Source organism: Idiotropiscis lumnitzeri, chromosome 8, assembly GCF_059441095.1.
Source record: "Idiotropiscis lumnitzeri isolate Australia: NSW breed Sydney's pygmy pipehorse chromosome 8, RoL_Ilum_1.0, whole genome shotgun sequence".
Classification (NCBI taxonomy): Eukaryota; Metazoa; Chordata; class Actinopteri; order Syngnathiformes; family Syngnathidae; genus Idiotropiscis; species Idiotropiscis lumnitzeri.
Genome location: NC_142398.1, coordinates 3,592,381 through 3,653,328, shown reverse-complemented (window position 1 = coordinate 3,653,328; position 60,948 = coordinate 3,592,381). Strand labels below are relative to the sequence as shown.

General features: G+C 41.2%; 4 protein-coding genes across 6 annotated transcripts in view; 1 reads left to right on the top strand and 3 right to left on the bottom strand.

Moving 5' to 3' along the window:
- Positions 1-331: 331 nt before the first annotated feature.
- ptcd1 (pentatricopeptide repeat domain 1) lies at positions 332-8,864 on the bottom strand. The gene is made up of 8 exons (XM_088302430.1): positions 8,439-8,864; positions 7,086-7,226; positions 4,673-4,891; positions 4,108-4,209; positions 2,983-3,585; positions 2,307-2,423; positions 1,457-1,639; positions 332-611 (listed from the first exon to the last, which is right to left on the bottom strand). Exons 1-8 carry the CDS (start codon positions 8,862-8,864, stop codon positions 393-395), a joined length of 2,010 nt encoding a protein of 669 aa, XP_088158556.1. The 3' UTR covers positions 332-392.
- Positions 8,865-8,895: 31 nt separating this feature from the next.
- Positions 8,896-20,469, bottom strand: fbxl18 (F-box and leucine-rich repeat protein 18). 2 transcript variants are annotated; one of them, XM_088302429.1, is made up of 9 exons: positions 20,274-20,469; positions 15,636-15,868; positions 15,075-15,424; positions 14,063-14,129; positions 13,453-13,722; positions 12,621-13,044; positions 11,414-11,798; positions 9,930-10,148; positions 8,896-9,836 (listed from the first exon to the last, which is right to left on the bottom strand). In XM_088302429.1, exons 1-9 carry the CDS (start codon positions 20,335-20,337, stop codon positions 9,680-9,682), a joined length of 2,169 nt encoding a protein of 722 aa, XP_088158555.1. In that variant the 5' UTR covers positions 20,338-20,469; the 3' UTR covers positions 8,896-9,679. The 2 variants fall into 2 exon arrangements, with proteins under 2 accessions (XP_088158555.1, XP_088158554.1); XM_088302428.1 differs by having other exon boundaries at positions 13,994-14,129; positions 20,274-20,465.
- A 3,028-nt stretch (positions 20,470-23,497) lies between these two features.
- Positions 23,498-31,636, bottom strand: LOC148331761 (retinol dehydrogenase 8-like). Its single transcript, XM_088302432.1, has 6 exons — positions 31,512-31,636; positions 28,704-28,865; positions 26,979-27,158; positions 26,280-26,373; positions 25,350-25,533; positions 23,498-24,640 (listed from the first exon to the last, which is right to left on the bottom strand). Exons 1-6 carry the CDS (start codon positions 31,615-31,617, stop codon positions 24,413-24,415), a joined length of 954 nt encoding a protein of 317 aa, XP_088158558.1. The 5' UTR covers positions 31,618-31,636; the 3' UTR covers positions 23,498-24,412.
- Positions 31,637-43,206: 11,570 nt separating this feature from the next.
- Positions 43,207-60,948, top strand: part of LOC148331760 (uncharacterized) — a 59,298-nt gene continuing 41,556 nt past the window's right edge. For both annotated transcript variants that reach the window (XR_015844595.1, XM_088301942.1), the window contains exons 1-6: positions 43,207-43,434; positions 54,735-54,902; positions 54,980-55,071; positions 57,498-57,619; positions 58,357-58,519; positions 59,873-60,001. Coding sequence is in view for 1 of the 2 variants with exons in the window: in XM_088301942.1 (XP_088158068.1) it covers positions 43,368-43,434; positions 54,735-54,902; positions 54,980-55,071; positions 57,498-57,619; positions 58,357-58,519; positions 59,873-60,001 (741 nt within the window). In the remaining variant the exon portion in view is untranslated. The remainder of the gene's footprint in view (positions 43,435-54,734; positions 54,903-54,979; positions 55,072-57,497; positions 57,620-58,356; positions 58,520-59,872; positions 60,002-60,948) is intronic.

The following is a 60,948-nucleotide window of genomic DNA, read 5'->3' as shown; positions in this document are numbered from 1 at the left end:
CCTTCTCTTTGCAATGAGCTGCCATTAAATGTTAGTCAAGCCCCCTCTCTCTCCATTTTTAAAACCTGTTTGAAGACACATTTTATTCTTTAGCTTTCAACTCAACATGAGACTGTCACTGTTCTGCTGTTCTTCTGGTATCTATTGTAAATGTGTTTATGTGTTTTAATTTGTGTTCTTATTACCTGGTAATTTATATTACACCATATGGAAAGCACTTTGTTTCAGCTCCATCTGTTATGAAATGCGCTATAAAAATAAAATTGTATTGAATTACAACTACTAAAGGGCTCAACCTCGAAGGCAGCAAATAACATGTAATGCCAAAAAATATAATACATTCATGTTTTTATTCTTAAAGAACATTTACAATAACAATGCAAAAGCCATGACTAAGGTGCCGTGGTTTGTTCCCTGCTGCTCAGTTTCATCCTCGCCACTGCTCTTTGCTTCTTCCTACCCTCAATCATCTCAGCTTGTTTTTTGACAAACGCCAGGCTTAATTGCGACTGTTGGTCCTGCTCGCCCTGGGCCGGCATGCTTCGCAGCCAATGCTCATAGTAACCGCGGAAGCCGTCAATCTGGATCAAGTAGTTGTTGCGGGACTTGTACTGGAAAGAAAGGAATTAATAGAACAGCAAATTAAAGGGGGAGCTATTAGGAAAAATATACATTTTATTGTATGAAGACAAATAGTTGGGTCTCCGGAGTAGCTACCAACCCATGAAGTGTGGAAGTTATCTGCCTGTTTCCGAAATTGTGTTGGTGAGAGACTCACCACGGTGTACGATGATGTTTAACTTTTGTTTCTCCCAATGTTGTTGTGGTAGCAATACTCTTCAGTACCATCCCCATTTGTATTTGCTGATTTATTTAGTTATTTATTTTTTAACCTGCTGCCCATTTTTCCTGCTTTTGTTCAGAAAAAAATAGAATAAAAAAAATTTACATTAATTTATATCTTCACTTCACACAAACAGATTTTATTTTTGTAATATTTTGTACTTTTCCTTGGGGAAATAAGATTTTAGTCTCTTCAGTATGTATTTATTGGAGTAAAAAACAACAATTTTTGCAATATTTTGCAACAGATTACAATATTTAACTCTTAAAAATATATAATTATAACATAGTTTGACAAAAAAAAAAACAACAGCAAAACTACTCTTGCAATACTAAATTTGTAAAAATTAAAAAAAATTTCCTTGCTGTCATGATGGAGTGTTGAATTTGAGGGACTGAATGAATTCATTCCATTTTGCAATCAGGCTGTAACATATACTTTGCGGATGCACTGTATGAACATCTCTCTCTCTCCCTCTCTACCTCCCTCCCTCTCCCCCTCCCTCTACACCGCACTGCAATATTTCTAAGACACCTGGAAATAATTTTTAATGATGTGAAAAAAGTCAATGTATCCTATTAAGGGAACAGTAACAGTGGTCACCACGGTTACCTGGTCGTAGTTTGGAGGATACTGAGCGGCAAACTCCAGCTGCTTGATGATGACCTGGTTAGGCCACACACCCTTGTCACGCATGATTTTTAGCAGCGTTTTCAGGTAAGCATAATCCAGACGATGACTTGCTCGGCCAATCAGGGTAGAGAACACGTGGGCGTTGGGCTGTAACCCTGCCTCCTAACCAAAAAAAAAAAAAAAAACGGCCAAAAGAGCGAGTCAGCCTACATGTCAATTATTACATGCAGTACAGATGATCATGTTTTTGTCACTTATTTAGTGGACTTTATAATATAATTTTAGCATTTTTTATGTAAGATTTCTTACCATGTATTTCATTACTATTGACTCTCAGCATGGAGAGCAGGATTATATTGCTTTTAGATTTTTTTCTTTTAAATTCAATTAGTTTTAATATGCATGTTTTTTTTTTAGTTTTCACTGATATTTACTTTTTTCACAAAATACTTCATTTTAGATCACTGTAGTATTTTTTAAATGCATAGAGTATTTGTCGAGTGCATTATTTAAAATAAAAAAATAAGTCACTAACTGTTGTGTAATAAGGTACATCACAATTCTCAAAGGACTGCTTGGTCTTCTTTCTTCTGTACGGACGTACAGCAATACCAAAATAAATAACTTTGAAATGGACCCCGGAAGCTCATGTATGGTATTGACAAAGATGGAATATAGGCCATTTTCACAATAATTATAGTTTTAGTTTGATTTAGAAACAAAAGGTGAAGTTTCAGATAGTTTTTGTTCCATCAAAGTATTTTTATTTTATTCTGTTCATGAAAATGTTATTTCTATTTCAGTTAGTTTTCGTTAACTATGACATTACCTCCATGTCTGTGAGTAGTTGAAGTCCTTCCTTTTGTCTCTGGCATCCCAGTGCTAGGCTTCCAAACGTCTGCACATCCTCACTGACGTTGCGCTGCCGCATCACACTCAACACGGTCTGCTCACACACAAACGCAAACATTGAGATTAGAAATTAATTTAATGTGTTCAGCTCTAGATGAAGGGAACATAAATTAAGCAACAATAGCAAGAGCACCATGAAGTGGAATTTTTTTTGCTGGACATTGGTGTTGAGCCTTATGAATTGTGCTTAGCAACAAGTGACAAGCCATCACACCATGCCATTTAATTATAATAATTTCAAATGAGGATAGGTGGTCAGCTTTTCATACCGAAACTAATGAATTATTGTTGTTTTCTTTCTTTAGTTTTTTTATTCATGTCCATGCCGCCCCTTTGGAGATTGCCACCCTGGGCAGCTTCTCATGTCGCCCATACCCAAAACTGCAACAGAGTCAGCGCGTCAAACCTCACACATAGTATTGTTGATTGGATTTGCCACTTCCTGTGATTGGAAGAAAAACCTGTAATTGGTTGGTGTTTTGACTGGCTTCATGTACACCCCCACCCCCAAAAAAAAACAAAAAACAAAAAAACTAACAAAAGTGTGTATAGCGGTCAAGCCAGCGCTTCAAGCTCCTGAGGTGCTATAATACCTTAGCTCCGTCCAGGTCTCCACTTCTGGCAGCCCTACGAATGGCGGAGTTGAAAAAGGCGGCGTCCAGCTTGATGTGGTACTGTTTGGCCACCTTTAATAGCATCTCCAAAGACTGAAGACCCGGTGCCATGGTGTCTGCCAGCAGCGTCAGAGTCCGCAGGTCAGGCTCAAGCCCACTTGCCGCCATCTTCTCCAAGAAACCTTGGCCACCGCCCAGCAGAGCAAGTCTGTCAGACGCTCCTTCCACAGCTCCGAAGGAGATCAAGCCTCTGCTGCCCTTTCCCTCCATCATGTCCAGCAGGTTTGGGCTGAGGTCAATGGGCAGGAGTGCAGTTTCAGGTCTGGGCGCCACCAAGGAGTTTTGAATTTCACCACCACTACCACCAGCACCACCCGGGATATCAGGATGGCCAAGCAGCTGGCGCTCCAGAAGGTCAACGTTGATTCCTTTATGTGACTTGACTTGCGAGTTGTTTGACTGGAGCAGGATGCTGAAGGCCAGTGCAGGGTCACCAATCCCACAATCCCTTGCGGTCCTCAAGAGCAGGTTGTAGTTTTTGGAGTCCGGAACGAGGCCAAACTTGAGCATCTGCCCCCATACCTGTAAAAGCAAAAATGCTCTCAGAGAAAGAGTCCATAATTTGAGAGTGGATGGAAACTTTTTTTCTACCCAAAATTCAAATAACTCCAAAAAGGTTTTTGAGCGTCTGTATGCGGAGTGAAACTCTGGAACAGCCTAAATATGCAACATTAGCCCTGCCAGAATATTATTAAATTGAATTTATTATGTAAACATATGGTCTGGTCACAATATACAGAAAGCTTCCTTAGCATTCTTGGTACATTGTCGGTGACTTGCCTTTTCTTTTCTTTGCTTTTTTTCCCTTCATACAATTGTTGGTATATATCAACTATACCATTGTTGGTATATATCAACGTTATCATTGTTGAAATTATAATAATAATGTACCGCAATTTCTTATTTCCTTGTGTTTCATTGTAAAATGCCAATGTCTGAAATAAATGGAGGAAAAAAAACCAAAACAAATGTTACATTTAATCATCTGAGAAACTGTTAACTGCTGTTGTTTCAGTCAGCAACAGAGTAGTTAAGAAGTAAAACCTGCAAAGCCAGTCTGAATCCAAGCTCTTTGTCTTTCAAACATCCCATCAGCAAGTAGTGAAACGTCTCCTGAGTGACAGCGTGACCAACATCCAGCATCTCCTGGAAACACACACGCACGCGCGCGCACACACACACACAAACACACATCACCCACGCACACACACACACAATTAAGCATAAATACTATAAAAAATATTTTAAAAAATATGACTGTTATTTTTTTAATTGTATTTTTTTGCTCTGACATTTCTTTTGTTAATGTTAATAGCACTCGGTATAATAACAGCGAACTTTTTGGGCAGCTAGTGAATTATTAGGAAAGCATCCAAATCTGCTTGCGTCCAATTGTTTAAACCACACCTTGGGGTTTACTAGAAAATAATCTTAAAACCAAGAGAATTACAAATAATGCATTTAAACCAACTTTGACAAAAGACTGCTGTCTTTTAATGCGAACACACAAAGTAAAACGACATTGATGAGCAAACAATGTTGCGGCATTATAACCTTTCAGAAATGTATATTTGAAGACAAATACAGATACAGACAGAAGGGCACAGACCCTGAGCATATGGATGCAGGCCTGTAAATTATTGTTGAGCGCATATGTCTTGAGGATGGCGTGGTAGGTGGCAATGCTGAGGGTGAGGTTTTTGCGTCTGACTTCCTGTTCCAGTTTGAGCGACTGCTCCAGAGCCACACGTCTGTGCTGCGATTCCGCGCAGGCATTGAACAGAGCCGTGTATGTGGCGTCCGACGCCTCCAGACCTCGCTTCTTCAGCTGTAACACACATTTGGACAAATCCATTTAAAACTAATGTAAAGTTTTTAATATAGTAACTAAACGCACTGTACATAACTGGAGAAATCCGCTTAGAGATCCGCTGTTAGCACCCCATGCTAACCCATGCCGGGTCCCGGAGCGAGACCCAATATTCACCACGAGCTGAGGAGGAAGAGACGGGGGGATGTCGTGCGGGGGCTAAACGCCAAGCAAGAAGGAGACGATACCACCCTGTCCTCCCGTCTGTTATTATGGGGAATGTTAGCTCCCTTCTGCATGGAGAACACCATACCAACAAGGACAGTAAAATGTTTCTCCAACAATAAACCCTGGATCACACCTAACATTAAAGCTCTCCTGAAGGAGAAAAAGGGATGTCAAACATACGGCCCGTGTAGAACTGCAACATAATTTTTTGTTTGTTTTATCAATTTTATTTATTCAGTTTATTATTATGTTATATTTATTATTTAAATTTGCACAGGAGAGGGGAGCTCTCCAATCCTTGTACAATAGATATAACGTCAATGGGCAAGGGCATTCTGATTCTGATTCATTTTAGCTTAGTTTAGCACACAGTATTCAACGTGACATCAGTTGAATGAAATCTTTGCATAACAACAAGATGACAAAGTTGTGTCGGCAAAACTAAAATGGTAAATGGGAGGTATTCCTCAATGTTACTTGAAGCCTTAGTATATTCAATTCAATTCAAATCTTTGCACTCGACTGTATTACTTGAAAACAGCGCATACAACAACAGATTTTGATCGGGACTTTTTCCTGCCACTGGATATTTGAGTTAGATTGTATTCATATAATTATATATTTTTTGTTCACATTGTTCTGTCTTCTATACGAAATATGTATTTTATGAAAACATTTCAAATATATATTTTTTAATACATTTCTTTTATATATTATAATATATTTACAGTTGACCTCCGGCATTCACTGGACAGCATACAAATACAGCTAATCTGCATAATTGGCAGCGATTGCTTTTTATTTCGATCATTATTTTACTGGTCCGGCCAACTTGGTAATAGATTTTCCTCCATGTGGCCCCTGAGCTAAAATGAGTAGTTTGACACCCCTGACGTAGATGATTTAACTAAGACACTATGAAAGTGGAGGCATCCAGTTGCACAAACTGGGTAAAATAATATAAACAATATATATTCAAGTGTTGGGCGTCCTGATGAGCACTTCAATATACTGTATATCAATAATACATAAGTGTCATTTGTATAAATTGGCTAATATAATATAATATAATATTAAATAAATACTTTTGGTGTTCGTTCATCTTTTGAAAAAATGTGAATAAATATTTCAACACACCTTTATATATTTTATGTACATGTACGATAATTAAGAAAAAAACAGTTAAAATGTTTTTTTTTTAAAAACATCTTAAAGTAAGGATAAATAAACCTTTAAAAAAAATAATACAAAACATCAGAGATGGGCACTTTACTCTACTTTGTCGGTCCGTCCTCCGTCAGTAAACTGGGCACACTTCAGTCATTGTCTCTCCCTCCCTATTCATAAAATAATCATCCTACGTCGTCGTCCATCCTCGTCCTTTTAAAACACTTCGGTCCTTTCATTTCACCTGTCCATCCCCCAACATATACCCCGCACCCCCAAAAAAGAGCGTCCGTGCATGACGAGAGGCTAACAGCAGAGATTTCATTATTCATAAACAATATTTACCCACATTAACTGGCTAATTTTCTATTCACATCCACTTTGCATAATTTGTGGGCTATAAAACACACCTCATTAAAAGCCACAATAGCTAAATTTAGCCATAATAACGGATTTGTACATACGATAGCCACGTCAGATGAATAGCATGTCTCCACGTTATTATATACTCTCTCGCTCTCTCTTTCTCATGCAACAGCATTAAAGATTTGAGTTCATTCCTTGCTTAGCCTATCCTTTTTCTAAAACTTCTCATTCCTCCGTCCCCAAAATAAGCATCTGTGTGACACCCAGACAGACCGTTCCATCCCTGGGAGGAAATGCCCATTACTGTTAAAAATAATTACCACATTTTAAATAAGACATTCAAAATTCATGTGAAAAATATATTAAAACACACAGAAATTATTTGTATCTTGATCATTTGAATCAGATGTGTTGGGGGATGTTGCGTGCATGTGCAAGCGTACGTCCTCACATCGTTGTAGAGCTTGAAGGCCTTTTCGAGGCGGCCGGCTCGCCCACAGCCTCCGATGAGCACGCTGTAGTTGTACTCCTCTGGCTGCAGCCGCTCCCCACGCAGCATGTCTTTCTCAAACATCTCCAACGCCTCCTCAAGCTCCAAAAAAAAAAACAAGAAAAAAGGAAAAATCAATACGTATTTCTGTCATTCGCAGATCAGCCACACAGCATTCACAATGATAACAGCTGTACATATGGCGGTCGTGTCTGCTTGTCCATCCATCCATTAACCAATCCGATGGGGCCTAACCCAGATGCCTTTGGCAACCAGCCAATCGGAGGCGTTTGCTAGTAGTAATAAAATGCTCCATTTTTATGATTAAGTTAGCATTTACAAAAAAAAAATACAGTATTTTGTGATATTATGAACTATACATTGCTATGAGCATTTCTATACTTAATGTAAGTTTGTGCCATACAGCGCAAGCAACCAGTCTGAAAGTCATGTCGATCAGAGGCTTAGTTTGGGGCTAGAACTTTCTTTCAAGACTAGAAAATACTACCAAGACTACAACAATCTCTTGGGAAACATTTACCAGAACTTTATCTTTAGTTGTTTCTGAGGACTACTACCTTGTTTTTGGATTAAAATTTGAGACTAAAGCATTCTCTTGCTTCACAATCATATTTCAGGACTAGTACCTTCTCTCAAGATTAGAACTCTCATTTGGGACTAGTCCATTCAACCAGTACTAGAAGATTCATTGAGTACTAACTAGTACCTTCCTTTTGGACTAAAACTTTGTCATGGGACTAACCATTCTCTTGACACAATAACTTTATGGCGGGACAAGAACATTCACACAAGACTAGATAATTCTCTCAAGTCTGGAAGCTTCCATGGGGACTCGTGCTATTTATTAAGACTAAAAGTCTCATTTGCGAACCCTCACTTGGGACTGCATCAATCTCTCGGTGCTAGAAACTTGTCTCTAAAATCTAGCATTTTCTGAAGACTTGTGCCTTGTCTTTAAACTTTAACTTTCCCTTGGGATGGGAATCTTAACTCAGGAAGAGTACCTTCTCTCGAGACTAAACAAATTCCCTTGAGACTAGAACCTTCTCCCACGATTATTATGTTAGACCTTTCGCTGTCGTCTAGAAGCTTCTTACTGGACTAAAACCTTCCATTGGTACTACTTTATCAATGGGTGAGGAACTCTTTGGTTCTTTGCCATTTTGTTGGGGGTTGGACCTTCTCTGGGTACGAGACCTTCTTGAAGATGAGAGCCTTAACTTCTATATGGAATAATCAATTTTCTAGGGGCTATAATGTTATTAATACATTCATTATCTAAATAATACTAACCTTCCCAGCTTTAATCAGCTTCTTACATTGTAAGAAGTACCAATAGGTGGTATTTCTCCAGCCGGGCCGGCGTGAGGTTTCCTCCGGCATCTGGTCGTCGTCGTCTTGTCGGTAGCTCAGGTCCAACATCTCCGGGCTCACTTTCCTAAACGACCTACGGGCGGAAATGTCAGTGGACAGAGCGCCGAAGTTCTCCTCAGAGGGCGAGGCCAACTCCGCATCTTGCCGCCACGCTGAGGCTGTCAGGGAGAATCGTCTGACAAGCGCCCCGCCGGGAGTGAGGAACAGTCTCACCGCGGTTGATGGTAAAGCTCCATAGCTGCTAGCAAATCGCTTGGTGACCGTTGGTAGACGGTACAACTTAGCACCCATGAATGACAATGCTGCCCCATTTCGGAAGCACGGAGTTGCTACGGATGAGATCATTTTAAAAAAGGAAGAGCTTACAAGGAAGCTATTCAATCGTTTATAGACAATTTATCAACGTTTTTTTGATTGCCAACAAGTGCTCGATGTGTGTCATGCGCGCCGCCATGTTTGACGACGTTTTCCACAGTAGACACGAGTAGTCGATAGTCCAGCAAGAAAACGAGTCGAGCACATATAAATAAACACTTTGCTGGCACGGTGTCAGGCACTTGTAAAATTCTAGACATGTATGCTAGCCTAAATTGGTACGCCTGCTAAGAGGCGAACCTCCTCAAAATGAACAGTTTTACATTCTAATTGTTTCTTCTTTTTGTATTCAACTACGAATGGAAGTTAAATAAAAAAACATTAAAAGAACATTAAAAGAAAAAAAATGCAAATAAAAAAACTGATGCAAAGATTGAAAAAGTAACATTTAAAATCAAAATTAAATAAAAAAATAACATGCTAAAATTATATTAAGACAACTAAACAACCTTAACAATCCATGTAGACCGTTGCACATTACTGTGATAGAGAAAAATAGTTAAAAAAAATAATTTATTGGAATTATTGGTGCAATATATGTTTGTAAACATGTTATTGTTGGCACCCCCCCCCCCAAAAAAAAAAAGTCAAAATTTATATTGAAAGTTCTGAAAGACACCGCCCTCTAATCTCACTATAACAAAATGTAATTCCATTTGCGGCATAACAATAATGTATGACTAAAAAGAAATATGCTTGAAAATGGGACAGAAAAAGACAAATAAGTCTTTTCAAGAGCCAACTTCAGCAGCAGCACCAATGGTGTTAGAGGTATTACATTGGCGTCACCATGGTGACATCCGTGGCGGCTGAGCCACGTGACTTTGGAATAACGTGGTGCCGTCCAAAAGGGTGAGCGGGATGTCTCTGATGACGGAAGGCAGGTCTTCATGCTGTATCGGATAAATCACCACAGAGAGGCCCGGACGGTCAGGGGAAAACCTGCAAGAGAAACGCACAAAAGGTGAAAATATTACCCAGAAATGAATTGCTGAAATAATTCGCACAGAATTACATCTGTGCTTTGATGCAGACCTGTCGAGGAGAGTTTTCTGCAGATTCCGGCAGGCCACCAAGGTGCCGCCAGTGAACATGTGGCACATGACCACATGGCTGCAGCGCTCGACAAATGACTCGGCTGCCGCTGCCTCGAAGGAGCCATTGCGCGATATGAGGCAAAAGCGTTGCAGGTGGGAGCAGCAGGCGAGGGCATCGAAGAAGGGCGAATTGGCGCTCAAGTAGGGCTGCTCTAACCTGAGCATAGAAAATCATAACAAATACAAAACATTAAAACAAAATGAGCCAAAAACATTACCCGTGAACCAAAACAGCTGACTTCTTGTGTCATGACATGAGACTTTTATTTTATATTTTTGTAGATCAACAGGAAGACCGACATGTCTACAAAATTTCATGTTGTTAAGTCATACTAGGTTTGGGGGATGATAATGTTCTAGAATAATCTGCAACAACACCAGAAAATTGACAAAATAAGAATAAAAAACATGCCAACATGCCAGACTTCAGGTGCATTTTGTGGCACAGCTTCTTGAGACTTTTTTGTCCTTCCACTCTTTATAGAAATGCTTACCTGTTGATATCAGTGTTCTGGAACAGCTTCTTGGGACGTTTTGGTATGTTTTCTTAAGAGAGTCATGTAGAGTAAATTTCATGTTGTTAAGAGGAGCTAGTCCTGGGGGCTGAATTTTCGAGGACAAGTTTGTCATTGAAGAATTTCGAGAAAATTGCCAGAATGAAAAAAATGGCCACTCTGAACTAAAATGGCACACTTGCTGCGCATTTTCAAGGGTGACTTTTTGAGTCTTTTGTGCTCATGATAGACTTTGCTACCAATTTTCAAGTTACAAAGGAATAACGGCTTCAACGGCAAAAGAAAAGCATTGTGGGTAGGGGAGTCTCATGGCTAACCGTGTTAGCATTAGCAAAAGATCTGAAATTGGGAGCATTTCACCAAATTACTTGTGTAGTACAATGTAAACCTCCCTTTCATAGCAGCGCAGTTAAGATAATCGAGCATCTACAAAGGAAGCACGTTGCAGCTGATGCCCAATTTAATTTCTGACAGAGGAGGTCTTTTCTGGAAGATAGCTGCAGTTAGCACGTACTGGCTACCATGTGCATCTGATGGAACACCACAGGCATTCAGGTACTTATCGCATTTTGTATGTGTAGATTACATGATGGATAATTGGGGCTTGAGTGAATCGCTACATCCCTACTGCCTATGAATTTTCAAGCATGGCCTTTTGAGACTTTTTGTGTGTCTGCGCATGATAGGCTATCAGTTTTCATGCCAAGGGAAACTGGTTTCAGTTTTTTAGGACAAGTTGGCATTGAAGGACCTTGAACATTTCCAAAATGAGCTTAAAATGGGAACTTTTAACCAAAAGAGTAGACAGTGTTAATTTTTAGAGTGTTTTGTGCCTCTGCTCATGACAGACGTTCCAACCAAATTTCCTGTTGCTAAGTTTAACTGGCTTAGGGGGCATCTACCTTACCTGAGTTCTCGTAGCTGCGAGCAGTTTCTAAGCGCCTCCAGCAGGGAAGCATTATAGTTCATGATTTTCAGCGTGCCAATATTGGCCAGCGACAACATCTGCAGATCTTTGCACTGGTTCACAAGGTGGGCCAGCCCTGTGCCTCTGAGGACGCCAGGCAAGCCGGCCAGCGTCAGGCGGTGCAACCGCTGAAACCTTCCCAGCGCTGCTAGGTGGGCGTCGCCCACACCACGGGCCCATGTGCACATGCCGCGAGGCTCCACATTTGCCCGAGTACACGGCTCCAGGCGAGGCAGTGCTGAAACGAAACCGGGCCCGATGACCTCCAAGGTCTCCAGGGAGAGGCATCCGGTAGCCAGATGGTTGATTCCTGAGGTGGTGTCCCCTTGAGGTAGGTAGAGAAGCCAAAGGTTTATTCAAGACAAAAGTAGTCCTCCAACTGATTACTTGAGTAAAAAGAAGAAGTCAGTGAAAAGAAGTACTCAAATAGATCGGTTGACATAGGAGGTTCTTGCCCAACACCAAGCAATATATTCTTTATCCTCAACATAAAATAACTAAAACAGCATCTTAATGGGTCACTTCCAGAAGTACATTTGTCTGCCAAAAAGGCCACAGAAGGACCAGAAAATCAGAGCAGAGTCCAATACTTGGGATAATAATAATTATAACTTTTTTTTGTCCCTTATAACGCTTTCAAAAATAAGGAAATGAATTACAGATAACATTTGACTGACTGTTTTACATACCTTGTCTTTTAGTATTTGACTTGCTTTGTTTTCTGGGGAATGTTTGAATGTCAATGTGTTTAAAGAAGAGCAATTCCTAGATGATATTTGCCAATTTTAAAAGAACAACTATTGGGTGATTAAATTGGCCCTCCAATTAATCAATCAGGCCCTAGTTATTATTATATGCGTGATACAGTATGATAAAGTAGTACAGTGCTTTTTTCTTATTAAAAAAAAACAACACATTAAGTAATTTTTTTTCAGTCATTGTAGGGAGTCCTTGAAAACAATGCCATGTCCACTCATTTCAATTGGAAAAGTTGACTTTAGATACAAGTAATTTGAATTGTGAGCACATGAATGCTTAAGTCAAAGTACTACTAGACTGTAGATTTTGTTAGAACAAGCAAAAAGTATCCAAAACATTTCTTCAGTGACTAACAACGTAAATGTAGTGTGTTACTAACCACACTAACCTTGCGTCCCTGTTTCCAAGCCAACTTTGAAGTTCTGGACGCCCACTCGAGGGAGTTTCTTTAAGCCATGGAAGAGTGAAAGGGATGATTTCTGTGCGGCATTGTAATGCGACTGGACGCCGTCCGACAGGGCGCAGGCTGGTACGGTGAGTGAGCGAAGGTGTCGGAGTTGAGCCAGGCTCGCGCATAAATGGGGCACGGCGGGCGGTAGGGAAGCAGCATGCTCATGATGGTAATGCGTGTGCATCAGGTTCAAGTGGCGCAGGTTGATGCAGCAGGAAGCCAGTCGGCTCATGTTGGCAGGGAGCAGCTGGTCCTCTGCACCGCGACACTCAGAGTACGGCACGTGGTTGATGCCGCTTAAGTTGAGGCTCAGCAGGAGCGAGGCGTCTCGCACACCACCCTCGAAGAGAGACTGGAACACCTTGCAAATAGGTAGGTAGGCAGGTAAGCGTTAATTCTCGATTAAAAATAATTATAAAAAAATTTAAAATAAAACACACATTAAGTAATTTTCTTCAGTCATTGTAGGGGGTTCTTTTTTTTGCTCTATATACACCATATTTTCCGGACTATGAGACCCACCTGTATATAAGCCGCAGCAACTCTTTTTGGGAGGGAAAAAAAACAACAACAGCAACAACAACAAAAACTGATACACAAGCCGCACCAGACTATTTATATTTTTTTGGGGGTACTGACATTTCAATTAATTTCAATGGGTCATAATATGTGACACACTTGCTTAATGCGAAACAAAATCAAATTCAGTCATGTTACCAATGAATCCTATTTTTTTTGGCTTTAGTTTAGTGAGTGTTCTCGGTCTAACCTGCGGCCACAGAGCAGGACAGCGGCTGAAGCTCAGGTGCGTGGGGCTGTTTCCCTCCAGCGCCCGCTTCAGCGACGAGGGGTCCAGCCAAGAGCGGGGTAACTGCAGGGACTCCAGGTCTCCGCGGAGGCCCAGACTTTTAGCTAGCGAAGGGGCGGCGGGCCAGCGAGCTGGGTTGGGCCCGGGAACTGACACCAGGAAAACGCGGAGGTGCTTCGGAACGTGAACGCTAAACACAGCCAGGTAGAGCAGCAGCAATGTCTGGTTCACCTGAGGACAGACAAACCGAGTTTTATGGGTATTGTCAGTAACAAGTCTTGTGTAGCTTATTTGTTTATGATAATTGTTGGATACATATTATGGAACTTAAACTAAGAATCCAGCCTTTGAAGATGCATAACAGGAATATAAGGAGGGGGATCATTTAGTATTATGAGAATTTCTATGCATTTTGTGGTGAGTTTTGTTAAAATTATTTTTAAATGTTATTGTGTAATAAAAGTAAAACTTAAGTCTAAATAGTCATGGTATTGAAAGCGACCTCTCCCGGAGCCAGTCGGGCGCTAAATTCCTCCAGCTGCTTGTAGTGCGGCACGCTGCTCTGACCCACCATCAGGTGGCAGCTGACGCCGAAGCCCTCCCTGGTTACATCCGAGATGTCGAACTGCAGCATGAGCCTGACAACACAAAGACGCAACACAATGCTTTACATCTCTTGACACTTGCATGAGAGTAAGGCATGTGAAAAAACTATTTTTTTATGCTTTACATGTGGATGAAACAGAGAGGATTTGTTTTTTGCATTTCTTATTGAATGTCAGATTTTTTTATTTTTGACAAATAAGTTATTTTTATTGTTTGTTTTTTTGCATCTCTCTCTCTCTCTCCCCCTCCCTCCCGATAACTTCGAAACATTGCACAAAGAATACATTTTCATTTTAATTGAACATTTTTTGTGGGAGATTTGACAGTACTTGATAACATTTTCAATTGTAATTGGAGTTTAATTTTAATCAACTTTAATTTTCATTTTAAAATAAATTTTGCATTTTTATTTTATTGTGTTTTGTATTTGAAATTTAGTGTCATGTCAAAATCGTTAACCGCAAAAAGACTATACTTTTACCACAATTCTTACACTTGAACAACACCTTTACATTTTTCCCTTTAACTTATGTGAATTTACTTTCAAATTTTAATGTTGCATTGTAAAAAAAAGGTTTACTTTTAAAATGCTTAATTACTTTTAATTACATTTGCATTCATAATTGCATTTTTGCATTTGAATTTAATTTGCACGTTTTCTGCTTTTCTTTGGTTATCTATTGTATGTGTTTGTGTTTTCATTTGTGTTTTAATTCCCCGCTAATTTATATTACACCATTTCGAAAGTGCATTGTTACAGCTCCAGCTGTTGTGAAATGTTCTATATAAATAAAGTTGTATTGTTTGTATGTTTTAATTGAATTCATTGACTAGTCTTTTAAATGTAAATTTTTCTCTTTGATTTTTATTTATTTATTTTTTATTCATTTTCAATAAATGTTATAAGATGCCCACAGTCCACCCTGAAGCATCTACATAATGACCAGATGGTCGAGAAACTTTTGCGTGGTCCTTACTTGCGTAGCTGAGCGCAGCAGGGTACCACGCCGTAGCTGGGTGTCAGCAGCGTCTGCCGCAACTCGACCAGGTGGCTGAGTTGGTCCACCGCCTCGCCCGCCAGCTTGCCGGCGTCGAAACCCGGCTGCACGTCAAACGCCAAGGAGCGCAGCAGAGGCAGTGAGGCCACAAGTCGAGAGAGGCGCGGCGCCGTCAGCCGGCATCCGCTCACGTCCAGACGCGTCACCGCCTTGCAGCGTCCCACCGAGTCTACCACGCCGCTGCTCACCCAGTAGACGCCGTTGAGGCTCAGGGACTGCACGTGATTGGACAGTTGCCACAGCGTGTGGCGGACCTTTTGATCGTCCATCTGTGCAAGAAGGGGGTACAAATATGAGGAACAGTAGTAGATGCTACTGTTCCCATTTTCATTTGTTGCAAACCAAAACAGCAGCTACTGAGGAATGCAAACATATAAGGTTGAGTGTGTGTGTGAGTATGTAGTGTGTGTACAACTGTTAGTCTCTCGGAAAGCGAATCTGTCTATAATTCTGCCGGCGTGCATGTGCGTGCGTGCGTACCATGTACTCCTCGGACAGGCAAACGTGTGCAAGTAGACTCTTGTCGCGGCAGAGCGTTTGTAGCCGTTGGCAGACGGGTGACACGTTGGCGAGCAGGTCGCACACGGGCACATGGCGCAGGATGCACAGAAGAATCTCGTCAGACAGGTCGGACATGCCCACCGCTGCTGACGCCATCATGTGGTCTTCCTCGGCCTGGACTACAGTTGACAGTTGAGCAACATTTGTGAGATCTCTGAAAGGAAAATGGAGGCAGAACCTTAGCTACATACTTTTCTATAATTTCTCTATATATTTGAAACATGTTTACTAGAAATCACTGCAATTTCAATGACACTTTTATATTGTGAGCTTTAAATGAACTTAATTTATTTAATTAGCATTTTTATCCCTTAAATGTGCCATCACCTTAGCGTGGTGGGACTGGGGTGGTGGGATGATAGCCTATCCCAATGATTGGAGAAGCTAACCTAAGTTGTCTGGGGGCTGTCTCCCCTGGCAGGTTCACAGGTTGTAGTCGAGGGACCAGACAAAGGACGGCGCCTACACCTCTTGTGATGAGTAAAGAATTGGGATCTCGTTTTCCCTTGCCCAGACATGGGTCACCAGGACCTCCATCTGGAGTCAAGCCTGAAGGTGGGGCTCGCTGGCGAGCTGCTGGTGGGCAGACCAGCAACCGTGGGGCTATGCCCGGCTGAGCCCGAAACAACAACGTGGGTCCCCCTTTCCACGAGCTGGGTCTGCTTCCCTGTGAGCCAGGCAGGGGCAAAAGGCAGTGACCTTGGCAGTCGGATCCCCAGCTCAAAAAAACTAGCTTTCAGGACAAGCAATACCTCCTCTTTGGCTGGGAAAGAGCCTGAGCTGGTGTACGAGGCACAGAATTTCCCACTTGATCCAGTACCAGTCCTTTTCCATGCCACTGAGGAAGCAGAGTCTGGAGGCAATCTCTGCGGCTGAAGTCACCGAGATGGTTAAAGGCCTCTACACACCAATCCCACATCGGCCGTTGTGGCCAACTGTCGCGTCGGCCTTCAAGTCGGCACGTCGGACCAAAAAATGACGGAAGTACAAGCTGTAAAAGCCAGTGGAGATGCCAACAACTACGGACATTCTGTGTCGGCAGGAGAAGTAGTACCCCTCCATGGCAGCCTGTGACGGTGATGTCCAATAATACATTACAATACAATGTTATTTATAAAGCGCATTTCACAACAGCTGGAGCTGTAACAAAGCGCTTTTAATATGCCGTTATATAAATTAGCAGGGAATTAGAACACAAATTAAAACACATAAGCATATTTACAATAGATACCAGAATAATAGCAAAACAGCGACAGTCTCATGTTGAGTCGAAAGCTAAAGAATAAAAATGTGTCTTCAATTGGGTTTTAAAAATGGACAGAGAGGGGGCTTGACGAACATTTAATGGGAGCTCATTCCATAGGGAAGGACCGGCAACAGAAAAGGCGCGATCCCTCCTGATGCTCTGCCTACGGTCTTTCTTGAACGAGAGTGATTAATCTGTCTTGACGATCGTCTGTCCAGACAGCCATGATGTCCATAGTGAAGTTGATTTCGTTCTTGAGGAATAGCTTCAATTTTCACTGTTTTTGCGCCTTTTAGTTATTCCTAGGGTGAGGACCGGAACACACGGTGAGGTTCTTTTTTTTAAATTTTTTATTATTATTATTTTCTTCCTTTCCTAGTCTTTGTTGTTCAACTGTGCAGTTTTTGTATTCAACATGTGCCATAGTTGTTTGTTTACGGATATTTTGAAATTTATTTAAGAAAAAAAAAAACTACCATGGCGCCATCTAATGATGAAGACGCGAATGCACAACTCCGAGTTGTGATGTTTGATTATTAAAATAAATAAATAAATAAATAAAACAAACAAAAATCATTTATGGAAGCAGATAGAACTAAAGGGACAATATTGTTGACCCAAACAATGATATGTGAAAAAAAAATGTTTTGAATTATTACTAAAACAATAAGAACATAGAATGCAGAAGACTCTTCAATTGACTGTTTGTGTTTGCGTCTTCCCGGACGTCGTACTGTTGTAAAATTCGATTGGACAGTAAACAGTCAATCTCAATCAGCCCTAGTGTCCGATTCCTGATTGGTTAATAATTGCGGCACAGTTATCACGCCTGCATCGTAAGCGTAAATTTGCGTTTTGGACTGTAGAGGAGAGAGAAGCCGTAAGCGTAAAACCTAGTTTGTGAATACGCGTGGTGGGTCTTGTACTCGTGAAACACATTTTGGTATGTACAAAACATGTTTTCGTATGTGGTATTTGACATAACACAAACGTAATCGGTGCTTGTACGCAATATTTCACATTACGTACACGCAAAACTCATTTTTGTACGCGGTATTTCACATTACGCTTACGTGATTATGGCATAAATCTAACGCCATAGATTATGACACTGGTGGGGTTAAGTGCTTCAGAATATGGATGGATAACAAGACAGTGTCGTTACTATCATAACAGTCATTAATACTTGTTGGAAGAACAGCCGCAGTGCAGCTATGGAGAGTGAGATTTTAAACTATTTATGTATCTATTATATAGTCACTTGAAAATCAGCATTCAAATTGGGTCCTGCATTTATTTAAAAAATACATGTGTGCGCAGGTATGTGCAATGTGCATTGTTGAAAGGTCACTGTTAAGTAGTAAATAATTCTGTGAGTGATTTATTCTTTGAAGCATTAAATATTATAGAGTAGAGAATCCCATGCAGTCTTGCTGTAATGTTTCTGACAGAATTTTAAATGCGGAAAATTAATAAATTGTTCAGGATGTGAATTTCTGTAAGTTGCGACCTCTTTGAATTTCTAACTTTAGTGCTGCTAAAAGCATTGGGGACGCCAGTTTACAACCAGTCCAAAAAGTCTAGAGCCAAGTCTAGAGCTGTGCTTGAACTTATTTTTCATTTACTTCATTCAAATGCAGTACTTCCTCATGTTTGGGTGTGAATTCATGTAACCCAAATGTTTGGAATAAATGTGTCATATTATCATACCAACTATTGCATACTATTTGTATTTCTTTTAATAGTACAACTTGATCAAGTTTCTTCTAACAATTCATAAAAAAAATAAATTAAAGCATGTATCATTATTGCTTACTCCTGGCCAGAATAACAGTATCGGATCAGAAGTGAAAAAAGCTATATCGGGACACCTCTAATTAAATTTCTGCATTTTGCAGTGGCCTCTGACTGAGGCTATTTTTTTATGTGGTACTGTTGGCTTCTTCAAGGTGTGATCCCCAAATCTCACTGGAGCGGTTCACAGCCAAGTGCGAAGCGGTTGGGATGAAGATCCGCACATCCAAATCAAAGACCAGGTCCCTCAGTCAGAAAAGCGTGTAATTTCCTCTCCAGGTCAGAAATGAGATCTTGCTCCAAGTGGAGGAGTTCAAGTATCTTGGGGTCATGTGCACAAGTGAGGGCAGGATGAAGCGTGAGATCGACAGCGTCTGCCTCAATCCGGACCATCGTGTTGAAGAAGGAGCTGAGCCAAAAAGGCGAAACCCTCAATATAACGGTCATTCTATAATCCTACCCTCAACTATGGGCACAAGCTGTGAGTTGCGACAGAATGAGCAAGATCCCGGATACAAGCAGCCAAAATGGGTTTCCTCCCCAGGATGTTCGGGCTGTTTTTTTGAGATTGTGTGAGAAGCTAGGTCATCTGGGAGGGACTCAGAGTCGAGCCGCTGCTCCTCTACGTTGAGAGGAGCCAGATGACAGGGCTTAGACATCTGATTAGGATGCCTTTCGTTGAGGTTTTGCGGGCATGAGGATGAAACAGGACATGGTGGAGAGACCATGCCTCCCAGCTGGCTTGGGAACTCCTCGGGATACCTCAGGAACAGTTGGAAGTGGCTGGATAGAGGGAAGTTTTGCGACCCAACCCCTGCCGGATAAGCGGATGGAGAGCAATTTTATTTTAATATAAGATTTTAAATTTAACATAACTTGTAATTAACATTGTTTTCACAAATATTTTTAATCGCCTTATTGTACATTTGTTAAAATTATTCATTTTAATTTTTAATTTTTTTTGGTCACTATTTCATGAATTTCAAGTTATTTACCAGAAATTGCATTACATTTTCTGTGATAATTAAATATTTTGTTTTAATTTCAAATTATGTAGTAAAAATAATTAGATAAAGCTGTTCATCAGTTGCATTAAATGATTTTAAATTTTGAGGGGGCATTTTGACAATTAATTGAAACGTATTGCCAAAAATCACATACATTGTTTTTAGTACATTTGAAATGCTAAACTTAATAAAAATGAAAACTGTACATGAGTTAATAATTGTATTTCTTTTAATATCTGCCGTGGTTGGTACAACGGAAGCCCGAACGTGACAGAAAACTCAAAAACCTTCATGGCTTGAACGGCAGCCGTAAAATTGCTTCACCTCACATAAGCATTTCGTGAGTCATACCGTGGTGAAAAGAAACTAAAGCCCACGTGGTCACTCTTGAAAGGACATCCACTGACATGTAGACAGTTGGACGCGTCCATAAATTTGAAGCTGAAATCACCTGGTAGCAATTAGCCTAAATGCTAGTGCGGTGGTAAATTGCGACTCATCTCATCCCACCTGGTGAACGAGTCGTTCCTTTGACGTCTGAAATGTCAGCAGCGTCGCTCAGGGTGGACACCATTGGCGCTACGATGTGATGTGTTCGCCCGCAGACAACTTTCGGGCTTCAATTCCCCGCCTCACTGCCTTCGGCTTCTTGGCAAGCACGGACATATTTTACCGCTGCAAGATGGCGGAAGAATTTACGCGTTGCACTCCAACTACGCAAAAGTAATCAAGCTCCGATGCGTCGATCAGCACAGGCAACCACAGGAATGGGTGAGTTCTCACCTTGAGTGGATTAACATTCTGCATTCGCCTCGAAACCTACAATTCAGAATTTAAAACGAGTGAAAATGACGAAAAGTGAAAGGTGAAATGTTTTTATTCAAACAAAAAAGATAAACTGTCTGTGGCAGTCATTTTAAGTCAAATGCTAAATTTGTATTTAATGGCAACGATTATCAGCTTTTTCATATTTGACAATATATGTAAAATAGTGTGAATCTAAATGTAATGATACTCAACTTTATTATCGAGCACTTGAGTTGCCTCTCTCTCTCTCTCTCTCTCTCTCTCTCTATCTATCTATCTATCTATCTATCTATCTATCTATATATCTATATATCTATATATATATATATATATATATATATATATATATATATATATATATATATATATATATATAAGGGGTGGGACGATACGGGTAATTCACGATTCGATACTGTGACGATATGTGGCCCACGATAACGATATCACAATACACAATGTCCACGATATTCAATATATCATTAGAAATCTCTTCAACAATATATCACGAGATATGTGACTAAAAAAGAAAAAAATGGCCATAAAAATGAAAACATCAAATTTTTTTTTCAATGCCAATACGTGTACAAAGTACAAAGAAAGGTGCATTTGCAAAGTACCTCACTGCCACTGAGTCTTAACACTGTAGCTACGGCTGGACGAATTAAAGTGCACAAACATTAATAACATGTTTTATGCAAACCAAGACACTGCACTGCTTTCTGAAAATGAAATGTCAGTATCAACTGTCATTAAAGTGCTTTACGTTAACCCGTCCAGTGGAAACATCAAGGCATATTCTTCTTGAGGAACACCAACTGTACAACATGCTCCGACGTAAGAGCACACCAAAGGGAAACTTTGCTTTAAAAGCAGTAGTGATTGTCGGCTGTCTTGGTTCGCCTTTTTTTATCACCTGCGAGTAGTAACCGTGATAGCGAACGAGGTGGCTTTGCAGATTCGTAGTGTTGATGTTATATTTTACCTTTGCAAAGCAGTTCTTGCAGATTGCATATTTTTTATCCAGTGTTCTTCCGTCACCGGTCTCGTAAAAAGCGAAGTGTCTCCACACTTTTGAGTGGAAACTCTTGAAACTTGATTTGTTTTTCTGGATTTTCCGCCATCCTTGCATTAGTTCTTTTTCTATTGTAAATTCTTCACACTCTTCACCGGCCGCTGATCCCGGCAATTTTAGAACCGTTTGCGGCAGTAGCGCCCCCACAGACAGGACAGGAGAGATAAAATACGGACGGTGATGACGAGGTAAATCCATTATATATATTATTATTATATTGGCGCCAGGCTATCGATTATTTATTGCGACAGAGTTAGCAACAATTTATTGCAATATCGATTTTTTTCCCACCCCTAATATATATATATATATATATATATATTTGATTTTCCCTGTCCCTTGCTTGCATTTTTTATAATATGTATATATAAACCCTTGGTGGGGTTTATCTTGGATTTACTATAGCAGCCTCACAGTGCCACCCTCAAACCCCGGCCCACTGCGGTAGCCCCGCTCAGTGAGTCAGCAATCTTGGAGAAGGATACACAGTCAGTGAACCACATGTGACAACAGAAAATCATCCATTTGTCCATTCCAAATGGATCTTTACAATTCACGTGTACATGGTTTCAGTTAGAAATTCAAAACATTTATTTCAGTCATTACTTTTTCCTCTCACATTCTTCACTTCATTTACTGTATTCATGTTTCAAAGATATCTTTCCCCATCATTTCAGGCTTTCCCAGTTCTATTATTGTGTAAAGGCTGATTCTATACTTGACTTGTACATGCTTGTGTGGTTCAGAGGTTAAGCACTCGTTTCCCACCCGGCAGGTTGTCGGTGCAGGTTGTCCGATCGAGTCCCAACCGTGGAACTTCATTTTTTTTTTTTTTTAATTGACACAACGTGTCCATTCTTTCACATTATTCACCATTTTACATTCTAATATTATCTCAATCAATTTATTCATATTCATTTCCATTGAGTGTCATTCAACATCATTCACTATCATTCCACATTCTCATTCAATTCTATTCTCTACGATTCAAACTCATTCAATTTCATTCTCTATGATTCAAAATCATTCAATATCATTCCACGTCCTTCCACCCAGATGGCTTCAACTCCTCAGCCTTCACACGCGATTTCTCCAGAAATTGCATTCTCTAGTTCCAAGATATTATTCAAGTAAATATCTGTTATAAGCTTCGCAAAAAATCGTAGTTGAAAAATGTGATTAATCACGACTAATCATGGAATTATTTTGTGATTAATTAGTTAAAAAAATTAATCACTTGACAGCACTAATATATATATATATGTATGTGTGTGTGTATATATATATATATATATATATATATATATATATATATATATATATATATATATATATATATATATATATATATATATATATATATATATATATTATTATTTTATTTTTTTTCTCGGGTTACCCCAGTTTCCTCCCACATGACGACAAAGACACGCATGGATGGTGAGTTGATTGAGCACAAATTGTGTGCCCTGTGATTGACTAACAAGCAGTTCAGCGTGTACCCCGCCTACTGTCCGAAGACAGCTGGGATAGGCTCCAACACCCTCGTGAGGATAAGCGGCTTAGATAATGGATGGATGGATGGTTTTGCTGTTGCTTAGTTTTTGGAATGTGACCCCCATTTCCTGTGCTCTTCCCTAAACTTCGAAAGGCTCTTGCAAATAAATCAACAAGAATACTCTAAATTCTTATTTGAAGTTTGCTGGGGGAAAATCTATTGGCACAACCTATGAATTGAGACATTTATAAGACAAGTCCATAAAATTTCATTAGTCAGTTGAAATATCAACCATAGGTCACCATTCTTCTTGTTGTCTATGTAAAGTGTTCAAAAGGCCAAAAATTAAGCGAAAACTGAAGGGATTGGTTTATTACAGCTGTTGTATGTACAGAAGAAAATATGACATATGACATGACACAAAGAATTAACACTGGCTTTCCAAGTGGAATTTCTTTTTATGACGTCTCACTGTTGTAGTGGTTAAATTGAAATTGTCACTATCACATTATTTGTTTTTTCCAAATATTTTTGTAGCCTTTTAAGTTCACTATAACAAGGCCCCAAGCGTTAACAACCGCATATGGAATGCCAATTTTTGTGTGTTCCAATATTTTTACAGTGGGTTTTCAAAAGTTTAAATTTGTTTAAAGCATGTGGGACGGGTAAATCTGTAAAATAATCCCACAACAATGAAATGATATGCTAAATTTTGTCATTTCCCATGGGCATAATAGCGGCAAGATATGCTGGTTTTTAATAGGAACTATTATATAGGTGTCAAAAATGAATATTTTTTAGCCTGATCCTGACTAAAGCAATCTGATTTCATGCTTGATCAATAAGATCCCCACCATTTGTTCAGGTACTAACTGTTCGTTGGATGATTTTTGTTGGAGCTAAAATTTGAGGTACTGGCAAACTTTGGAAACGCCGCAGTTTGAGTGAAGAAAATAAAATGGTGCAAAGTAAGTATTGTAATATCCTTACATGTGGGCAAGGAGAGTTGTATATTTTTCTTGGATGGTTGCTTATGACCAAACATAATGTTAATAATTATGTTTGAATGTGAGACCTTTCCAGTATGTTACCCTTCCCATGGAAAATTTCCAGTTTGGAATATAGGGGTTAGTTAATATTCCCAGACTTAACCTCCCATAGAGAATTGCTGGAATCTACTTCCACCCTTTTTCAAACCCAACTCCTACATCCCTCATGGTGATGTTTTGATTAATTGAGTTGAAGTCAAAGCCCAGCAGATGCTAGGCTGCCTTAGTTTGGCGACACAGTGCGACTCCTCAGACAGCCGCAGGTGAGGTACTTCATGGCGGTCATGCTGATGTGCATGAGCGAGCCCAGGTTGAAGAGCATGTGGTAAAAGGCGTGGACCGACAGACCGCCCGTCTCGTCAGCATATTTGAGGGCCACAATGGGCGTGTACAAAGGGTTGGTCAGGTTGCGGAAACGTGGGCTGCTGGCTTCGATCACCTTCTTGGTGCACTGGTAAAATGGCAGAGGTAAAAGTATACACGCTGTACTAAAGCTGGGAGACATGTTCTTGTGTAAAAAAATAGAAATAAATAAATCTGACAATAGTAGAAGTACAGATTTACTTCCTGTACATTATTGCAGGTAAAAAAGTAGAGACCCCAAAATCAAACGTAAAAATAAATTAATTGAAGTATTTGTACTTCCCACCAAGAGAACGGGAATGTCATGGTCTCTGTCTGTGTTTGTTGTTTTTGGTTTTGGAGTTTAGTTTAATGTTTTTCTTTTTGTGTCTCTCTTAAGATCATTGTGTTCACCTGTGCTTGTCATCCCACTCCCTGGTGTTAGCCAATCAGCTCCCTCCCCCTCTTTGTGTCTTGTCCAGATGTTCCTCAATTGTCGTCAATTTGTTTGTATTTCACTTTCAGTCCTTGTCCAGTCCTTGTCTACTATTGTATGTTTATGCCAGTTGTCCTCTATCAGTTTTGCTGAGCCGAGGCAAGTCAAGTCAGAGTCAAGTTTTGTTTGTTTGTTTGTTACTTTGATCGCTGTTGTTTTGAACTTGAGTATTTTTTATTTTCCCCGTCCCTTACTTGCATTTTTAGTTTATTTAAGTTAAGTACCCCTTAAACCACTACCTGCTTCATTTCCCTGCGTTTGGGTCCTCCAGCATGCAAAACCCTGAGAGAGAATGCGTTATAAAGGATGAACATGAGCTTACTCTGGCTATGTCATCCGGTGTTTGGCCCAGTGTCTCAAAGATGTCCACGGAAGACGGCAGGTAGACGTTCTTGAAGTAGTGCACCGTGTCCGTGTCGGTTCCCGGGTACTCCTTCTGCCGCACGTCTTGAATCATCTTGGCCTCAAACTCTGTGTGAACCGGTCCAGGCTCAATCATCGACAACCTGAGAATGAACACACCAATCACAGGATCACGACTGTATTATGTATGAACGGTGGTTCACAAACTGAGATCAAGGGGTCCATGGGCCTTAGCTTTGGGGGGGTTATGGGCTACATATGGGGACCAGTGTGCCATGAACATAATGAACCAGTTACTTCACTTCCTAAACTTTGGGCCAATTAAACTCCTAAGACCCCGCTGAAAAATGGATGCACCTTCATCTAGCACCGTTTTTATGCCTATGCATCTCTACATTTTTGAGCTGTAAAATAAATCCGCTTTATCTCTCAAATGGTTGAAATTTATCCCAAGTGTCGCCTTGGGGCTTTCCACGTCAAGCCGAGAGGCGCTAGCCGCCATTTAGCTTGCAAACTAATAATAACTAGTAAGTAATTGGAAATTACGCTGCGTAACCACTAATATGAATCAAAGCAACTCCAGTTCTTACATAGTTGGGGAGCAGGGCTATATGCCAAATAGTATCACCAGACGACACCCAAAAATCAGGAGAACTAAATTGGTTAAAAATCAGTTTTGTGCTCTATTTCCACAATTGAGTATGAGTTCTCAGTCTTTGTTTTCAGTAGCTATCCTCAAATAAAGAAATCACTGAATTCACTTCACAGTTCATGGTCTTTATTATAATTGGTGTTAGAATTATGAGCGTGTTCTTGGAAAAAAAAGTCTCCTTCCCTGTAAGGTTTCCCTGAACCCAAAAGCTCTGAGGATTCGTGAAATGATGCTTACGTGACGTTGAACTTCAGCAGCTGCACGGCCAGACACTCGCAGAAGCCCTCCATGGCAAACTTGGAAGCGGCGTAGACATCGTTGAAGACCACGCCTGTTCAAGAAACAAACGTAAACAATATTTACTATACTGTATATAGGACTGTAATTGTTCCATAAATTATCTTTATTTACTATAAATTATATATGTCCGTCTATCTATGCCAGCAATATATAGTGACAGGGCTAGACCATTAAATGCTCTTCCACTAGATGGCAGAAGGTATAATTGTGTATCCACTTGCTGCCAATTCATTAAACACAATAATTGCTTAGTGTTCAACACAAAAGGTTGAGATTCCACAATAAGGTAGTGATTTTTGGGCCAAGTTAAACAATATCATCATGATTTACGTATATATTTGGCATCATTTTTGTTTGGTGGTGTGCCGAGAAATGTATGTAAGATATGTGTTGTGGCTCAATTAAAATTGGGAAGCACTGCTGCACTATACTATACCTCCAGCAATACTTTTTACCAATAGTACACCAATTGGTGAGAGCTTCCTGTCCGCCGTCCATGACGTCAATGGTAGTGGGCTTGAAAGGTTTTGCTTAATTTTAAATAAATTACTTTGAGTGGCAATTCAGATTTTCTCGTCATTGCATGAAAGAAATCAGTGTTCTTGAATGTAGCTTTGGATGGTGCCCACTGCCTACCTTGGAGTCCCATGACGCTGCTAACCACGATGATGTGTCCCCCTTTGCGTTTCTTCATGTCAGGCATCACCTCCTTGATCATTCGAATTACACCGAAAAAGTTGGTTTCAAAAACCTTCTTCATCTCCTCAATAGGAATGCTCTCCAGAGGCCCCACCAGGCCGATGCCCGCATTGTTGACTAGTTGGGGAAAACAGAAGACAATCATGCATGCTAATAGTTGTGGTAAATTTGCTTCTTTAAATTGGCCCCAGGGGGTCACTAAAGTTGTCCAGTTCACTTGGGTCACTTCAGTAAATATTGTTGAACCACGTCATTGGAGTATGTAGCGATTGTGGTGAGTCTGCTGACACGAGTCAGTCATCCGTTTCCACTGAAATATTTGTGTTTGTCTATTTCTGGTGAGTCCAAACTCAAGTCAGTGAACCAAATCATGTGAGCCTGTGGTGTTTCCGATGAGTTTGCTAGCTCAACAATGTCACCAGATTCTACTGAAACATTTGAGTCTGTATTGTTTCTGATGAGTTCACAAGCTCGAGTTAGTGAACCAAATCATCAGAGTCCACTAGCTCAGGACGGTCACCAATTCAACGTACCTAATGTGTTTTTTAACGTAATTTAAGACACTGGTGTTTCGGCTGGGTCAGCTTCTACTACGTAACTCAACCAAATCCTTTAATCTGGAGGGCTCTAGACTGAGACCAAGTTGGGCTCTCTGGCACCCTAATTTCTCAACAAAAAAAATCCACTCGTGTAACCACCCCTTTTAGGGTCGTGGCTTGGCAATCTCCAGTATGTGACTTTGGAAGCCTCCAATTGGTTAAGCATATAACACAAGATCAACAACGTTGGTTGTCGTGATAGTTTTTTGGTTACTATATTGCTCTAAAAACATTGTTATTGTGGCAGGCGATGGTACGTGACCTACAGCCATCAAATATATAGTGGAAATAGCTGTGAATATTAATATGATAAGGACGATTGGTCATAATTCCTGAGCAATACTCTGACCAGAGCCCTTCAAGCACCTATACTTTTGAGTAAGTTACATGTTTTGCGGAATTGTGATTCAAATAAAGAACTTAATGATGATCAAAGTGTTAGTTAATAATTTACCAGTCTCATGTCTAAAAAGACGCAGCAATATTGCTTTAAAAAAGGATTGAACCTAGTAAAAAAACTGTGTTGAATGTGATGCTGGCGAAAATTTGGGTTCTCCTAACTTTTGTGCTGGTGCAACAAACAAAATAAGTTGGATGCACCATTGCAAAAACTTAGTAGAGTATTGGTCTGAAGGGTCTCTTGCGAGTGTGATAACTTGAACCAGTGAAACAAACCATTTGAGTCATTGTTTTTTTTTTCTGGGTTCACCAAGTTGCGTGAGGCTATCAATTAATCTGAATTTGCAGCGTTCCATTGAGTTTTCTAAGTCAAGACAGGTACCCAACTCAATTGAGTCAGATGTGTTTCTGATGAGTCAAACTTGGGTCAGTGAAGCATCTGAGTCACTTAAGTTCCCGATGTTTCCAGTGAGTCTGTTCAATTGAATCAGAGATCCAGAGCCTCTGAATCGCACTCATTCCAGTCACTGAACCAAATCATTTGAGTCACTCGATTCACCTAAATTTTCTTACTCAGTTACCTGATCATCTTAGTCTGAAGTTTTTCAACTGAGTCTGCTCACTCAAGTCAGTGAACGAGTCGTTAACCTTAGGGATGACTCACTAAGGACATCGACGTGGCGATCCTTGATGCCGTTGATGCATTGTTTGACTGAATCGTCGTTGCACACATCCAACACGGCCAGAGAGAGCGTTTTCCCGTATGCGTCACCGGCAGCTTCCACCAGCTTGTCCTTGCGCTTCATGTCTCGCATTGTAGCAATGACTGTGGATTGAGGAAGCAAAATAAATTGCTGCAGTGGTACTAAATTGTGTTATACGATATTCCTCACAATTCAGAGGATTCAAATTTTAATTATCACTTAAATGTAAAAAATTGCCACTTTTAGCAACACTCCTATCTGGCATTAGAACTCACATTCTGTATTGACGTAGATTTGACTTCTTCACTTAATTAAAAGTAAAAAAAAATACATGTATATATTTGTACTCATCGCAAAATCCTACACTAGGCAACATGGTGGTTGCCTGGTTAGCACTTCCACCACACAGTGCAGAGGTTGTGGGTTTGAATCTGGCTCCGGCCTTCCTGTGTGACGTTTGCATGTTCTCCCCGTGCCTGTGTGGGTTTCCTCCGGGTATTGCGGTTTCCTCTCACATTCCAAAAACTTGCATGGTAGGTTGGCAACGATGCTACCGCTAACATGCCACGCTCCTGCCTCGTATACAAACATTCTAGATCGCTCAAGTCCGGGAAACGCACACTTATTAATGCCACAGCTTTAAACACTATTTTTAGCCGCAATCAAGGCATTGTGATTATTTCTATTTCCATGATTTTTTTTAAGGCAGAGGCTACAAATAGACGGAGGTGGGCACCTTCAGTCCATCACTAAGTCCTTCTCAGTATTTTTAGGCCGACTCACAACTCACGTGGAACCAGTCCGTCCTTCGTCGGCGACAGCCAATCGGCATCAAGAACATAATTTTCTTGTCACATGCAGGTGTGCACAAGCAGACATGCAACCAAATAAAGAAAAAAAAAATACACAAAAAACAACAGCATGCACATTGAGGTCTGTGGGACTGAAAGGTATACAAGACTGTTTGATTTGTATTATTTATTTGGCTGAGTGTCCGGTCTGCGGCACCTGTGTATGATGTGGTACCGGAAAGTCCATTCTCGACGGCGTTTGGCTGAATTGGACCGATTGGGTAAGTCTGAAATCTGGACGAGAACTCACAGACTGACTAAAGGACTAACAAATACCCACCTCTCTAAATAGAGCAGAGATTACACGTCAGGTGCAGGTAAATGGGGCTATAGACCGTCACGATACTACGCCGTGTCAAACTGAGTTCACTGGCTCACACGTATTACACAAAAGATGCAGTGAACATTTGTGTGGTTTAAAAGATTCCCCGCTTTGTCTACGTTCCGGAGAAAGGAAAGAACAAAAATAAAGTTAGGGGAAATGCAGTTTAAAAAGTGTCAAGTGTTGGGATGATTGGATTGGACGAATCTTGATTCTAAAGATACTCACGTGTGGTAAATATAACCCCAAGTAGCCTTAGTGAACTCTCTGCGCATAAAGCACTTTACATATTAGTATTAGCGTCCTGGAATAGCTCTTGACAGCACTCATAAAGTAACTTAAGCAGGGCTGTAGTGCCGATTTAGTTATATCTTCAACACTATTTTGATTTGATTTTAATGAGTTTGGATGTATCACGATATTACAGCTTTAATTAACCTATATAATAATGTGGCCTGTGTAACACTCACTATGTAAGTAATAAACCTTAGTAACCCATGTAATAAGTTTGGTTTATTGAGAGTAGAGTGAACAGAAAATTGTTACAATACAGTAAATTTGACATGGAATCGCTGCATTTAATATTTTTGTGACCTTGCTTAGCTCCACAAGACGACCGTTTTTTCAACTTTTGGGGGCGTTAGGGTGATGGGGCGTTTTTTATTTAAGGTGCGATTTAAAAAAAATTTTTTTTTGTGACTATGGCTGCAAAATAACAAAATGTGGATGCAAAGGCACTCCTCCCTCAATGAGTGTCCTGGAATAGCCTTGGACCAACCTCATAGGTGGCCTCAGTAAGGCTCTGGTACCAATCTAGTACAGAATTTCTTTTATTCCTCACACTTTTTTAAAATGCATCTCCTTCCACATAATTCATCCAATTCACATAATTCCAATTTCATGAACATCAGGGTGTTATTTTTGTTATTGAAAAACTTCTCAATTTTCCCCAAATTCTACACTTCCAACTAAAAATACTACTTTAATTTCAAATGGGACATTCAGGCTAACAGATTCACATTGTTCCATTTCAACATGCCATAATTTCCAAAGCAACAAAAATTCAGAACTTCCACCGCTAAAATTCCCACCAAAAAAAAATCTATTAATTCACAATGACACACAACAAAACAGGCTCACATCTTCCCCATACCAATTTGTATTGTTCAGCTCAATGATGCACCTTGGGAAGTGTTTTCAACATGTCAAAATTCCCACGCCTCCCCCAAAACTATTTCTCATTCATTCTCAATGACACATAAGAAAATCATTCCACATAATTCTAAGTCATTCCACGAGTCTATATTTTTTCATTTGGCATTGCATATGCCTCGTTTGAAATGTTATTTCATTTATACTTAATTTAATTCTGTGTCATATTGTAACACATAGCCTTTCCTTTTCGTTATTAATAATTTTGCCCCCAAAAAAACATAACAAAACAAAAAATCTGAAAACATATTTCTATCGCATAATGATAGGTCAGAGTGTAGAATTTTTAAGGGGCAAAATAGATTTGTATGATGGCTGTAACATAACAAAGCCGTGTTCTCTGAGTTTGAGGACCTCCAGGAAAGCAGCAAGAATGCACCTACCATGGTAGCGCTTGTGTTGGTCCTTGGCTAGCATGACAGCCATCCTCAGGCCGATGCCTGACGAGCAGCCGGTGATCAGCACCACTTTCTGGCCGCCGCTTGCCATCTCTGTCCAGTGAAGGCTGAGACGGGATGAGTGCGCACCCTAAGAGGATTAAAGTCACATGGAGAAGATGTGATTAACCTCTGCTATTCCAACCAGGCAGTGACTGTACATTCAATATTTACAACAGATTCCCCCTTTTTTTTAATTAATTTGAATTTTTTTTTTCCCAAATAGAAAGTTTTGGAAAGAGAAATTATGTTGCTCCTGGGTTTGAAAAGCGGTTTTAGCCATCTTATTTCAACCATTGTTTGTAAAACACGTTAACCTTACAAGCGTATTGTCATGATCCGTTTCTGTCATGCCATGTTAATTGTGTTTTCCCAGCTGAGTGGGGGCGTTTCCTCCAGCCCCGCACCTGTCTCTTGTCAACTCGCTGATTATGCCATTACTTAAACCTAATATTAATCTTAATATTCTCCTGCATTGCTCATGTTCATGATCCAAGTAGTGAATTATAGACTTCTTGTTCTGCCTTTTGCATATGGTGTTTTTGTGTTTCTCCGTTTTCAGCTAAGGTTCTGCTCGTTTTGGTTCTCGTTCGCCCCAATTGTTTTTTCTTGCCCTTCTGCGGTAAGCAATTTATGTTTGTTGTACTCCTTGCCTTCTGCAAGCGCTTTTTGTTCCGTCGTCAGTTTTCTTTTCCTGGTGTGAGTTTGTCCACCAGCGATTTTCGTTTGATGTTTGTCGGTGTTGCGTTTGATAATTAATATAGATATATAGAGTAACTGTGTTTTCATTTGGAATAATAAATACCTTTGTTAAATTATATCTTTCTGTTTCTGCGCTTAAAGAGTCCCGCTAATATTTTCCAGTGGTCGCTGGAAAATACTTAACAGAATATTCCGACCATGGACTCTGCGGACACAGAAAAGATTTTCAAGGCTCTGGCCAGACAAGGACGATTGGTGGGACAACAGGAGACTGAGCTCTCCGCGACGCAGTCGGCCTGCTGGCCCACCATTTTGAAAATTTCGACGCCCGCATAGGTGGCTTCTTCTCGCACGCGGCATCAGGGACCAATCCGGTCGCCTCCGCTACCGGAGGCCCACCTCCCGGCTTCCATGGCCGCGAGCCAAACTTACCGCACCCGTCCCGGCCTCTGTGGGCAATTTATTCATCATTGCAGATTGATCTTCGATCAACAGCCCCTTACGTACGTTCATGATAGTGCTAAGATAGCGTTTATGATGAGTCTATTGACTGGCCAAGCTAGTGCTTGGGCCATGGCCGTGAGCAATGCCCGCCCGGACCTTCGGTTTTCCTTCTCCGCTTTTCTGGCTGAATTTCAGCAGGTGTTTCACCACCCAATTGGGGGTAAGGAGGCTGGGGGTGAACTGTTAGACTGCACACAGGGTTGTCGATCGGTGGCCGACTACTCCATTGCTTTCCGCATTCGCGCGGCAGAGAGCGGTTTTGATGATTGTGCCTTGCGAACCGTGTTCCGCCGAGGACTGAACTCTGCCTTAAAGGATGAGCTGGCCGTTCGTGAAGATGCGGCATCTCTGGAGGAGCTCATCAGCCTGGCAATTCGCCTGGACAACCGCATGAGAGAGTGACGCCGAGAAAGAGGAGCAGAGCAGCGTCGCACCGAGCCAGCGCACCCCCGGGTCCTAGTGCCTACACTACCGATGAACCTATGCAGCTGGGAGCTGGTCGGCTGAATTCGGTGGAACGACAACGACGGCTCAGGTTGGGGGCCTGCTTCTACTGCGGCTAACAGGGTCACCGGGTGTCTTCGTGTCCGGCCCGACCCCCATGCCGGGCACCACCGCAGACGCACGAAGATCATTGTAAGTCAGCGACCGACCACCTCGAACACCCCGACTCCGGGGAAGAGAACTTAAGCCTCGAGGTCCAAGAACAAAGGGACGGAGGACCTAAGGACATTATGAGACTTGAGGGGGACGGAGAGATTATTGGACTTAACACCAGGTTCCGAGTTCGTGCCCTGGTCGATTCGGGCGCTGATGACTGTTTTATTGACTGGTCGCCAAATTAGGTTGCTCGGTCACGGAATTAGGAAAGGCCGAGAGAGTTTGCGATCTCGACGGGCGCCTCCTGGCGGATATCAGACGGGTAACGCAACCGCTAACATTGAAAATATCCGGTAATCACGTTGAGAAACGATCCTTTTTTGTCATGCCCTCCAGGGCAGCTCCGATTGTCCTTGGGTTACCCTGGCTGAAGTCGCACAACCCGGTGATAGATTGGGGTAGAATGACTATAGAGAATTGGAGTCCTTTCTGTTACGCCCATTGCCTACGCTCGGCGGAAGAAGGGCTAAGTGCCCGGGCCGTGTCACCAGAAATTATTAACCTAGATAATATCCCCGGAATTACCAGGATCTCCGATCGGTCTTTAGTAAAGATCGTGCCAAATCCTTACCCCCACACCGTCCGTATGATTGCGCCATCGAGCTTCTCCCTAATTCTACACTTCCTTCTGCGCGTCTGTACAAAGTATCCCAGCCCGAGCAGGCAGCTATGAAGGAGTACATCACCGACTCCCTGGCGGCAGGGCTGATTCGGCCTTCAAAATCTCCGCTGGGGTCGGGGTTCTTTTTTGTCGAAAAGAAGGATAAGACATTACGTCCTTGTGTTGACTACAAGGGTCTGAACGACATCACTATTAAGAATCGCTACCCGCTTCCGTTACTGGACTCCGCGTTCGCTCCATTGCAATCGGCCACGATATTCTCCAAGTTAGATTTACGTAGCGCTTACCATTTGGTGAGAATACGCGAGGGGGATGAGTGGAAGACAGCTTTCAAGACGCCCTTAGGGCACTTTGAATACCTTGTAATGCCTTTCGGTTTGACCAAAGCCCCCGCCGTCTTTCAGGCTTTGATCAACGACGTCCTAAGAGACATGTCAAACGTTTGCTTTTTTGTTTACCTGGACGACATTTTGATTTTTTCGAGTTCCGCAGAGGAACATCAACGACACGTCCGGGCCATCTTACAACGCTTGCTAGAAAACAAACTATACGTCAAGGCGGAGAAATGCGAATTCCACTTGAGCTCAGTCCAGTTCTTAGGTTTCATTATCGAGAAGGGGCAGCTTAAGGCCGACCCGTCCAAGACTCGCGCTGTGGTTGAATGGCCAACTCCCACCAACCGTGAACAACTGCAGCGTTTCCTGGGCTTCGCAAATTTTTACCGCCGGTTCATTAAGAAATACAGCCGTCAAGCCCTACCACTCACTCGCCTCACTTCGGTTAAGACACGGTTTACGTGGGATCAAGGGGCCGAAACCGCGTTTAGCAACCTTAAACGAGCCTTCACTACCCCCCCGGTATTGCGCCACCCTAACCCTGAGCGTTCTTTTGTAGTCGAGGTGGACGCTTCCGATTCAGGAGTGGGGTCAGTCCTATCCCAGCGTTCTCCAGTCGACCAGAGACTCCATCCCTGCTCCATCCGGCGCCGCGCGAGTGGCTGCCTGTTTACAGCAGCGTGGCTCACTATTGAGCCTTTTTCGTGTGTTTTTTCTCTTTACCCTTTTTTATTTTATTTTTACCTCATCTCAGCAATGGACATCCAACTTGCGGTGGTTTTACTGCTGTTGGGGGCTGTTTTTTGCGCGATCGTGTCCGGAGACGAAACTCGGAGCTACGGATCGATCGTGTACACAAGAGATCAGCTGTTAGCACTCCGTGCTAACCCGAGTGGGCTCCCGGAGCGAGACCCGATATCCCCCGCGAGCTGAGGAGGATGTCGTGCGGGGGCTAAACGCCAGGCAAGGAGGAGACGATATCACCCCGTCCTCCCGTCTGTTATTATGGGGAATGTTCGATCCCTCCCCAACAAAATGGACGAGCTAACAGCGCTCACCCGGCACGAGAGGATTGTCCGGGAGGCTAGCTTGCTGGTGTTCACGGAGTCGTGGCTAACAGAGCTAACGCCGGACGCCGTCGTGGAATTGGACGGCTTTCAAATACTACGCGCGGACAGGACACTGGAGAGCAGTAAGAGAAAAGGGGAGGGCTGGCTGTGTTTGTTAATGATAGATGGTGTATCCCTGGGCACATAACTGTTAAGGATCAACTTTGCAGTCGGGACATTGAGATGATAGCTGTTAGCATGCGACCGGTCTATTTACCGCGAGAGTTCAGTCATGTGATCGCGGTGGCGGCGTACGTGCCACCCTCTGCTAACGGTGAGACAGCCTGTGATGTACTGAATGCAGCTGTGAGCAGGCTACAAACACAGCACCCAAATGCCTTGTTCCTTATCACTGGTGACTTCAATCATGCTTCTCCTTCCTCCTCTCTGCCTTCATTCACACAATATGTAACCTGCCACACCAGAGACAATAAAATATTGGACCTCTTATATGCCAACACCAAGGAGGCGTACACGTCACTGCCCCTCCCCCCGCTGGGCAAAGCTGACCACAACTTGGTTGCTCTCCTGCCTGTGTACAAACCTCTGGTCCGCAGGCAGCCAGCTGTGACACGCACAGTTCAGCGATGGTCCGGAGAAGCCGAGGAGGCCTTGAAGGACTGTTTCAACACAACTGTGTGGGAGGTATTCAGTGAAGCTCATGGTGAGGACATTAATGGTCTAACAGACACAGTTACAGACTATATTAACTTCTGCATGGAGAACACCATTCCCACCAGGACTGTAAGATGTTTCTCCAACAACAAACCCTGGATCACACCGGACATTAAAGCTCTCCTGAAGGAGAAAAAGAGGGCTTTTGTTTCAGGCGACAAGGACGAGCTGAAGAGAGTGCAGCGTCAGCTGAGAAGGAGGATCCGAGAAGGGAAAAAGTCCTACAGGATGCGGATGGAAGAACAACTGCAGCGGAACAATGCCAGGGATGTCTGGATGGGCCTGAAGACCATCTCAGGCCACGGACAACCAGGTAAGACCCAGAAGGGGGGGGGGGGCTTCAGTGGGCAAATGAGTTGAACCTATTTTTCAATAGGTTTGATCAAATGTCTGACCCTGCTCAGGCTTCCCTGATGCAGCCCCCACCCACCCCTCCTGCCACTGCGAACAAGACCCTCTCTCCCCCTCTCTCGCCCCTCTCTCTCTCCACAGGCTCCAGTCCCCAGCCTCATCAGACAACCACCACTTCCTCCTGCTCAGCCTTGTTCCTCACAACATCTCAGGTGAAGAACCAGCTGAGGAAGATGAAGGCGAGGAAGGCGGCAGGCCCAGATGGGATCAGCTCCCAGCTCCTCAAATCCTGCGCAGACCAGCTGTGTGGAATCGTCCAACACATGTTCAACCTGAGCTTGAAGCTGGGCAGAGTCCCCCAGCTGTGGAAAACATCCTGCCTGGTTCCGGTTCCAAAGACACCCCATCCGAAGGAGCTCAACAACTTCAGACCAGTGGCGCTGACGTCTCATATGATGAAGATCCTGGAGAGACTGGTCCTCGTCCATCTGCGCCCCCTGGTCAGCTCCTCAATGGACCCACTCCAGTTTGCATACCAGCCTGGCATCAGTGTGGGTGATGCCATCATCTACCTGCTCCACACTTCACTCTTCCACCTGGAGAAGGCGGGGGGCACGGTGAGGATCATGTTCTTTGATTTCTCAAGTGCTTTCAACACCATCCAGCCCGCCTTATTGGGAGACAAGCTGGAGCAGGCGGGAGTGGCCCACCACCTCATCACATGGATTCACGACTACCTCACTAACCGGCCACAGTACGTGAGGACACAGGACTGTGTGTCTGACGTGCTCCTCTGCAGCACGGGAGCGCCGCAGGGAACTGTGCTGGCTCCCTTCCTGTTCACCCTCTACACCTCGGACTACAAATACAATTCCACAACCTGTCACCTGCAGAAGTTCTCTGATGACTCTGCGATTGTCGGCCTCATCACTGACGATGACGATCGGGAGTACAGAGGGGTTACGCAGGGGTTCGTGGACTGGTGTCAGCAGAACCGCCTCCAAATCAACGCTGGGAAATCCAAAGAGCTGGTGGTGGATTGCCGCAAGCGTCGGCACTCTCCACCTGCACCAGTGAATATCCAGGGAACAGACGTTGAGAGGGTCTCAACTTACAAGTACCTGGGTGTTCATCTGAACAATAAACTGGACTGGAGCGACAACACAGATGCTCTCTATAGGAAGGGTCAGAGCAGACTCTCCCTACTCAGGAGGCTGAGGTCCTTTGGCGTTCGGGGAACACTCCTCAGGAACTTCTATGACTCGGTGGTTTCACCGGTCATCTTCTATGGAGTGGTCTCCTGGGCAGGAGGCATCTCGGGCCGGGACAAAAAGAGACTGGACAAACTAGTGAGGAGGGCCAGCTCTGTTCTGGGCTGCTCCCTGGACTCTGTGGACTCAGTGGGGGGCAGGAGGATGACGGCAAAACTATCATCAATGCTGGACAAACCAGCCCACCCACTCAATGACACTCTGAGAACACTTTACAGCTCCTTCAGTGACAGACTTTTACTCCCTCGCTGTACCAAAGAGAGATTTCGCCGCTCCTTCCTGCCGACTGCTGTCAGACTTTTTAACAAGAACATTGGGTCAGGCCTACAAACAGGAGGGCATTAGTGCAATTGTGCAGTCCTAGGATGCAATATAAACTACTACTGTACTTTCAGCCAAGGGTGTACTTAAATATTGACCAATGATGTATTTTCTTTACCATTACAGTATTCTTATTACAATACTTCCATCACTGTAGTATTTCTACCACTGCAGGATGTTCACTATTACAGTACTTTTATCATTGCAGTACTTTTATAACTGCTGTATTTCCTATCATTGAGGTACTTTTACTATTACAATACTTTCATCATTGCAGTATTTTTCTATCGTTGCAGTACTTTTACTATTACAGTACTTTTATCATTGCAGTATATTTTATCATTGCAGTACTTTTACCATTACAGTACTTTTATCATTGCAGTATTTTCTATCATTGCAGTACTTTCTTGTCATTTCAGTACTCTCACCATTACAGTACTTTTATCATTGTAATATCTTTATCATTGCAGTATTTTCAATCATTCAGTAGTTTTTATCATTACAGTGTTTCCCCCTCTGTATAATGGACAGGCATTGGGAGTGTTTCCTTACACTAGATACGTTTATACTGTGTATATTTGCATGCTTTTTATGAATGTCTGCTGCTAATGTTATACATTAACGGCTACATTACGCCGCCGACTCTGTGATCTTTATCTTTGCTGCTGTAACACTTCAAATTTCCCCATTGTGGGACTAATAAAGGACATCTTTATCTTTATCTTTATCTGTATCTTCTTCTCCCGCCGGCTCAGCCCAGCTGAGGCTAACTACGACGTGGGAAATCGCGAACTATTGGCGGTGGTCCTTGCACTCCAATAATGGAGACACTGGCTGGCGGGCACCATAGAACCATTCACTGTGTACACTGACCATAAAAATCTTTCATACATCCGGACTGTTAAGAGACTGAATCCTCGCCTAGCACGTTGGTCCCTGCTCCTCAGCTGCTATAATTACACCCTGACGTATCGCCCCGGGTCGAAGAACAGCAAGCCGGACGCCCTGTCACGCATCCACGATCCGGTGGAGGAAGAGTCGGCACCCGACAGCGTGGTGCCAAGCCATCGCTTGGTGGGATCCCTGGAGTGGGAAGTGGAGTAGCGGATACAGGGAGCACAGGACGATGCCAACAACCCGCCCGGATGCCCAGTGGGTCGGTTGTTTGTGCCGGCCCAACTTCGAGCGGAGGTACTGACGTGGGGCCACTCATCCTAGGTGGCTTGCCATCCAGGGGCTCGTCATACCCTCGGGCTCATCGCCCAACGCTTTTGGTGGCCTGCATTGAAGATGGACGTCACGGACTTTGTCAAGGCCTGCCCCGCCTGTGCTTCAAGTAAGGCCTCGCATCAACCTCCAGCGGGACTTCTGCACCCCTTGCCAAGCCCTCCACGACCTTGGTCACATATTGCACTGGACTTTGTCACTGGTCTGCCTGCCTCCAGGGGCAAGTCTTTCATACTTACCATAGTAGATCGCTTCTCCAAGTCCGCCCACTTCGTCGCCTTGCCGGAGCTTCCATCTGCCCTAGAGACGGCCAACCTACTTGTGCTTCATGTTTTCAGGCTTCACGGAATCCCGTCGGACTTGGTGTCCGACTGGGGCCCACAATTCGTGTCCCGGGTGTGGAAGCGCTTCTGCCGGTCCCTGGGGGCTACGTCGAGCCTGTCATCCAGGTACCACCCCCAGTCCAATGGACAGTCCGAGAGGACAAATCAAGACGTGGAAGCTGCTCTTCGGTGCGTGTGCCTCGACCGGCCGTCTTCGTGGGCCGACCATCTGCCATGGGTGGAGTATGCGCACAATACTTTGGTCTCGTCTGCCACAGGGCGCTCCCCCTTCATGACTGCCTATGGCTACCAGCCCTCGCTTTTTCCAACTCAGGAGGGGGTGGAGGAGGTGCCATCCATCCAGCGCCATCTAAAGAGGGCGCATCGCGTCTGGAGGGAGGCCAGGGCTGCCCTGTCCCGCACGGCCGAGTGGAATCGGTGGATCGCTGACCGCCGTCGGCGCCCGGCCCCGGTCTACAAGGTGGGCAATAAGGTGTGGCTGTCTACCCGCGATCTCAACCTGGCGAGAACATCTCGCAAACTGGGCCCGCGATTCGTGAGTGGAAGCGGTCATCAACCCAGTGTCACTCAGGGTCAAGCTGCCTCCCACCATGAAGATCCATCCGGTGTTCCACGTATCCCTGGTCAAACCTGCGTCTTCTTGCCCTCTGGTTCCTCCTGCCACCTCACCTCCGCCTACGAGAATCATCGACGGTGGCCCAGTGTACACGGTGCGGGAGATTTTGGACTCTAGGCGCAGGGGAAGGGGGGTCCAATACCTGGTCGACTGGGAAGGCTATGGTCCGGAGGAGCGTCAATGGGTTCCCCGCTCCTGGATCGTGTGTCCCTCTCTCATCCGGGAGTTTCACGCAGCTCATCCGTCCAAGCCAGGTGGTCCGCCAAGAGGCGTCCGTTAACGGGGGGGGGTACTGTCATGATCCGTTTCTGTCATGCCATGTTAATTGTGCTTTCCCAGCTGAGTGGGGGCGTTTCCTCCAGCGCTCGTTCCTGGTTTGTGTCGTCATGGCCGGAGAGACACGCCCACCAGCCCCGCACCTGTCTCTTGTCAACTCGCTGATTATGCCATTACTTAAGCCTCCGACGTTGAGTAGTCAGCGTCGGAATATCCTCCTGCATTGCTCATGTTCATGATCCAAGTAGTGAATTATAGACTTCTCGTTCTGCCTTTTGCATATGGTGTTTTTGTGTTTCTCCGTTTTCAGCTAAGGTTCTGCTCGTTTTGGTTCTTGTTCGCCCCAATTGTTTTTTCTTGCCCTTCTGCGGTAAGCAATTTATGTTTGTTGTACTCCTTGCCTTCTGCAAGCGCTTTTTGTTCCGTTGTCAGTTTTCTTTTCCTGGTGTGAGTTTGTCCACCAGCGATTTTTGTTTGATCTTCGTCGGTGTTGCGTTTGATAATTAATATAGATATATAGAGTAACTGTGTTTTCATTTGGAATAATAAATACCTTTGTTAAATTATATCTTTCTGTGTCTGCGCTTAAAGAGTCCCGCTACTATTTTCCAGTGGTCACTGGAAAATACTTGACACGTATTTGCATCCAAAGTCATATTTTGTGTATTTTTGTTTGCTGGATAATACTGGCAGTTAGTTACTTTTTTTATTTATTTTTTTCAACCTGAATTATGAAGAAAGGTAAATACATTATTTTAATTTAAATACAGGGATTCAGTCTGCCCCAAAATGGTGGCCTTTTGCTCCTGAAATTTGAAACAATGTAAGTAATTTTTTCTTCTACTCCTGCCTGTGTAACTAGTAAATTTATTTGTTTTTTTTTGTTAGTTTTTGAAAATTACTATTCTTGAATATTTTTTGTTGTTGAAAAACTACTACACCACACTTCAGCCGATTTATCACTATTATTGTGAATACGTATCAGTGGAGTCAGTATTTATTTTTGTAAGTCGATATGCAGTGTAAGGCCCTACTTTATTCTACTCTTGCCGCCTCTGTGCTCCTTGTAAAAAAAAAAAAAGTTAGTCTGGAGCCCTGAAATTGAGTAATCTTTTAATAAACAGATGGCCTCTGTCTTGTTAAATCATGTTGTTTACATTGGACTGTGCATGTCATATATCCATATATTTTGATTAAATGTCGTGGCGCTTGTAAACACCAGATCTGAATGGATCGCTTACATGTTGACCTAAGCTCTTCAATCAAAATTATTTCAATCAGAATGACAAAAGAGTCAGCATGCATGTAAACCCGATCGTCTCATTAGCTAGCGACGAGAAATGTGTAACACATGGTAAAAATTGTAGGTAGCCATCCATCCATTATCTTAGCCACTTATCCATCCATTTGGAAATTTAACTTGGAAAAATATGGCATAATAACATATTTATAAATAATAAAATTGTGAACAATTTGGAATTTTGAAATTAGAATGGTTTGAATCAGTGGAGAACTTTGGAAGTATTCTGTAAAATATGAATGAAATGGGGCGGCACGGTGGCCTCACAGTGAGAGACAGCAGCGGTCTTGGGTTCGATTCCGGCTCCGGCCTTCCTGTGTGGAGTTTGCATGTTCTCCCCGTGCCTGCGTGTGTTTCCTCCGGGTACTCCGGTTTCCTCCCACATTCCAAAAACATGCATGGCAGGTCGATTGAACTCTCTAAATTGCCCCTAGATATGAGTGTGAGTGCGGATAATTGTTCGTCTATGTGTGCCCTGCAATTGGATAGCAACCAGTTCAGGGTGTCTACTGCCCGAAGATAACTGGGATAGGCTCCAGCACCCCCCGCAACCCTAGTGAGGAGAGGCGGTACAGATAATGGATGGATGAAATGGAAAATGTTTTGGAAAATGTGGACTTCCCATATTGCATCAATTAATGCCACAGTTTTACTATGTTTAGCTCTCGGGAAGGACCGAATTGCTCATTTTAGTGGAAAGAAATGCATTTATGGAGACCGCATGTGTGCGTGTAGTGTGCTCAAATCCCAGTTGCCTTCTTCACCCCCATAAACGAAATGTCTTCCTGAAAGCAAATGGCTGCTTTTTGGAGTTTTATAGGCGTTTTTTGACTGAATTAAGTGTGTGACAAAGACCTTTTTCATGTTGTGCTTTTATTGTGTGCACGTCAGTGTGTGTGCGCGAGCGGGTGTGTGCGTGTGCGTGTGTGTCTGCCCACGTGTAGGATGGCGAGGCAAAGACGCAGGAATCTTCAGCAGCATATTTTTATTAGTTGAGCAGCAGCTTTGTCCTGTCCTAGCATGCTTTGAAAGTGTGCATGCTTCCGTGCCTGTGTGTGTGCGTGTGTGGGTGTGTACGTGCGTGCGTGTGTGTGCAAACAAAACATTGCACAAGTGTTCATTTGTAATTATGCTTGTGTGTCTTGTGTAATTTCCCATACTTACTCTACTAGTCAATTAATAATGATAATTAAAAGAGTAAGTAAGTGGATTGAAATTCATGTGGAGGGTGGGAGGGGGTAGGTGGAAGGAGGGGAGAGAAAGTGAGGGAAAAGTAACACAGGGTGGGAGGGAAGAGTCAACTTGCAATAATTGGGGCAAATTTTTCTTCCCTCCACGCCGTCGTCCTTTTCCGCCATCCAGAAAAAAAAGCACGTGTGGCGGCTCGGCGCACTCTGAAATTTATCACTTGAATTGATTCAAGCCTTCATTCTTGATTAATTAGGAGGAGCGACAGAAAGGAAGCCGAGAAGACGTCGGGTGAGGCAGGATGCGGAGAAAGGATGGATGGACGCTGCTCCTTTTCTTCACCGTCGGGTTTCACAGCTCAATAGCAGGTAGGAGCGAGACATACCTGTCAGATCAAACCTTTTTTTATTCTATTTTAAAAAAAGTTGACATAACGGTAAGCACATTTTCTGAGAAAAAAAGTCACAGCAGTGGCACCTCAACTTACAAGTGAGCCCAACTTTGAATTTTTGAGGTATGGGACTTTGCTTGACCAATTATTTGCCTGGAGGTATGTGCAAGAATTTGGATTTCACGCACTAGATGGTGGCAGTGAACCTCCCGACTAGGAGCAGTTTGGCAGATATTGACCCTTCAAAAAGGAGTCAAGTGGTTGCGTTAGAATCTTTCTTGTCACTCCCAGTTGAAGTTTACCATGTAACAAAACATATTGTTTAACTTAAGCGAATTACAGGTTGTGCACTGTATTTAAAGTCCACTAGCTTAATGCTAACACATAATTGAAAACATCATACACAGGCTAACGAAAATAGCATCAATATATCAGTAGTTGAAAACCATTTAGCAGCAGGTTTGTACACAAACAGTTGCAAGACATCACATCACATATATAGCTGCCAAACATTGCCTGCATACATTGCATTAAAAAAAACGTTGCTGGGGAAAAAAGTATATAACAATATAATAATAATAATAATAATATATAACATAAAGTTGACAAGTGGTTAAACGGGGCTATAGACCGTCACGGTACTACGCCTCACAGTTCTTGATTTAGAATTTCAAATGAGGTTTTCAAGACAGGCTTCAAATCAAAGTTTCAGTTTCATTCAACGATTGGAAGTTGACATGCTGTGTCCTCTGCGAGCTGTTTGTCATCACCTCTAGCCAGAGGCCCTCAGGGAGGTGATGGACACCTTGTTAAACTATCCCTCCCTACTATCTTGTGCTCAACATGCTCATTATTTTGCTCTGCAAATCTTGTTTGCATGACATTCAATAAGCAAAAATGACCCACTTGTTCATGGGTTTGCATAGCTCAATAATTGCTACAGGAACAAAAAAACAAACTGTGATTAAACAATAACTGCCCCTTACATGGGTGGAAACAAATGGCACGTGTTGCTAAACAGAAATCTTACTTCTTAAAAAAATAAAAGGCTCAAGGTCCAATTTTTCATCGGCCACTGTGACTATGCTATTTGTTACTAGCCAGAATTTATAGTATTCAAAACGTCGCTGGCCCCTTAGCTAGGAGCGGGGGTAAAAGGCCCAACTGGGATTTTACAATTGAAGTCAATGGAAGAAATTGAGCTGTGCCTTATGTTGCCAAGTCAGAGTTCATAGGGCTTGACTGTCCCACAAACTGATCACAAAAAATGACACTTATTCCTAGGCTGAGTTTATGGTGCTCAATCACAATCACTTGATTGGCCAAATGAAAAGGTTGACCACTTCTTGCGAGGCAGATTTCTTCTGGCTCAAACGGAAGAGGTCTATGGGTCGATGAAAGACATTGTCATTTGTTGTTCGAATGATATCACAGCAGCCCCTTAACCAATTAAATAAATTTGACACTTGTTGCTAGGTTAAATTACACCTTAATTTGAGTAAATGTGGAGAAGATTATTAAAGTAGTGCCATTTAGTGGGGTCAGTTCCCCGAAGGCGGAGTGCCCTCTACACTCATGTTAAGTTACAGACAAAAGACATGTACAGGTGATTTTTTTCATTCATGTGGAGTGAAACTTGCTGAAGTGTCTTATTATTACTCGCTGCACATTTACTAGATGCATGTCATCTATGTGTTTGGACTTGTTCTTCCATACCTGCGCTTACTGCATATTTCAACCTGCACTGCAGTTTCATGCGCTGCTAAACTGTGTGAATGCTACTCATTACTTATGTCTCCAAGTGTCATTCTACTATAATTACATTTAAAGCCAGTTTTCCTTCTTTCAGCTTATCAGTGAAGTGTTTTGTTTAGTGCCGAAAGTAGTGCATTCTATCTTCACTTAGTAAATTCTTCCGCTGTAAAAAAGCAAATATGAGCCTGAGGGGCTTTTATAGTCAAAGGTATACTCCAGATTCAACACAAAAATGTTGCCTTTACTCTCAGAGAACCATTTATTTCACATGTTTATAGTTCACCTACTTTTGATACATCTTTTAGAGTTGTAATGCTCTCATGCTGTTGCGAAATTTTGTTTTGTAATGTCTTTTTTTAAACTATAGTCACCAACCCAGATCTATTTTTGGGGGGCAGAGGAAGAGGGGCCATCACATTTTGTTAAATAACTACTGCATGTCTGCTAAATAACTACTGCATGTCATCGATAGCCAATAAAAAAACTTTTTAGTCCACACCTTGTTTTTCAGATACATAACGAAAACCTAGATCTATTAGTCTATCTATCTATTATCGGTAGTCAGACAAATACTGCCCCTAGGTTCAATGAAAAACTTAGATGCCTGTTTTTAATCAGAGTTCACAGCGTTCAACATTCACTGTTCCAGTGGACGATCAAAATGTTTTTACAGGGCTCAGATAAAAGTTATTACTGTTAAGAGGAACTAATGGAAAAAAAAAACTCAAATTGAAACATTTTTGTTAACGAAATAAAACTAAAATTCCTAAAAGAAAAACACTAAAACTAACTGAAACTACATCATATATTCATAAAGTGAACTAAAACTAAAACTATTGTGAAAATTCTTCATTTTTGTATATGTCAACTAATATCTTAGAGCTTCGATGTGTTTATGTTGGTATCCCTGTATGTCCGTACAAAAGAAGGAAGGTCAAGCAGTCTTTTTATAAATGTAGTTTACGTTACTTTATTACACAATAGAGACAATTTTTTAATCTTGCATTTAACAAATACTCCCTATATAAAAAAACTAAAACGAAGACCAAAACTGATAAAAGCTAAACGATAATGAAATATTCTTCCCCAAAAAAAAAAAAAAAAAATGAAAAAACAAAAGTCAGAACAAAATAAAAACTAACTGCAATGAAAATTCAAAAACTATTATAACCCTGTTCCATAAACGGTCGGACTCAAATCATAACCCACGCACTGCCTTGTTTCTGAACAGAGTTCATTGACCTTCTGTCACAAACTGCTTCAGTGGCCAATGAAAAACATCCTGTCTATGTGTTGTTAAACACAATGAATGAATGAGAAATTGAACGTTTGTTGCCAGGCAGCGTTCATAGGCCTCCATCCTGACTGCCCCATTGGTCAATGAAAAAATATCTCTAATTGTTGATGGGCAGTATGCATAGGGCTCAAATAAACAGCTCACCACAAGCCAATTAAAATGTGTCTTGCGTTACTTGTTACCAGGCACAATTCACAGGGCGTAAATCAAACCACACTATGGGCCAATGGAGAGATCTGCCACATGGTGCTTGGCGGAGTTCATATAGACTTAAATCACAACCACCACATTGGCCAATGAAAAACGCATTTACTTGTTGCTGGGCAAAATGGGCCATAGGCCGTAACATAACTGGCCAACAAGTTAATGAAAAATAATTCACAAGGCTCAAACTAGGATTGGGTGTGTACCTTATCGCAACCCTTACACATGGATGACATGTACTTGTAAAAACTAGAATTGCACGTCAATCATTCCTGGAAAGATGAAAATACTTGTGTACGCGACTTGAGATGTTGTAAATAATGTGAACAATCAAGCGTGGCCTGGGGTTTTAGAGTGCTAACTTGCAGCCGCAAGTGCGACCTCTCAGATAAGAGGGAAAAGAATACGGTAGTGCATTTTTTTTTCATTACACTTTAGTGTCATTACACATCTGAAGTGATAAAAAATCATTTTCTTTTCATCCCAAATAATTTGTTTTGGTACAAAACAATAGTTTTAGTAGTTCATTTTATCAGTAACATAACCCTAACAAGTGTCATTTGTTATTTAATTGGATTGTTCAAAATAAATTTTTTGTCATTTTCTTGTTTATCCTTTATCTGTTTTTGTTTTCTTTCGATCTGTTTTAGTTTTTTTTGTTGTATTTCAGATGAAAGTAAAAAGAATTCTCTCTTTTTCTTTTTTTTAATTTATTTATTTTTTTACCACCAAGTGATTTGGGTCAGTCTCATCTCAATTTTTTGCAATCTTGACTGTCACATAAATATAACTACAGTTAAGAGTAAAATATGAAAAACAATTCATGCTTAACTAGGAGCTGAAGAAATAGTACACACAAAAGGTAATAATTAATAATTAATTAGTTACTCGCTGAACGTACTTCTTGCAGTTCCAAGTCCAAAATTAATCAGTCTAATTCCAAAATATTTTCATTACATTCAAAATTTCTATATTACCATCTGTGTTAGCTCTTTACAACTTTGTTGCAATTGCAGCGATTTTAGCGCTTCCACATGAATGCTTTTGTTGATCGATTACTACGACAGATGCATTTTTTTTTAAGAAATTTAAACGGACAGCTGGGTTGTGATAAGGACTTTAAAAAAGACCCCTTTTTTGTTTTTACAAAAAAAAAGTCATATTTAAATTGATTTTTGTTTTCTTATAGTAAAAGCAAATGACAATCAAAACATCATTTACCATTGTGGGTTTGCTTTATTTCTCCGGACCCCAGAAAATTGTTTAAAGTTTCCATAGAAATAATAGAAATTGTTAATACGTCAATCTAAACATGATACTTGATAAATTAATATTTTCTCACATAGAGTTTTACAGGTGGGCAAGGCAACCTCAGCAAAATATTTGTCGCTTAGAAGCACTTACATCCCAAGTTTCTAATGTAGCTGCCGCCATCTTGCGGATGGAAGAGAATTTTTGCTTGCAACAAAGGGAAAAAAATCGGGCTGAGTTATTGTCTTGAAAATCGTGTCAGTCGGTTCACTCTTAAGTTGAGGTATAAGAAACATTTTTAAACGTGCTGGACAGTGGAACTGTGGAGGATTGTGCTCCTTGCTCTTTGTTCACAACATGACGCATCGAACAGCAAAAATTGGAGCATGTGTGAGCCCCGCCGGCTAGCAACATCTTTGAAGTGCCTTTGACACCCCAGAGAGTGAGGTTACTGGGATTTCATACAAGGATGCTAATACTAATGATCCATCCACTTTAGCGTGTGTGCGCGTGCGTCTGTGTGTGTGTGCGTGCGTGTGTTGCGTGTGCATGTGTGTTGTGTGTGTGTGGGTTCTGTGTGTTGCATAGAACAGCAGGATAGATTTTTTTTTTATTGTGTTTGATCCAAGAGGAAATAAAACACATGCGCCTTCCATCCTATTCTTTGACTTAACTGTTCTCTTTTCTTATTGGTTTTGGATGATTTTACCTTGACTTTTTTTTTCTACATGAAAACAATCAATACATTTCTGTATTTTTCTTCTTTTTAACTAAAGCAACCAAAGCAATGAGAAGTTTGTTTAATAAAACCTAGAAAAAAATACGTGTTTTGTCTGATTTTAACCCATTTTCTCACGGGTCTCATTGTGGTTATGGTTTTAGATGAGTTAGAGGGCCATTATGAGTGTGAACTCAAATGAATTTATGATCACCTCATTTTACAATTGGTGAATTTGTGAAATTTGTAATCAGAGGCTAGTAAAAACGGTTTGTTAAAATATTATTGCATTTATTTTAAAAGGGGATTGGTAAAAAAAATATGCGTGCAATAGCTCAACGTTTTAAAAAATGGAGGAAAATTTGCAATTTTGGTATTTAAGCAAGAAACGTGAAGTCATACACTTATGCTTTCACGGGCCACATAAAATAATGTGTTTTGACCAAACAGCCCAAAAGGTTTTCTTTTGTTCATCCAAAGCAACAAAGAAAGTCATTGTTGTTCAACGTGACCATTTTTTTAGGCCCAAAAAAAAATCTAATTCAAAAATTTGAAGACAATAAAAAAATCCAAAATTATTTTCAGTATAAATATTATTTCAAAAAGCTTTTGTGGGAAAGAAATCCTAATATATCTTCATTTTTCGAATTAAATACATTTCTTTTAAAAAATAAAATAAGAATTTGATTATTCTGGTAACTTTCCCCCTTTGTTTTTAATCTGGCATATTTTTTATTTTCCATTTTAATATTACTCCATATCAAATTTTTTTCCTCAACCAAACCTCAGAGAAAATTATGCTTTTTATGTCGTTTCAATTTCTTGTTGCTCTGCATGCTTCAGACTTCCCAGTCAAATTGGGTGCATTATTCACAATACAATACAATACAATTTTATTTATTTAGCGCATTTCACAACAGCTGGAGCTGTAACAAATCGCTTTCCATATGGCGTAGTACAAATTAGCAGGAAATTAGAACACAAATTAAAACAAATAAACTCATTTACAATAGATACCAGAGTATCACGTCAGATGCATAAGGACTGTTTCATCTCACGAAGAAAAAACATCGTTATTACACTATTTTCCTGAGCTCACGTGATAACACACCCCCACACAGACACTGGCACACATCTGCTTTCCAGATAGTCGTCATTGCCTGCTCAACGGGACGGAAGGTGGACAAAAGTATTGGAACACATTTCGGAAATCAAAGGAAGTCAATTCCAGAGGGTTAGGAATGATGGACAGATTAGTAACTTTACACCGCTCTCAACTGCTCCTCAGGCCATGCAGCTGCAACTCCACGTGTGTATGTACGTGTGTGCGTGTGTTGCCACCCAATCCTCCATTGTCTCAAGGTTAGCTCAGCAAGGTAGCTTCAGGAATTGTATTGAAATATGGCCAGATGTCCTCGAATCCATTTTTATCCTGAACAAAATTTGCGCATGCGCATATGCGCTCACACAATTGGCACACATTGGCAAAACCAGTTGCAAATATACGGACAAAACATTTTTGAATAGCTGCAGTGTGAATAATAATAATAATAATAATAATAACTGTAATTTATGTTGTTTCTTGTTCTCTTGTCCCCACTCATCTTTTAATTTTTTTGGACCCCTATGAAAAAGATCAGACCGTAGCCCATTGTTACTTCTAGACTGGCATCACTCACAGTCACACAATGTTATAATATTTCCACTTTGTGCCTAAAAAGTGTAAGGGGAAATAGACTAGTGTAGATATAGAAGTTAATATTCAAACTCCTGAGGTAGTTGACACTGTGCAAGTATATAGACCAGGGATGGGCAACTGGTGGTGGCCCGCGGGCTGCACTTTGACTGGCCCTTGGAAAAAATGCCAATAAACATTCATTATATGTTCTCTTCGGAGCATAGGGTTAAATGCAGAAAATAAAATCTGAAAATCCCCAAAAGTCACTTATCTGCCCTGGGACCTGGGAGGGTCCAAGCATATTTCAGATTGTGGGGCCAGCGTGTCCCCGATGTCTCCCCGTCGAGCGTTGCCAGTGATCAGTACACATGACTGGTTAGTTTTTATATTTTTTTTAACCCTCACTCTGTATTGGCTTTTTGACATGTCAAAATGTTTTTTGCAGTTCAACTTGCAGTTACCCTCTCTCTTCATAGACATGCGTACATACTTTACTGTACTGTACATACTGTACTTTCTCTGCGCCTTGTGAGTACTCCACGTGCACGTGTTTGTTTGAAGAGCAAACTGTCCGTGTCTCGTCTTGTCCCGCCTGTGATGAACGTTTGTCGTCACGGTTGACTGAAAGACAAAAAATAAAATAGGCTAACTATACATAAGCTCGTCATGCAAATGTTGGCGACCGAAAAATAAGGCGACTTTCCAACACAACGCAGGTCCTGCTTTGTAAAACAAAACATAGCATATGGAAAACATTATTTTTTTTTTCTGTTAACCTTGTTGTGTTTCACATTTTTGTGTTTTTTTGTGGATGAAAGGAATTTGTATTTATTTCTTCATTTGATTTTTTTTCTTTTTGTTTAGCCAGCCAAAAGGACTTGTTTTTTTTTTTTCAAGATGAAGCCTTGTGTTTTTGTCCAGAGTTTTTGTTTGTTTTTTTCAGACAGAAGGTAGACGTTTTGTGAGTTTTTGTTTTGTTTTTATCCAAAATAACAATCAATATTTGTATTGAGGAAAGGGGACAAAAAGTAAAACATTTTTTAGGGTTATTCATATTCAAACTATCAAAAAACTGAAAAAAATGCTTTTTTGTTGTTTTTGTTTCACCATCCCCTAACACCAGCAATGGACATTTTTGTTTTTTGATTTTAGCCGAAAGGTTTTGTTGTGGTACAAAAGCAAAACAATTGGTGAGGTTTTTTTTTTTTCATTTTTTTCCGAACCACCAAAAAATAATCTTGTTGTTTATTTGGCTGATGCGTAGAATTTGAAAAGAATTTGCTTTTCTTTTTTGTCAAAATATGGCAAAACTTAATTTTTGGGATAAAAGCAATACACATGTTTTGTTTTGTTTTGATTTTTGTTTTATTCCAACCCACCAAATATAGATGTTGTGTTTTGCTTATTAAGCAAAGTTATAATTAAATTATATAAATGTTTTGGGTTTTTTTCTTGTAGGTTTTACACTGATCAGTCAACCAGTCAATGAGTTGACTTTACTAATCCCCATCGACGATTAAAGCTGAAAGACATAGTGTAAAGTAAGTTCAGAAAATGCCAAATTAAATCTTTTGGTGTCAAAAGTAAAACAATTACACATAATACAAATAATAAAGCATGAAATAATATTTTCCCGAAATGAGGTTCTGAGGATTGACAACCCCGGAAGTGTGATGTCATTCCAAGGGAACTATGGGAGAGCTCATCATAGAAAGTGTATTAAGCTAGTCAGAAATTGACTCACAAAGCGAAATCTCCAACGTATCAGAGGGGATCCAGGTATTTGAAGAGTTGGAGGAAGGGGAGCTTGTTGGAATGATGTTCGTTGGCCCATAGATACACGTACGAGCCAAATGCTCAGGAGACCGAAAATATTGTGCGGCTGTCAAATCAGCCTCTGGTAGGAGAAATTCGTATGTGCAGGACATTTTGGCAGAACACCAGATGTGGAATAGAGACTAGACTCATCAAGACTGCAAGAAGGGTATGATATATAGTCAGGGGTTATTAGCCTTGCGTTATTGTTGTAATTCGATGCTCTGCCGTGCTGTAAATGACGCACGGTGAGCTTATTCTGCTCGTACTGAGACCACACATTATAGTGGGTTGGTTTCCTACCTTGTCATTGGTAAGGTATTTAAGGTATACATACACACTTGATGTTCAACTCTCTACTTTACACCCGCCCACTCGTTCTCCTCTGCTCCTCACACACACACACACACACACCCCCGCGCACCCCTACACGCACACACACGCGCTCACGCACACACACACACACACCCACACACCCGCACACACACGCACACGCAGATTACAGAACAAAAGCGTTTTTGTTGTTAGGGCGGTGCTATGGGTCTAACTATGAATCTAGGGCGTTTACGTGAAAAAAAACGAGAGTATTCTTAAAATTGATTTATTACTCAAAACACGGTTGGTCAAATTTAGGTTATACTTGCTCTTTAAATTTGACTAACCACTTATCGCATGTTTTTGGATTTTTTTTCTCCTGCCGTTGTGAGACATTTTTTTACTATAACACTCTGTGATGCAACAAAATGTCCCGCCAATAAGGCATCATAGTCTTATTTCGTCTGTGCGGATTATATAGTATGAAAAGAACCTGGTTTGGAAGAGTGTAGCAGTTAGCCTATCGAGCTTTGGCAATTTCGACCACAGTTAGTCTTTAAAGTGTTCATACTAGCGGGACCACGGGGGCTGTTGTTGAGGAACGAGGACAGCGGCACAAAGCGAAGTTCCAATTCCAATTTACTGTGCTGAAACTATGTCAATGGCATTATCAATTAATCAATCAACTTCAACTTGACTTCCATCCCATAATAGTTGACTACAATAAATACTAGTCATTCAACCCATAATTTCTATCCAAACCGCCATGCGTAGCCATTTTTGTTGTTTTCAAATAAAAGCTAAACATTTCAACATTTCATTTTATTTTTGAGGGAGAGCTACTTAGTCAGCCATTTTAACACAAGTTTCTCAGAAAGTAAAGCAACAACAAAAGCAGATAATTTGGTCGCCACCACATAAAGGTAAGAATTACAAACACATTGACACACGTGCACACACAATACATCTGGCAGACTTTATTGAGACATGAACGTGCGTGCGGGTGTGTACGTGCGTGCGTGCGTGCATGCTTGAAAGCCTCACGTAATGCTCACAAATCCACGTGAAGATGATTCACACCAGTCGAGACATGTTCTGCACTTCTTAGCTTCTCTGTCTGGAGCTTCTTTCCATGACTTTATTTTTTATTTCATCCACCAAATCTCTCGTTATTCACAATTGTGTTTTGTTTGTATAGCTTTTGCTTCAAACTTCAAAGATGATTAGAGTATTCAAGCAACCAAATGGCTATGTTTTTATAAGTAACTAAAAAAAGTGTTTTTTCCTAAACATCAATGACAATTTACGGTGCACAACATACCTGTAGCTAATGTACGTAGCCATTTTTCTGAACATCAAGTACAACATCAAGTCTGCCACAACACGACATGTGTTTTTGTAAGCCTTTAAAGATCAGGAACAATACGCCAAATATTTTCCTCAATTTCAAAGACAATTGAGAGTATTAAATGAACTTACATGTTTCTGTAAACATAAAATAATTTGTCCTTGAATGTAAGATAATACACCTGTTTTTATAAACAGTGATGTCTGAACAGCAATCAAAGTTTTTGTAAACATCAAAAACACTTTAGAGTCTTCAAAGACTCAAACTTGTTTTTGTAAACTTCACTATTCACAGTCATCGTAAAGAAAGACAAGTTAGTCTTCAAGGAGCCTAATGTCCATTTTTATAATAATCAAAGACTATTGGTAATCCTCAACAAACTGAATGAATAGGTTTTCGTAAACAGAGAAAATTATGAGCATGCCGTAAATGCTTATACATTTTTTGGGTCAAAAATCACGGTGGCCGAATGGCTAGCACGATGGCCTCACAGTGAGAGACAGCATCGGGCGTGTGTTGAGTTTGCATGTTCTCCCCGTGCCTGCGTGGGTTTCCTCCGGGGACTCCGGTTTCCTCCCACATTCTAAAAACATGCACGGCAGGCCGATTACAGGGACAACGGATGCAAATTAGCCATTGGCTATAATCTGGCATATTTACAGGAAACTGTTTGATTAATATGCACTGTCCCTGTATACTTTCAAAAATAAAAACAAATACAAAATACAAAGGCAATTTAGTTTACAGGGAGCTGAATGGATATGCTTTTGGGAACATCAAAGACACTTCACATGTCTCAACTGCCTCCTGTACATATTTTTGTAAACATTAAAGACAATTAAAAGTCTATAGTGAAGCCAATTTTGGAATTGTCTTTTTCTGTCTTGTCTTGGCAGCCAGTCCGGTTGACGTTCTGAAGGTTCTGGAGCTTTCCGAGGACATGGAGGGTGTGTCCTTGGAGGCTGGGTTATGCACCAGCAGGATGGCCCGAGAAGATCCGGACCTCGCCTTCAAGATCAACAAGAAGATCCAACTGAGTGCTCCCACCAAGCAGCTTTTTCCTGGTAAAGTCCTACCAGTGGGGTATTAGCTGGAACGATGAGGACAAATGAGCTAAGTTTTCATATGCTCCTGGGCTCAGATTCTCCATTCCCGGAAGACTTCTCACTGATGACCACAGTTCGAGCTGTGAAGGGTTCGCAGGTCTTTCTGCTGTCCCTGTACGACCCTCAGGTTTGTGTCACAACAGGAGTCCATTCACATACAGTTTATCGTTTTGTTTTTTTAACAACCTTATTTCAAAATGGGATGAATTCCTTTTTTCTCAAAATTATTCTCACAACACTGTGTAGTAATAACATGTATTTTTTGTTTGCAAATATTTAAAAAAAAAAATGAAAAAAAAGCTAAGAAATCACATGGACAAAAGCCGCCTGAGTCTCTTGTAGGGCATAACAATACAATACAATACAACAAAACATAATATTGAATTCGTTCACTCTAAAAACAGTTTAGTTATAAAATTAAATAATAATTTTGGTTAAAAAAATTGACAAATTCTCTAATTGGGTCAATTTGAGCCACCTTCTTGTTGTTTTACACAAAACAGCACAATTTCTGGGGTTGTTTTGTTCAAAAGTCCCAGTTTTTCTACGAAAATGACTCCGAAACTTGGGTCAAATTGACCTGAGTAGCGTTCCAATTTGACCCAAAATTAGTCCTACTAGCTATCTTTCTCCACTTTGCTTCACGTCGTCAAGCTAGCATTAACCGTAGCCACTGCTTTGCTCATTCTGGTCAAATGATATGACATGCAATTGGAGGATGTAGAAATTCATCATCAATCTAATCTTATGTTGTTTTTGTTTTTTTATAATTCACTTAAAATAACAATTGAATTGATAGTATCATTGTGCTTTCATATGGCCGTATCTGGAATGGACGCATGAACTCTGGGAGTTAAAAGGGCATGCGGCGTTAGGCCGTTTCAGAGACAACACAAGTTCATGAGAGTACATTTTTCTGTTCCAATATTGTATTGTTACAGCCCTTGGTGATAGGTACACTGTAAACCCGAACAAGTTCAGAAAACTAAAAAAAAAAGTTTAACTGATTACATAAAAACTTTTAAGTTATACTTACATATTTTTATTAGTTTTACAATACTTAAAAAATATGTCTTCAGTAGGCTGAATTTATTTCATTTTCAACCAGATGGAAATACAGTATGTCAAACATTGTTACACGTAACTCCATTACACATATTCACGACATCTGCAATGAACGACTAATTAAAATACCATCTGTATCGATCTTTTGCCAAATTTTTGTACGCACCAGTTTGCGGGCGAATCTTTCAAATCCTCAAGTCAGTGTCCCGGAACACAAAGTGCAAAAAAGAACAACAGAAAAAAAACTGTACTCTTGTGAAGGTTTTTCAATGCACACCGTAATTTGGTATTGTTGCATCCTTCGCGAAGGTCCAGCCATCTTGATTTCTTTTGCCATACGTGCCTTGAACGGTTGTGTTAAGTGATGGCAGACGTCACGTGTCCTCGACGTAAGCCTGTTAACACTTAGGCAAACTAAGTCTTAAAATATTAAAATGAGATTACTTGTAAATAATACTATGTTTCAGTGTCAGGTCAACTAATGACATCATGTAATAGTTATGAGTTTGTAGTAATGTTCTGGTTTACAATGCAGGTTGTTTTTCATATTAGGTATGTAAGACGTAGAAATGGATAAGTACCATAGTTATATCGGTAAGAAAGATGGGTAACTAGGTGGCTAGGTAGGATGTAAACCTGTGTAGCTACTCTAGGTAGATGGCTATGTCAGGAAGGTAGGCCAACCTGATGGAGCTTCAGAATAGACTTGATGTTGTCAGTGTTGCCAAATGTGTATCAAGTCATTGCATAGAGGCTATGAATGCTTAAGTCAAGCCAAGTCAATTTTATTTGTATAGCCCTTAATCACAGACAGTCTCAAAGGGCTTTACATAACCACAATCGACATCCCCGATCTTAACCCCCAGGAGGGCAAGGAAAAACTCAAAAAACCTCATTAGGGGAAAAGTGAGAAACCTTGAGAAGGGACCACAGATGGGGGAATCCCCCTTCCAGGATGACCAGGCTGCAATGGATGCCAACTGGGCAACATTTGACACATGCAATGATGCTATGCAATAATAGATGAGATAATGTGAGAGTTAATTGAATGAAGTGCTGCAGGAAGATGACTTCAGTGGAGTGGGTCCTCATCCAGGGCCGTAATATCCATGGCAGCATATCCGAGGATGAGCCTTCGATCTTGTACCGGTCAGTTGGTGTAAATTCAGAACAGCCACTTCCAAGTGAATCACCATCACCTAATTCCCAAGTCGGGGAATTGGGAACAGAAAAGAAAGAACAGAAATAGATACTTGTGGTTTAGTAGTTTCTTGTTGTTAGTGTAGTAAATTCACCAAAGAAAAATGTTTCACGGAGTGAGCATTTTGTGCAAAACATTAGAATCATTCCAACTTGGAATAAGGTTGTAAAATAAAAAAAAATAGGAAAAAGTAAACCATTCAAATACACTCAGGCTGCATAGTATGTTTGTAATGAGTCGGTTAAATCTTGAACAATCCCGTTTTTTTGTTTTTTTTGTTGTCACAGGGTACGCAACAGCTGGGTTTAGAGATCGGACGTTCTCCCGTCTTTCTGTACGAGGACCACGAGGGTCAGCCCACTCCGGACCTCTATCCAACTTTTAGGAAGATCAACGTGGCGGATGGCAAGTGGGTAACCTAAAGAGTGGAAATCACTTGATCCACAATTTCCGGTGTTCATATGTACCCATTGCCTTTAACAACTTTGCATCTTTAATTCATTTGTTTACTTTTTACAAAAACAAAGACATTTTGGATTCTTCCGTGATGAGCTAATTTAGGGTTTTTCATAAAGGACTCGTCAACGATTCCACCGTATGTATTTTTGTAAGAAGCAAATTTACAGTGTATAGACCCTTTCATACCAAAGATCTCTCAGTGTGCTTCACACAATTAAAACTTAGCAATTACCAACAAAATAATTGAAGACATTTGAAAGCAAAAGAAAATAAATCAAAAAAGACAATTTCGAGCGTTCCAACAGCTGCAGCTTGTGTTCTGATCAGAGTTTAAAGTTATGCTACTGGTCTGTAAATCGCTGAATGGTTTAATTCCTGAATACATGAAAACAAAATTTAATCGAATATAAACCCAGTTGGGCTCTGAGGTCTGCAGACTCGTGTGTCTGTGAGTTGCACCCAGAGTTCAAAGCAAACATGGCGAAGCAGCATGTGGCATTAATGCCGCATGCAAATGATATCAAGCGGCCAACAGAAATAAAGTCACCCCTAGATGTGAATATTTTAAATTTGTTCCCCATACTATGATTAAGATCTTTTAAAATCAATTTTTCATTTTTTTTCCTGCACTAATTTTATGTTTTCATTTCTGTAGACTTCATTCTCACACTTTGATGCTCCCACTAGGTGGCATCGAGTGGCCTACAGTGTGAAGGACCAGCAGGTCACTCTGTATTTGGACTGCGTAAAGGTGGAGACTTTGCAACTGCTAAGGGGACCTAAAGCGCACGTCAGCACTGACGGCGTCACTGTGTTTGGAACGCGACTGCTGGACCAAGATGTCTTTGAGGTTGGCTAGATAGAGTCCCTAATGTTTTTCATTGGCCTGCAGTATAATCAAGCATTTAGACTTTTAAAAAGTTGACATAATAAGTGCATTTTTTTTAATAAAAAAAAGAAACAAACTTTTTAAATCAATTATTCTTCAATTAAAACTGTTTTTTTTTTCGTTTGGCTTTACATCCTTTTTAAATAGTTACAGTAGTAGCATTAGATATTTTTGTCTAAAAATATTTTTTAGAATACCTTCATGGCTTATTTACATTTTTCAAATAATTTTAATGCCATTCGAGTGTGCATAAAAAAATGTAAACATTTTTGGGTTGAAGAAGAGCACTTTATTGTTTAAAAATATCATGAAGCATTATTAAAGGTAATGAAAAGAAACAAAAGACTGGTTTTAAATTTGTTGGGCCAGACCCGACACCAAGGGCGGTCCATACGGGGCTGTGCTCTCTCAACAAGATGATTGTGCTCCTAATTTCGAGGCACGGATTTCTAAAACATCTACTGTTTCTTATCATTTTATCGTTTTATCATAGTCACTATTTTTGTGTTGTGAAATACTAAACTAAGACACTAATTGAGTGAATTAAAACGTTTCTTAAAAGATTCTACGAGAGCCACAAACTGGACATCTAATATGAAGATACATTTTCTTTTGCTTTATTTCTAGCAGACACTTGTTGAACCCCGATCAAAACAATATGCCAGTGCATCTGCTGTATTGCATGTTGCCTTTATATTAGCCATAAAATCGTCTAATAATATTCATATACTTGAGTTCGAATGACATAATGCCATCAAAAGCAAGAATTCTTTTAAACATCCTGTGAGTTCTTGCTTGATACATCTCTTAGGAGCAAGTGAACGAGGCATCTTCACAATATGCGGCACTTTGCCACATCCAATACAGCTGCGGCGTCGACATACTACATCTTTGTATATGTATTGTATTCTCAATGTTTCCATGATAATACTACAAGATCGGTCGGTCATGCTACGCAAATACATGGCGCAAAGTAAGTGCTGTCTGCAGCCCCCCCATGCATTATATGTGTCCCTTAAGGCTGGGCTCTGGTAACGGGTCTGTGTTGGGCCAAGTTGAAAATCGCAACAACTATAGTGTCGTTTGTGTGCCTCGTAATTCACATCTGGAACACAGCCTTTTGTGAGTTGTGGCCTAGCAGCTCCTTGCTAGTGTCCTCATTTTGTATTTTACTGTAAATGGTCTCCGAGTGAGGTCTAGAGATGTACATACAGTATTTGATTTTGATGGAAATTTCTGCCAGTCAGGCAAAGAATGAATGAAATAAAATAAAATAAATACAGAATAAATAACTTATTACTTGGACTTGGACAGGGTGACATCCAGCAGCTGCTGCTAGTGGACGACCCTGCAGCGGCCGAGACGTACTGCAGGGACTTCATCCCTGACTGTAACGCAGCGTTACCCTATGACAGCATCATCATGGACATCGCAGCAGATGAGGTGAGACCCGCCACCCCCCCACCTCACACCTCAGGCAATGTGACAGGTGCTGAATGTTGTAAATCTAAAGCAGCCCGCCGGCTTTTCTTGCCTCACAAATATTGCAAGTATTTATGGACCACAAGATATTTGCTTTGAGTTCCAAAAGGAAATACTTGAGGAGCAATTACGGTAACTTTCCACGCCACACACATTGTTTTGTTTCGCCCCTCATGAACTTGAAAAAAATGTGCTAATAAAGGTTGTTCACAAGCACCAGGGGGTTGCAAGATTACAAATATAAACATGTCTACATGTAATCATGTGGTGTGGTGGACCCTCCTCCTTTATAAAACATACAGTGAGGCCATAATAAAATAGGATGTATGGGAATAAAGAATTTCTGCACCATAATTCAATGCTGCAATTCATCTTATTGGGCTTCTCCTTCTGGTGTGCTTGCCTTGGCCACTGGGAGGCAGTATAACAGTCAGACCCCGTATAATAATACAATACAACTTTATTTATTTAGCGCATTTCACAACAGATGGAGCTGTAATTATAAAAATAATAATGTAATAATAATAATAATAATACATTCAATTTGCAAGCGCCTTTCAAGACATCAATAAAATCTGTTAAGACCAAACTGCTCAAAGTAAGAAGATTTAGAAAATAAAATAATAATAAAAGATAATATTAAAAAAAAAGGAAATAACTCAAATGGAATAGAGAAGAGGAATTAAAATAACGTGGTGCTGTCACAGAGAGGAGGCGATCTTAAAAAGGTGAGTTTTGATTCGAAGATGGTGATAGGTGGCAGAGAGTTCCAAAGCTGGGAAGCAGAGCGACTGAAGGCTCTCCTCCCCATAGTGCTGACAGGTGGAACACTCAGGTGAATGGAGGAGTGATGATATTCAGTAGGTCAGACAGGTGGGCGGGACAAGGTTATGGATTGCTTTGAAAGT

Coding starts and splice junctions, on each gene's coding strand:
- LOC148331761 (XM_088302432.1), bottom strand. CDS start 31,617: ATGGCAAGCGGCGGCCAGAAAGTGGTGCTGATCACCGGCTGCTCGTCA. Junction 28,866..31,511: donor CCAACACAAGCGCTACCATG/GTAGGTGCATTC, acceptor CTCAATCCACAG/TCATTGCTACAATGCGAGAC. Junction 26,374..26,978: donor CAGCGTCATGGGACTCCAAG/GTAGGCAGTGGG, acceptor TTTCTTGAACAG/GCGTGGTCTTCAACGATGTC.
- fbxl18 (XM_088302428.1), bottom strand. CDS start 20,337: ATGGTGTCCACCCTGAGCGACGCTGCTGACATTTCAGACGTCAAAGGA. Junction 13,723..13,993: donor CCCGACTGGCTCCGGGAGAG/GTCGCTTTCAAT, acceptor GTCTGTCCTCAG/GTGAACCAGACATTGCTGCT. Junction 11,799..12,620: donor CTTGGAAACAGGGACGCAAG/GTTAGTGTGGTT, acceptor ACCTACCTCAAG/GGGACACCACCTCAGGAATC.
- ptcd1 (XM_088302430.1), bottom strand. CDS start 8,864: ATGATCTCATCCGTAGCAACTCCGTGCTTCCGAAATGGGGCAGCATTG. Junction 7,227..8,438: donor AGCTGATTAAAGCTGGGAAG/GTTAGTATTATT, acceptor TTTTTTTTGGAG/CTTGAGGAGGCGTTGGAGAT. Junction 2,424..2,982: donor GAGACCTGGACGGAGCTAAG/GTATTATAGCAC, acceptor GTGTGTGAGCAG/ACCGTGTTGAGTGTGATGCG.